The following is a 68,893-nucleotide window of genomic DNA, read 5'->3' as shown; positions in this document are numbered from 1 at the left end:
TTGTTCATTCTTCAGCGCGGACAGAGCAGGAGCGCGCTCCTCCCATAGACTCTCATTATGAGCGGGAGGCTAACGGCATTCCGCTAGTTTTGCTCAGTGGGAACGGGGCCTTACAGAATACGCAGGGATTCCGCTTCTGCTCGGAATTCAGTGTCAGTTGATTTCAGGCGGAAATATTTCCTCGCGTAATCCGCCCCTTTTGCTCTGTGTGAACATAGCCTTTAAGATTAAGAAGCTGTGTTGCCTCTGTACATGGAGCTGTGCCCAGTTCTGCAGTCATCTTCAGCTTAGCCTGATTCACTGTACTGAACCTGATAGGGCTGGCCCTATGGGTGATATTATTATATGGGCACTAGTATGGATGATAGTATTATATGCATACTAGTATGGGTGATATTATTATATGGGCACTAGTATGGATGATAGTATTATATGCATACTAGTATGGGTGATAGTATTATATGGGCACTAGTATGGTTGATAGTATTATATGGGTACTAGTATGGGTGATAGTATTATATGGGCACTAGTATGGTTGATAGTATTATATGGGTACTAGTATGGGTGATAGTATTATATGGGTATTAGTATGGGTGATAGTATTATATGGACACTAGTATGGATGATAGTATTATATGGACACTAGTATGGGTGATAGTATTATATGAACACTAGTATAGGTGATAATATTATATGGGCACTAGTATGGGTGATAGTATTATATGGGCACTAGTATGGGTGATAGTATTATATGGGCACTAGTATGGATGATAGTATGATATGGGTAATAGTATGGGTTAGAGTATTATATGGGTATTAGTATGGGTGATAGTATTATATGGGCACTAGTATGGTTGATAGTATTATATGGGTACTAGTATGGATGATAGTATTATATGGGTATTAGTATGGGTGATAGTATTATATGGGCACTAGTATGGTTGATAGTATTATATGGGTACTAGTATGGGTGATAGTATTATATGGGCACTAGTATGGATGATAGTATGGTATGATTAATAGTATGGATTAGAGTATTATATGGGTATTAGTATGGGTGATAGTATTATATGGGAACTAATATGGTTGATGCTAATATATGGGTACCAGTATGGGTGATAGTATTATGGGTACTAGTATGGGTATAGTATTATATGGGTAGTATTATATAGTAGGCACTGCAGCAGCTATATACTCCTGAGAGGAAGCTGCTCTGCTGTGGAGGTATTACACTCATCTGTCCCTCAAAGACAGAGGGAGAAAGCGTGAACAGGGCCCTGTAGAGGCACTATAACAGCTATGTCACTGACTCCCACCCTCCTGACAATGCTGGGAGTTTCTCCTGTCTCCTCCAGTCGTCACTTATCCAGGGCGAAAGTGTCTGTTATCTCCTTTAATCCCCTCACTCCGGCAGGGGCGCTCCCAGGGGCTGCTCTAATTTGTTAGCATTCCTCTACTGATTGAAAACTACAAGAAGGGATTGCAGTCATTATAGAGGTTGTCCCCACCAAGCCAGAAATCCCATACTGGAAGCAGTTAGATAATACTGAAGGTGGTCATACACCTTCAATACCTGAGAGCTGAACGACCAAACATCAGGTATGTCTCCCACCCACCGCCTGACCTCCCCATAACCAGGAATGTCCAGCACAGCTGAGCGTTCCTGTGTTCTCTATGGGGATGGTTAGGCCTCACTGCGGCGGATCTCTCCCTAAACAAAGGAGTCCCTATAATCCCTCTAACCGGTGGAAGTTGAGTAGTTCTTCCACTTTCGGTGGGGTATTGTCTCCATCCGACCATTCTTCTCCCTCTTCCCTGACATTAAGTCATGTACTTCTCTCACTTTTAATGTGATGTTGTCTCCGGCCCTTCGGCTCCTCCCTCTTCCCTGACAGGAAGTCATATAGTTCTCTTATTGTCAGTGTGATGTTGTCCCCCTTCTCTGACAGAAAGTTATGTACAGTGGTACCTCGGTTCTCGAACTTAATTGGTTCCGGAAGGCAGTTTGAGAACCAAGCAGTTTGAAAACCGAGCAGTGTCTTTCCATAGGAAATAATGTAAATGTGATTAATTGGTTCCAGTAGCCACCAATAATTACCTACAATACTCATTTATTACACTAATAAGTGCTCAGTATAATCATTACAGTACAGTACAGAACAGCACTATACTGTACAGGACATTAAACATAAGAAATGTTCATCAGAACCAGCAATTATAGTACAGTAGTCACTAACTCCTCACCCATCCTTTACTGTATAGCGTCCCCCCCATCCAAGCACTGTAATGTATGGGAGATGGTGGTGCACTGCCTGTACTACTACTGCACTGTATATGCACTACAGCAGTCTTATACAGCACTGTACTGTATGTGAAGCCTCACCACTGCTTAACTCGCCAGGTACAACCCACCATCCACGCTCACAAAAACGTTCGAAAACCGAGCAAAGTTCGAATTCTAAACACTACTTCTGGGTAAATTTTCGTTCGAATACCAAGCAGCTTGAGTTCCAAAGCGTTCGAAAACCGAGGTATTACTGTAGTTCCCGTATTATCAGTTTGCTGTCTCCATATCACTGACTCCTCCCTCTGTCCTGACAGAAAGTTGTGTACTTCTCTCACTTTCAGTGTGATGTTGTCTCCAGCCCTTCGGCTCCTCCCTCTTCCCTGACAGGAAGTCATATAGTTCTCTTATTGTCAGTGTGATGTTGTCTCAATTTCACTGACTAACTTCCCCTTCCTGGCAGGAAGACATGTACTTCACTCATTTCAGTGTAGTGTTGTCTCCAGCTCCTCAGCTCCTCCCTCTGTCCTTACAGGACGTCATGTAGTTCCCTTACTGTCAGTGTGGGGTTGTCTCCAGCTCCTCGGCTCCTTCATCTATCCCAAGAAAACACATAGGGGTACGTGTATAAAAAGGCATAAATGCCTTTTTTAGGCGCAGATGGGGCAGATCAGCGTAAAAATATTTGCAAATGGTATTTTTGCAAATTTTTTTTTTTTCATCTGAGTTACCTTCGCCAGTGGGACAGAGAGGGGGCATTACGGGGGGTTAGGGTTATTTTATCATTTTTCCCGTGGAAGAATGATACTGAAACCTACGCCAGCTCAGAGCAGGTTTCCAAATTTTTGCACGGACAGGTTCTATGCGATCGGGACTTATGTAGAGGCAATGCGCCTCTACATAAATCCCCTGTAAAAAAACGCCAGACTTAAATAAATGTCCCCCATAATCTACACTTTCTGTGTATTGTGTTTCCAGCTCCTCAGCTTTTCCCTCTGCCCTGACAGGAATTGTGCAGTTCCCTTATTGTCAGTATTGTATTGTCTCCATTTCAATGACTCCTGCCCTGCCCTGACAGAAAGTCGTATACTTCTCTCACTTTCGGTGTGATGTTGTCTCCAGCCCTTCGACTCCTCCCTCTTCCCTGATAGGAAGTCGTGTAGTTCTCTTATTGTCAGTGTGAGGTTGTCTCTATTTCACTGACTAACTTTCCCTGCCTGACAGGAAGTCATGTACTTCTCTCATTTCAGTGTAGTGTTGTCTCCTGCTCCTCCCTCTGTCCTGACAGGAAGTCATGTAGTTCCCTTACTGTCAGTGTGTGGTTGTCTCCAGCTCCTCGGCTCCTTCATCTATCACGAGAAGACACATAGGGGAAAATTTATCAAACATGGTGTAAAGTGGAACTGGCTCAGTTGTCCCTAGCAACCAATCAGATTCCACCTTTCATTTTCCAAAGAGTCTGTGAGGAATGAAAAGTGGAATCTGATTGGTTACTAGGGACAACTGAGCCGGTTCACTTTACACCATGTTTGATAAATCTCCCCCCATTATCTTCTAGTATTTCAGGAGGGTGGGCCTTGCCTGAGCCCTACCCCCTGAGTGATGTCACGCCTTTTCCCAGTCCATACAGCCCTGCAATAAACACATCCAGGTGTACTATGTGATCAATGATTGCTGGGCCTTTTACACTTGAATAAATGCTTATAGGAGGCCTATGGTGTAACTATATTGGCTGCTATAGGGTCTGGAATAGGTAATAATTAATAAATAAAACTTCTGCAGAAGCGTATATCATTACTTACCTATCTATCCCAGTTTTGAAACTACCAAAATCTATTTGTTTGGGGGGGGGGGGGTTTGTTCTGTATTGTGTTTCTGTACTTCCTGGTTGAGCAGTTCCCAGAATGCAGTACTGGTTCCAGAATGCAATGCTTTCCCTCAGCTGTTCATCACAGTCCTACACCCTGCCCCTTCCCCGCCCAGATCTGTTGCAGAACATCTAGGCTGTGTTCACACATTGCAGTTTTATTGTGTTACTGAATTGTTTGCAGTACTTTATCGTTTCATTGTGGTCCCACCCACACAGTTACTACCTATAACACCACACAGCACACTGTATTCTCTACCTGTAACACCACACAGCACGCTGTATTCTCTACCTGTAACACCACACAGCACACTGTATTCTCTACCTGTAACACCACACAGCACACTATATTTTCTACCTGTAACACCACACAGCACATTGTATTCTCTACCTGTAACACCACACAGCACACTGTATTCTCTACCTGTAACACCACATAGCACACTGTATTCTCTACCTGTAACACCACACAGCGCGCTGTATTCTCTACCTGTAACACCACACAGCACTGTATTCTCTACCTGTAACACCACACAGCACTGTATTCTCTACCTATAACACCACACAGCACTGTATTCTCTACCTGTAACACCACACAGCATGCTGTATTCTCTACCTGTAACACCACACATCGCTGTATTCTCTACCTGTAACACCACACAGCACTGTATTCTCTACCTGTAACACCACACAGCACACTGTATTCTCTACCTGTAACACCACACAGCACGCTGTATTCTCTACCTGTAACACCACACAACACGCTGTATTCTCTTCCTGTAACACCACACAGCACGCTGTATTCTCTACCTGTAACACCACACAGCACCCTGTATTCTCTACCTGTAACACCACACAGCACACTGTATTCTCTTCCTGTAACACCACACAGCACACTGTATTCTCTTCCTGTAACACCACACAGCACACTGTATTCTCTACCTGTAACACCACACAGCACACTGTATTCTCTACCTGTAACACCACACAGCACGCTGTATTCTCTACCTGTAACACCACAGCACGCTGTATTCTCTAACTGTAACACCACACAGCACGCTGTATTCTCTACCTGTAACACCACACAGCACACTGTATTCTCTACCTGTAACACCACACAACACGCTGTATTCTCTTCCTGTAACACCACACAGCACGCTGTATTCTCTACCTGTAACACCACACAGCACACTGTATTCTCTACCTGTAACACCACACAGCACGCTGTATTCTCTACCTGTAACACCACACAGCACCCTGTATTCTCTACCTGTAACACCACACAACACACTGTATTCTCTACCTGTAACACCACACAGCACTGTATTCTCTACCTGTAACACCACACAGCACGCTGTATTCTCTACCTGTAACACCACACAGCACGCTGTATTCTACCTGTAACACCACACAGCACTGTATTCTCTACCTGTAACACCACACAGCACGCTGTATTCTCTTCCTGTAACACCACACAGCACGCTGTATTCTCTACCTGTAACACCACACAGTGCTGTATTCTCTACCTGTAACACCACACAGCACACTGTATTCTCTACCTGTAACACCACACAGCACGCTGTATTCTCTACCTGTAACACCACACAGCACTCTGTATTCTCTACCTGTAACACCACACAGCACGCTGTATTCTCTACCTGTAACGCTGATATTTTAATAAAGTAAAAAAAACTTTTTGAATTAATTTTTTTTTTCTTTTCAATTCCACGCACATATTATGATCATGCATCTTTTATCTTTGAGGTTGAGTCCCACAATAAGAAGTTTATCCAATACTATTTTACATGGCATAAACAGTTTATGCCTGTTTTTTTGTGCAGGTGGGATTGGCAGTGCCGACTCTGTTCCTCTTCCGTTTAGCATCATTTATTTGTGTTGCTGCATCATTTTTGTGAATACGCTGCAGTACTGCAATAAAACTCCAACATGTGTGAACACAGCCCTAATTTCACTGTTGTACAGCCCTAATTTCACTTTTGTACTGTGAAATCAGTGCAGCAGCTTCTGGCCGATCAGAGATGGTGAATCACTCGGGATTGGGGGATCCAGCCCCGCCCCTTGTCTGCATCATCAGCCTGTGCTCAGCAAACACACACAATGTGAGACAGAGGCATGGAAGATTTGTCTCCTAAGGTGAGAGAGCAGAAGGAGCAGGAGACAATGTTAATTGGCACAGAAGCCATTTTTCTTCATTTCCTGCATTTCAAACAGCTACCAGTGAGGCAGAACCGCACAGATACGGTAATACATTATATAGACACATTTATATAACTTTTAATGTACTTTTAATAGAAAACAAGTTTTCCTTATGTGGAGTTCCCCTTTAATATTGTCCAGTAGCGTGAGCTGAAGAGCACACTCACCAGGCACGCTCACACCAGTCACACCGCTATCACATATAACTTCTATGTAATGGAATTAGACACTGTATGACAATATTCTGCAGTGTTCCCATGCCTAAGGCTGGGGTGTTACCTATGAGTGACAGGATAATAATAACAGGTCCCATGACCTCTGTTCCTCCCGGCACATGTAACCTGGGGACTTTCCTACTAATGTGGGGCGGCTTTCCCTTGGTGACCACCACTACTTGCTGTGCTTTACGCTTCTCTATTAACCCCTTTTCTCTCTGATCCCTCTAATCTTGACCTGGCGTGACACGTGGCTTCTTAGATTCGCTCCAGTTCACACAGAACAGACAGCTGCTTCAGGAAGTTTCATCTTGAATAATCCAGTGGAGTTTGTTATTGTAGCCCAGAGACCCAAAACACCCCAGTGTAATGACAATGAGTGAGTGCGGCTGCAGGGAGCCTGTAATATATGTATATATAACTGCAGTATTCTCTCCCATATTGGTGTAGAATCTCGGCAGATCAGCATTCCTGGAATTGGGAGCACAGGTTTTGTGTGTTTTGCAGCAACATTTTGTCCCACATTTTTTCAGACATTATGGGGCAGATGCATCATCTGTGCAGTTTTTGTTAAGCTGGTGGTACTGTTTATGAGCTGCCCAAAATGTTACAGTTGTGCCAAAATTATCATAAGGTGCAAGTGCCTTGATAAATCTAGCGTAATTATTTGGCTAAAACAGCTAGGCTACAAAAAACTGAAAAATTGCACATGATAAATCTCACTAACAAAGTAATAAGAAACCATACACCCCCTCGCTGTATTTACCAGGAACATAACCACGACATGTAAACTGTCTGCTGCACTGTACTTACCTATCAGCATGCAGATGGCGGGGTCTTCTGTTCCGGGCAGCGTGGCCAGGTACAGCGCCTGTCAGTGTAACACTGACAGGCTGAATATGCTGCAGAAGATGGCCAGTGCAGTGTATTACAGTAGTTATCTGCTGATCACTGTAAAAGTCCCCTTGTGGGACAAGAAAAAAGTAAAAAAATGCAAAATGTAATAGAAAAAAAAGAACATTTCCCCCATAAAATAAACTATAAATTGTCCTCTAACCTTCTACATAAAACATAAAAAATACACATATTAGGTATCACTACATCCATTATGACCTGAACAATAACATTATTTCATTATTTATCCTGCACAGCAAAAGGCGGTAAAAAAAGAAGATAATTAAGCTGCTAGGAGTGCTGTATTTTGTTAATCTTCCTCCCAAAAATGGTAAAAAGGACTTTAAAGGGAACCAATCACGCAGAAAATCCATGTAAAGCTAAGGATACGTGCTGTTAGATCACCCAGCACACTTCCCAAATATCCCCCTGTAACCTCTGAGCCCCCCTCAATTAGACAGTATTCTTACTTTGATCAGGTCACGCGCTGTATGTAAACTTTTGGTAAGTAGTCAAGGTGGGCGTATGTAGTCACGGTCCGGGGGCGTATGTAGTCACGGTCCAGGGCTGTAATCACGCCCATTCGGAGGCTTGCAGTCCAGTGACGTCATCCGGGGGCTTGCGTTCCACGTCGCAGCCGTGCCGACGTCTTCGGAAAGCCGCGCATGCGCAGTACGTCAGCGTCGTCTCCCGCTGTACTGCGCATGACGGACATAGCCTAGAACTCACTTAGCGCAAATAAAATCATTGGCGGCAGGGGGAGTTTGCAAAGTAAATCATTGGTGGCAGTGAAGAAAGAACTGATGAGGAATACCAAATTTCTGCAGAAAGAGGAATTGAGGTGAGCCCAGCAGGTGAAACACAGCCTCCAGCGACGATCTCCGGCGCTAAGTGAGTTCTAGGCTATGTCCGTCATGCGCAGTACGGCGGGAGACGACGCTGACGTACTGCGCATGCGCGGCTTTCCGAAGACGTCGGCGCGGCTGCGACGTGGAACGCAAGCCCCCGGATGACGTCACTGGACCGCAAGCCTCCGAATCATGCCCCTCTGGGCGTGATTACAGCCCTGGACCGTGACTACAAACGCCCCCGGACCGTGACTACATACGCCCACCTTGACTACTTACCAAAAGTTTACATACAGCGCGTGACCTGATCAAAGTAAGAATACTGTCTAATTGAGGGGGGCTCAGAGGTTACAGGGGGATATTTGGGAAGTGTGCTGGATGATCTAACAGCATATATCCTTAGCTTTACATGGATTTTCTGCGTGATTGGTTCCCTTTAAGGCCCAGAATGTGTGACAAGGCAAGGAATAATTATTAGTAGTATTGTTATTATTATGATACTTCATTATTTGTTTTTTTTGTTATATTGTTATTCCTCTTCTTAATGGTGTTGTATTGTTGTTATATTATACTTATTATATCCTCTTAATGGCCTTATCCTCTTAATATGTCTTAGTGACACATCATATTCATTAAATTTGGATTGGTTCAGGACTCACATGCTGACCCACAGCTGTATTCAAAACACAGGAGCCCGGGGCCAGGAGAATGTGAGGGGGTCCGAAGGGTCAGACCCCCCACAATATCTTACGTGTCCCCTATCTTGTGGATAGGAGACAAGTTAGTTTTATGTTGGTAAACCTCTTTAAGGACCAATCCAAATTTAATGAATATGATGTTTGACTTTATTCGTTGTTATTGTGGGGATGCTTTTATCTATCCTAGTGATGCTGAGATTGTTTTCTCGTGATATATTCTACTTTATATTACTGGTAAATTTCAGCTTATATAGAATATCTCTATGGAAAACCTCAAAATTATGTTAAAAATGTGCATTTTTGTAACTGAAATTTTCTGCTTGTATAGGAAAAAAGAAAAGAAAAAGAAAACACAGATGCAAACATTACCAGGAAAATAAGAAGAGAAACACCTAAGAAGGGAGGCGCATGTCACATCGACGGCCCCTGCCCAGACGACAGATGGCGCCATTGTGCAGGAGGTAGGACAACACAGAATATTTATACAAAAGATGGAGGAGGGAGCAGTGGTGAGGAGTGCCAGAGTGCGTCCCTAACGCTACACCACGACTCCTCTTTGACTCATTACTGTTGGAGAATTGATGCAGCATTGCCTCCATGGGCAAAATAGTCAGAGGTAACCTGCTCACTAGAGTACTACCACCTACTGCACATGTCAGCACAGCAGGTCAGGTGCGCATGCTGTCAGATTCCCTTTAACCCTTAGACGACCCTGGACGTAAATGTACGTCCTGGAAGTCTGTCATCAGCTAAGGATGTGCATGTACGTCCTGGGTGTCTTGGGAGCTATTAAGCAGGTGGGGGCCGGCTGCAGCTAGCAGCCGGGCCCTCACCGTTAATGACAGGCTCCAGCGATCGAGCTTTAAGCCCTTTAAGTGTAAAGCCCCTATTACATGGGGCGACATGGAGGATAGAGGAGCACTCGTTTGCTCATCGTTTCCGGCTTGCTGTCGCCGTTATTACACGCAGCAGTAGCGAGCGGGTGAGACCCGGGGGGGGGGGGGGGGGGGGGGGGGGGGGCTTTGCAGGGAGGTGCAGGGGGCTGCCCTTGTGATCGCTAGATGGTCCGGGCAGCCCATAGAGGATAGCAGCGGTCTGCTGTTGCCACTCCTATTCCGCGGAGCAACGGCAGCAGATCGCTGCTATCACAGTCGTTTGTTTTTTAACATGTTGTAAGACAAACAGCAACGATCAGCCGACATCGTTCATGTCGGCTGATCGTTGCTTTCTACTACACAGGACGGTCAACAGCAGTAACGGCTGATGGCCGATAATCATTCTGTGTAGTAGGGCCTTTAGTGTCAGCAGCAGCACCTGTTACTTACCGATCGGGACCCCTGCAGTGTCACACTGCGGGGGTCCCAATCACTTTCACAGCCCGCCAGAGATCTCTTACCTTCCTCCGTGCGGTCTGATCGGCAATCTTCTCATTGAGTCTGCCACAGGCAGGGTCAATGAGCAGAGCGCCTATTACACTGATCAATGCTATGCCTATGGTTTCATTTACACAGAAAGATTATCTGACAGATTATCTGCCAAAGATTTGAAGCCAAAACCAGGAATGGATTTGAAAAGAACAGAAATCTCAGGCTTTCCTTTATGACCTGATTTCTGTTTATAGTTTGTTTCTGGCTTTGGCTTCAAATCTTTGGCAGATAATCTGTCAGATAATCTTTCTGTGTAAATGGACCCTTATGCTGGGTTTACACGGAAAGATTATCGTGCAAATTTTCACGATAACGATCGAATTCGAACGATAATCGTACGTGTAAACGCAGCGAACGATCGAACGACAAGCGAGAAATCGTTCATTTTGATCTTTTATCTTGTTCTTAAATTGTCGTTTGTCGTTCGCCAAAAATTTGCCGATGGTTCCGTGTAAACAGTTGTCGCACGAAAGTCCAGCCGCCCGCAGCCCAGCCCCCCGCTCGCAGCCCGGCCCCCCCGCTCATCCGCAGCCCGGCCCCCCGCTCATCCGCAGCCCCCTGCGCCGGCTCAATCGCCACCCCCGCCGCCCCGATCGCCACCCCCGGCGCCGCTCCGATCACCCCCCGCCGCCGCCCCGGCCACGACCATACGTTACCTGCTCCGCGTAGCAGGTCTTCGAAATCCCCGGCTCCCCTCTTCAGTGCATTGATTGGCTGAAGAGGAGAGTCGGGAATTTCAAACGGCTCCTCTTCAGCCAATCAGTGCACTGAGGGGAGAGGGGAGCCGGGGATTTCGAAGACCTGCTACGCGGAGCAGGTAACGTATGGTAGTGGCCGGGGCGGCGGGGGCGATCGAAGCAGCGGCAGTGGGGGGTTCGCTCGGAGCGGCGGCGGGGGTGGTGATCGGAGCGGCGGGGGTGGCGCAGGGGGCTGCGGTTGACCGTGGGGCCGGGCTGTGGATGAGCAGGGGGCCGGGCTGCGGGCGGTCCGGGCTGCGGTTGCGTGATCGCAAAATGATCGCAGAACGATTTTTTCGTACGATATATCGTACTGTCTAAACGCTGATCGTTATGAAGAAAAAAAATCATTACTCCGACATAGTTAATTGTACGATCGGCCAAATTATCGCTTAGTGTAAACCCAGCATTAGGGTGCTTTTACACAGAAAGATTTATCTGACAGATTTTGGAAGCCAAAGTCAGGAATGGATTAAAAAAGAGGATAGATACCAATCTTTCCTTTATGACCTGATCCCTGTTTACTGTTCCTGGTTTTGGCTTCAAAGATCTGTCAGATAAATCTTTCTGTGTAAACGCACCATTATAAGGTGCGTTTACACAAACAGATTTATCTGACAGATCTTTGAAGTCAAAGCCAGGAACAGACTATAAACAGGGACCAGGTCATAAAGGAAAGACTGAGATTTCTCCTCTTTTCAAATCCATTCCTGGCTTTGGCTTTCAAAATCTGTCAGATAAATCTGCCTGTGTAAACGCAGCCCTAAGCATAGCAATGATCAGTATATGTGTATGTATATATATATTACCTTGATTGCAAGTAATAGTCCCCCAGGGGGACTTAGTCACTGTCGTATTTTTTTTTCTTCCAGAAATCAATAGTCCAGGCGATTTTAAGAAACTTTGTAATTGGGTTTATTAGCCAAATATGCCATTATCTGCATGTAAAAAGCCTTTCCCCAGGTCCCCCCCATCTTAATTTTTCCATCCACTGCAAAAAATCTGAAAATTGTGACTTGTTGCATGAGTCGTACCCTGTCTGCACTAGGGAGAGGGGAGGGGGGAGGAGGAAGGAGGGAGTTAGCCGGCAGCAGAAAGCAGATAACAGAGGATTATGCCCCTATTCCACAGGTCGTTTAGAGGAGCAAACGAGCGCTCTCAGCGCTCGTTTGCTCCTCGTTCCCCGCTCGCTGCCGCCGCTATTCAACCCGGCTGCAGCGAGCGGGTGAGTGCGGGAGGGGCGGCGGGGAGCTGCGGGGGGGCTGCTGATCGTCCGGGCAGCCCATAGGATATAGCAGCGTCTGCTGCCGACGCTCCTATTCAACGGAGCGACGGCAGCAGATCGCTGCTATATCAGTCGCTTGTTTTTCAACATGTTGAAAAACAAGCGACTGCAACGATCAGCCGACATGAACGATGTCGGCTGATCGTTGCACTTTATTCGACCGGACGATTATCGTCCGTAGCTGCCGATATCGGCCGAATACGATCGATAATCGTTCCGTGGAATAGGGCCTTTACAGGCACAGAGCTGGGTGACAGCTGTAATCTGAGCTCAGACAGGTCAGTGGTGACTGTCCCAGGAGATAAGGGTGAGGGATTTGTAGATTAACTCTTTGTTGTCCTGTTTTGGTCTTTTCTTTAGCTCTCTCCATAGGAGAACAATGAAGACAGAGGGGAGAGCTTCAAACTGTTTTTTCATGATAAAAATGCATTTTTTGGCTAATAAACCTAATTACAAAGTTTCTTAAAATCGCCTGGACTATTGATTTCTGCAAAAAAAAAAAAAAACACGACAGTGACACTTTAAAATGTGTAAAAAAAAAAAGTTAAATATTTTTAAAAATACACCAAAGCCCCTGCCTCAATAAAGATTAAAATCATCCATCTTTATATGTTTTTACATTAATAAAACATCTAAAAATAAATAAACCTATTATATACCGTAGCGTGCTTAATTGTCCGATCTATTAAAATATAACAATCATCATCTCATATGATAAACAACGTAAACAAAAAGAGGGAAAAAGAGCCAGGATTGCCGATTTTTTATGTATATATATATATATATATATATATATATACTGTATATATAATAAAAAGTGATCAAAATGCCCGATAGACACAAATATGGTATTAATAAAAACTTGACATAATGTCGCAAAAACTGACAGCCCTGTAAGTGAAAAACTAAAACGGTTATAACAGTCACAATAGGGCCATTTTATTAATAATTATTATAAGTATATATTAATATTTGCAAAAAAAGAATTTCATTAAAAAATAAATAAATATCGTAACATTTGAGAATCTGTGTAAACCTGCATATGGTTGTGTGGGGACTGAGCTATAGAATGATGGTATCATGTCACTTTTAGGCTATGTCCACACACCGTTAGAGACCGGCCGTTCCGTGACCCCGGCCATGTCACGGAACGGCTGGTCTCTGCCCGGATGATCTGTCCGGCCGCGGTACTCTGATGGTGCGTGCGTGCGCCCGCATCAGAGCTTCCCATAGCACACAGTGCGTCCGGAGCTGCTCGCTTCACTGTGTGAACTGACAGGTCTTTCTGCGGCTGAAATTCATTGAATTCCTGCCGCAGAAAACTGACCTGTCAGTTTTTTGCGGCCCCGCATGGGCTTCCGGCCGGAGCGTATACGATGTGTGTACGCTCTGGCTGGGATCCCATTCATCAATAGGCATTGTTCCACCCCGCAAAACTACGGCCGTACTTCTGCGGCGAGAACTACGGCCGTAGTTGTACGTTGTGTGAACATAGCCTTACTGTATATTGCATTGGGTAGACACAGGAACCCCCTAAACGTTACCATATTGCATTCTTTTTCCAATTTCACCCATTTATTTTTTCATAAATAATATTTTGGGGTTCCATCATACACTTTATGGTAGAATGAAAAGCGCCATTACAAAGTACAACTACTCCTGAAAAAAACAGCAAGCCCTAGAGGGGAGGAGAAAACAATGAAAATTGGCGCGATCCACTGGGTCATTTTGGTCTGGGTGCTCAAAGAGTAAGGGGTTGTTATTGTTGTTGTCGTAATTATATTATACTTGTTTATTGTTTTTGTAATTATTATTGTAGCTGTGCAGTTTAGGGGACAGACGTAACCCTGATACATTGTGCACCATTCCTAATCTCTCCAGACTGCTACTTCTTATACGATACGCGGTCTCCCCCATTTAAGAGCAGTTTCTTGACGTCCCCATGTCTTCCAGCACTGTGTGAAGTATGTGAAACATCTTGGCTGGCCTCTTGATCTGGGAGCCTTCGCTTGGGTTTTAGGATTTTTTTTCTTCATTTTTTGACTAATCACCAAAAGATACAATTTTTACAGAGGAAGGCCAAATTCTAAATAAAACCATCTGCCGCGCTCCAAGAGCAATCAGCCGGCGTGATTGCAGGGGAAATATTGTCAGTGCCACTACACATGTTATTAAAATCAAGAAAATTGTACAATCACTAAAGCAAAACACTAATCCTGTGCTTAAAGGAGCCCATGCCAAGCAGGAGGCGCTCAACCCGGCAGGGAGGGCTGGAACCGCGCAGAGACGGACAAAGGTTGTGGAGATTTCTGCACATTGCTGCAACAGCTACAGTTATTCCTGTCACTTTACTGCAACTGCTGCCATTAATACTGTCACTTTACTGCAGCAGCTAATATTAATGCTGTTATTTTACTGCAGCAACTAATATTAAAGGAGACCTGTCACCCCCCGTGCCGGGGTGACAGGCTCCCGACCCCCAGCTAGATGCTCTTATACAGACCTCATCTGTCCGAGTCCCGGAGTCGGTCCTGGGACGGAGATATCATGGTCAGAAGCCGACGCACGCGCTGTGGAGCATCTGCTGCTATTAATACTGTCACTTTACAGCAACTGCTGCTATTCATACTGTTACTTTACTGCAAATATTTAAGGAAATAATAGCAGTTGGGACATTTTATTTTCAAACTTGCTAGGGAGAGAGTGGGTGGAAAAAAAATAGTGGATTTGCCTCCCCGCCTCCAGCGCTGATGCCACCTGTCTGCTGCTCTGGTCCCTAGCCGCTTCCTGTTGTAGAGACAGGGCTTGGGACGTGATGTTCCAGGTCTGCTTAGCCAGTCATTAGCTGTCGCTGACTGGATGAGCGGGCTTGATTCGTCACATCCCAGGCCCCGTCTCTACACCAGGAAGTGGACAGGGACCAAATGCACATTATTTTTTCACCTATCCTGTTCCCAGCAAGTTTGTAAAAAATGTTCCGGCCAGGACTTTTCCTTTAATATTGTCACTTTATTACTACTACTTTATTACTGTTCTCTGTTTATAGTCTGTTCCTGGCTTTGGCTTCAGTGGTCTGTCAGATAAATCTGTGTGTGTAATAGGGCCTTTAAATACACCGCCTGGTAAATATGGTGATGACCAGATTGGGTCCCAGCACATGAAAACCATTTGTTGTCTCCATGAGGAAGTTCTAGAACATGGGTCTCCAAACTGCGGCCCTCCAGCTGTTGCAAAACTACATTTCCCATCATGCCTGGACATCTAAATTCAAAGCTTTAGCTGTCCAGGCATGATGGGAGTTGTGGTTTCTGTCACGGCCGCAGCGGCGTCCCGTGTTCCGGACCCGGCGCTGCTGCTAGTTCAGCCCCTGGGGGCGCCTCACCTCTCCTCCGCTCCTGTCTCCGTCTGTGCCGGCCGGCGCGCGTCCCCGCCTCCTAGGGCGCTCGCGCGCCGGCTGTCTCAGATTTAAAGGGCCAGTCCGCCCTTAATTGGTTAGTTGCACCAATCACTCCCTATAAATCCCAGCATGCCCTGTCCCTTGTGTTGGAGCCTCTACATGCTTCCCATAGCGTTTGGCCCAGCCCCCTGTTGTTCCTGTTTCCTATCCGCTACCTGGTCCCTAGTCCTTGTTCCTGGTTCCTGCTCCTCTGTCACACTATCGCTCCTGTGTTCAGCCTGTCACCTGCAGTTACGCCTACAGACCTCTGCCAGCACCATCTCCTGCCTACTGCTCCTGCCACGCCTCGCCTGCCGTCACTGGCAACCAAGCCAGGGGTAGCGACCTGGGGGTCCATCCCGCCTTGCGGCGGGCTCTGGTGAAAACCAGCGGCCCCTTAGACTCCGCTCCCTGGTGAGGTTAGTGCCATCGCTGGTGACGGTCCAGTGGATCCACTACTCCAGGCGTTACAGTAGGCTCCAACCATGGATCCCGGCGAGGTGCCTGATATCCGTGACATAGCTCGAGTGGTCGCCCAACAGGCGCAACAAATCCAGCAACAGTCGCAGCAGATCCAGCAACTCACTGCCGCCTTACAGCAGCATACTACAGCCCAGCACACACCACCTCCTGCTGCTTTTTCTACACTCCGACTGGCTCTCCCAAGCAAATACTCTGGTGACTCCAAGTTGTGCAGAGGATTCCTGACTCAGTGCACCATGCATATTGAACTTTTAAGTAGTCAGTTTCCCACCGAGCGCTCTAAAGTGGCTTTCATCATCAGCCTATTGGAGGGTAGAGCTCTGGCCTGGGCCACGCCGCTATGGGACCGAGATGATCCTGTTGCTGCCAATCTCTGAACCTTCCTAGTCGAGTTTCGCTCCGTCTTTGAGGAACCTGCCCGTGCCTCTTCAGCTGAAACTGCTCTGCTCAACCTCTCTCAAGGGAGCTCCTCTGTTGGTGACTACGCCATCCAGTTCCGCACCCTGGCGGCAGAATTAGACTGGAATGAGGCCGCTCTAATAGCCACCTTCAAGAGGGGCCTGTCCAGTCGGGTGAGAGACGTGCTTTCCGCCCGAGACCTACCTACCTCCCTGAACGAACTCATCCTACTGGCCACCAGGGTCGATACTCGTTTTTCTGAGAGAGAGGAGGAGGTCTGGCATGAACGGCGACTAGGCCTGTCCCGTCGTTATCACCAGCTGGCGCCGGTCTTCCAGTATCCTGACGTTCCGGAGTCCCAGTCGACTCCTGAGATTCCTATGCAGGTGGAACGGGCTCACCTGACGCCTGATGAAAGACTTCGTCGTCTGGAGCTGAATCTCTGCCTCTACTGCGGTGGTTCGGATCACTTTCGGCTGAGATGTCCACAACGTCCTCAAGCGTCCGGGAAACTCCAGCACCTAGGTCCGGTGGGAGAGGTCTCCCTGAGTGTGAATGCCACCTCTCCAAGTTTGTCTGTGCCAGTTTCCATCCAGACACCCTCAGGACAAACTCACCAGACTACTGCCTTTCTCGATTCTGGGTCAGCAGGCAATTTTATTGCAGCTACATTGGTCCAGAGATGGCGGCTACCCGTGACCCCACTAGCCAGACCCCTGACTATCTCCTCGGTCACGGGCGAGATTCTTACCGACCATGTGCACTACCAGACCGCACCTCTAGTCCTCCAGGTGGGCACTTCACATCTGGAAAAGATCTCCTTCTACGTCCTGCCCCATTCTTCTTCCACCATCCTCCTGGGACTCCCTTGGCTGCAATTACATGCCCCTAAACTGGACTGGAGAACCGGGAAGATTCTCAGTTGGGGTCAGGACTGTTCCAACCAGTGTCTGAGGTCACCTCAGCCCAAGCACTCTATGTTGTCACCCAAGCCCGCCAAGCCTTTGTCCGGCCTACCGGCGGAATACCAAGATTTGCCTGATGCCTCCTTCTGCAGGCAAGAAAGAGGGGGAGGCCAAAGGGGGGGGGGGGGTACTGTCACGGCCGCGGCGGCGTCCCGTGTTCCGGGCCGCCGCCGCGACCTCCTCCTGCCCCATGCAGCCGCCGGGGTCCTTGTGCAGGGACCCGGCGCTGCTGCTAGTTCGGCCCCTGGGGGCGCCTCACCTCTCCTCCGCTCCTGTCTCCGTCTGTGCCGGCCGGCGCGCGCGTCCCTGCCTCCTAGGGCGCTCGCGCGCCGGCTGTCTCAGATTTAAAGGGCCAGTCCGCCCTTAATTGGTTAGTTGCACCAATCACTCCCTATAAATCCCAGCATGCCCTGTCCCTTGTGTTGGAGCCTCTACATGCTTCCCATAGCGTTTGGCCCAGCCCCCTGTTGTTCCTGTTTCCTATCCGCTACCTGGTCCCTAGTCCTTTTTCCTGGTTCCTGCTCCCCTGTCACTTCATTGCGCCTGTGTTCAGCCTGTCACCTGCGGTTACGCCTACAGACCTCTGCCAGCACCATCTCCTGCCTACTGCTCCTGCCACGCCTCGCCTGCCGTCACTGGCAACCAAGCCAGGGGTAGCGACCTGGGGGTCGCCTGCCGCAGCAAGTCCATCCCGCCTTGCGACGGGCTCTGGTGAAAACCAGCGGCCCCTTAGACTCCGCTCCCTGGTGAGGTTAGTGCCATCGCTGGTGACGGTCCAGTGGATCCACTACTCCAGGCGTTACAGTTTCGCAGCAGCTGGAGGGCCGCAGTTTGGAGACCCATGTTCTAGAAGATGACAGCTCATACCTGGCGTAGAACATAGGCTTCGGCTTATGAGGTTCTAAAGCCATTTGCAGTAACCTGAGGCTGTTAGGTGTTGGGGGTGTACTGACTAGGCACATGTCGCAGTGGCCAGGAGTTAAGTAGTTAATAAGGTTGAAAAAAGACAAGTCGTACAAGTTCAGCCTACAGAAACCCTACTGTGTTGATCCAGAATAAGGCAAAAACCCTTACAAGGCAGAGGAGAATTGCCGCACCACAGGGAGAAAATTCCTTCCTGATTCCAATGGCGATCCGAATCAGCCATGACAACATCATGTGGCAGAGAGTTCCATAGTCCATAGAGGGGTATGCCCACCGCCGGGTATACTGACACACAACTCTTTAAAGAAAAGGTGTGAAGTGTGAGTAATCACACAGTCCAATTCTTAAACAAGCTAAACACTTTACTTAAAGGGGTTATCCAGCGCCACAAAAACATGGCCACTTTCCCCCTACTGTTGTCTCCAGTTTGGGTGGAGTTTTGAAACTCAGTTCCATTGAAGTAAATGGAGCTTAATTGCAAACCGCACCTGAACTGGAGACAAGAGTAGGGGGAAAAGTGGCCATGTTTTTGTAGCGCTGGATAACCCCTTCAATGCTTCAATGCAATACAAAAATAGTACTTTGCAATAAGGTGATTGATATCCTCCCGCCCCCCCCCCCCCCAAAACAAAACAAAAAAATAATAATTCTTACTTGTCCCCTATTCTGCGTTGCTTGATCTTGACTTGTAGGACAGACTAGGGGGTTACCAAGGGGCCTTGCCTAATTAAAAGCAGAACTCTGTCGGGGTGGCTTGGCTTTGTAGAAATCTTGATAGAAGAAATCGCATATGGTTTAGGATAAGATACTCCTGCCAGAAAGATCACTGAGTGCCAGTTTTGGTAGCACAAGGCCCGAGCGAAGCTAGCCACTCAAGGTTCCCCAAGATGGCAGAGCGAAGATCAAATGAGTTCTTCGGCTTTATCTGCACTTTGCTCCTCTGCAGAATAACCTCTTTCCTGGAACGTCCTGACTACATAAAGAATAGTCACTCCAGACGTAGACAAGTGTCCCTATAGGGAAATTACCCCACCTTTGGCATTAGCACTGCATAGTACTTGTAATCACACTGTAGGAGCAGACTTTCAGGCCAGGCCCTGGAACGAACTTCTGCAGGAACAGGCTCTTGTACACACCCTCTCTAGACAAACTGACCTAGAGGCCCACCTAAGGACCTTCAGGGAGCTTATATAACAAGGGACAGCACTTGTCTCCCATTGGTTGGAAGCTTTTAGAACAAACTAATGAGGGTGTCATAGGTTGTTGTGTTGTGTGGTACCCAGCTTACGTATTGGTGGAACAGTGAACAGAAAAACACAATATTAACCCCAGTAATACCTTTAGCTGTGCAATATACAAGAAAGTGAGACACCAAGTGGGAAAGGATTAGAAAGCAACCTTCAGGTCAGAGCACAGATACACCTACAAGAATACCCGAGGACAGGAAGTAGTGGCACTCCTGCTGTGGGACACTACACATTGGTATGTCTGACCAGCAGCAGATAGAAGAGCAGCTCCCACTCACCCTCTCCTGCCTTGTCTCCATCACACACTGTCCTTCTGCAAGAACTATAGCACAAGAAACAACTTTATCTCACAGGACACCGCAGAGGTTCATGAGAAGAGAGAAGCAAAGGTTTATAATGGAGCAGATGAGGAGAACCATGAGCAAATATTTCTGCAGGGCACCTGAACGCCAGGCGACATGCCACTTAAGTCATTCGTGATTCTTGGCTTGAAAAAATTCTGCTATTTCCACTGCCATAATTAATAAGATTTTTTCATCATCTATAAATTTTTTGTGGATTTTTCTATAGTGCCAACAACATACAGCTGTTTTTATAACAACTTGGCGTACTGCGGATAGTTGGCTTTTTTCTGTAGCTGAATGTGGTAGATCTAAAACTGGCAAAAAAAAGGCATAGACACCCTTTATGTAATAGATTTCCTACAGATCCCTAAGATCAGATGGTGACACATAAGACATCAAATGGTGCACCTGTTACTGTTGTTAGGCACTGAGGTTTTTACCAAGATTTTCTACCCAGAACCATGTGACTGTCCACTACCACTACCACTATTCTGTTGGTGAGGTCACTGTGTACATACATTACATTACTGATCCTGAGTTACATCTTGTGCTATACTCCAGAGCTGTACTCACTATTCTGCTGGTGGGGTCATTGTATACATTACATTACTGATCCTGAGTTACATCCTGTATTATACCCCAGAGCTGTACTCACTATTCTGCTGGTGGGGTCATTGTATACATTACATTACTGATCCTGAGTTACATCCTGTATTATACTCCAGAGCTGTACTCAGTTTCCTTCAGAAGTCACATGCTTCGTGATATGGAGTCCCCTGTGTGCAGTCTAAGTGTCACATGTTCTGTCAGTATATACTATATACCTTTTCTGAAAAGTCCCAGAGGCTTCAACACCATGAAGCAAGAGGCACCAAACACATGAAGACCAAGGGGAGGGACATTGTTGTTGAGGAGCGCACTTAAGCTTTAGGATATAAAAAAGTATCTAAATCTTGAAAGCCCCATCAAATCCATTATCACCAAAAGGAAAGAACATGGTAACAACCCAACCCTGCCAAGGGGCAAGAAGGGCAGTTATCAGAGATGCAGCACAGAGACCGAAGGTAACCTGGAAGGAGGAGAGACTGAAGGATCTGTATATACCACCACAATAACCTGTATACTCTATAGCTGGGCTTTATGGAAGTAAATAGCTTTTGCCTACAGCCACAGATAGGGCCAAAAGGTATATGGGAGTCACTTCATATGGAGCAAGGAGTTCTTCCAATGGGACAATGACCCAAAGGCAACACTCCAGTGCTTAAAGTGGAAATGTGGAAGGAATGTGTATTGGAATGGTCTACTCAAAGCCCAGACCTTACTTAAATTGAGAATCTTTGGTTGAACAGATTGCTGTTCCCGCGCGGAAACCATGTTACCTGAAGGAGGTTTTGCCTTGAGGAATGGGCAAAAATCCCAGTGGTAAGTTCTGGCAGCTCATAGAGACGTATGTAAAGTGACTGCCTCTGCAATTGATGCAAAAGGTGTCTCCGAAAGTACTGACAGGAGGGGGGTGAATAGTTCTGCACACTGAAAGTTTCTGTGTTTTTGTCCTATTTGTTGTTTACTTCACAACAAAAAGTGTTCCAAGTGGTGTCATGTTCTGTACACAAAGCTATGGAAATCCTCATAAGATTTATTTTACTTCCAGGTTGTGGGGTAAAAAAAAAACAAAAACACACAAATACCAAAGTAGGTGAATGCTTTTGTAAGCCATTATATGTACAGCAGCTGAGTCTGGGGTTAGTGGTGATGATAAAGCAGCATCACATGGTGACCCCATCAGGCAGCATTAATGGTCTGTCCTCTCAGTCCTCTGTATAATGATGACGTTCCACTCCGGCACTCAGAGATATGTCAGGGGGGATCAGACCCCTCCATAATACTTAGTATATTGCATCATCACTGGCTGTTTTAGAGGCTGTGATGTGGAACGTAGTGCTCTCCGGGGCGCAGTGTGACCACATGAGTGTGCACCATTAGCCTTTATTTATATGCTAGGCCAAGCCTTTTGACGTCCATGTGTGCAGGAGATATCTAAACACAACTGGGATTTCCTGCTTAGAGGTGTTGATTCACGAGCAAATAGTGGTGTTGTGTCACCAGAGCGCTCAGCCATGACACAGCCCCCAGCTATGTGCATTCTCTCCTCACTCTACACCTCCATATACTCACTATAGGGAGCACACAGCTGCTACGTGTATCTGCTGCACTTAGCTCCGTAATGAAAAGCCTTCATAGCAGATCATATACAATGTACAGAGGATGAGCAGCACAAATAGCTCCTCATACAAGCCGGAACTCCTCATACAAGCCGGACCTGCACATACAAGCCGGAGCTCCTCATACAAGCCGGACCTGCACATACAAGCCGGAGCTCCACATACAAGTGGACCTCCTCATACAAGCAGGAGCTCCTCATACAAGCCGGAGCTCCTCATACAAGCCGGACCTCCTCATACAAGCCGGACCTCCACACACAAGCCGGACCGTCACATACAAGCCGTACCTCCACATACAAGCCGGAGCTCCACATACAAGCCGGAGCTCCACATACAAGTGGACCTCCTCATACAAGCCGGAGCTCCTCATACAAGCCGGAGCTCCTCATACAAGCTGGAGCTCCTCATACAAGCCGGACCTCCTCATACAAGCCGGACCTCCTCATACAAGCCAGAGCTCCACATACAAGCCGGACCGTCACATACAAGCCGGACCTCCACATACAAGCCGGAGCATCACATACAAGCCGGACCATCACATACAAGCCGGACCTCCACATACAAGCAGACCTCCTCATACAAGCCGGAGCGCCACATACAAGCCGGAGCTCCACATACAAGCCGGACCTCCACATACAAGCCGGAGCTCCTCATACAAGCCGGACCTCCTCATACAAGCCAGAGCTCCACATACAAGCCGGACCTCCACATACAAGCCGGAGCTCCACATACAAGCCGGACCGTCACATACAAGCCGGACCTCCACATACAAGCCAGAGCTCCACATACAAGTGGACCTCCTCATACAAGCCGGACCTCCTCATACAATCCGGAGCTCCACATACAAGCCGGACCTCCTCATACAAGCAGGAGCTCTTAATACAAGCCGAACCTCCACATACAAGCGGAACTCCACATACAAGCCGGAGCTCCTCATACAAGCCGGTACTCCACATACAAGCCGTACCTTCACATACAAGCCGAACCTCCTTATAAAAGCTGGAGCTCCTCATACAAGCCGGAGCTCCACATACAAGCCGTACCTTCACATACAAGCCGAACCTCCACATAAAAGCTGGAACTCCACATACAAGCCGGAGCTCCACATACAAGCGGGACCTCCACATACAAGCCAGAGCTTCTCATTCACGTCACACCTTCACATACAAGCCGAACCTCCACATAAAAGCTGGAGCTCCTCATACAAGCCGGAGCTCCACATACAAGCCGTACCTTCACATACAAGCCGAACCTCCACATAAAAGCTGGAGCTCCCCATACAAGCCGGAGCTCCACATACAAGCCAGAGCTCCTCATACAAGCCGGAACTCCTCATACAAGCGGACCTCCTCATACAAGCCGGAGCTCCTCATACAAGCCGGAACTCCTCATACAAGCGGACCTCCTCATACATGCAGACCTCTTCATGCAAGCCGGAGCTCCTCATACAAGCCGGAGCTCCTCAAACAAGCCGGAGCTCCTCATGCACTCTAGAGACAGCTCCTTAAGCTTCATGGGTCATAAAGCAGAGAAAAGAAACCTAATCTATTAGAAAAACATAGTTGTCCTGCGATCTGTCCTGTATTGTACTCCAGAACTTGATTCACTGTTTGTTCAGTGTCTGGACAGAACCTGCTCTTCTAGGAAATTTTGTCTTTACTTGTGATGCTTACAAACATGCCAATTGTTTCCTATACCAGCAGGACAGTGACTGTAGCTGTTCTATGTCTCTTAACATACCCAAACACCACTGGCATTGTCTTCCTCGCCGGACATCAGTGGTATTTCCCTCTATACTCAGATCTTACTGGCATGGCCTTCCATGCCTGCATTCCACTGGCTTACCCAGATATTATTGACATTGCCTCGGATCATGTTGATACTGTCTTCTTTACCCAGAGCTTTACAGACAAGCCAGAGCTCCTCATACAAGCCGGAGCTCCTCATACAAGCTGGACCTCCACATACAAGCCGGAGCTCCTCATACAAGCCGGAGCTCCTCATACAAGCCGGACCTCCACATACAAGCTGGAGCTCCTCATACAAGCCGGACTTCCACATACAAGCCGGACCTCCACTTACAAGCTATAACTCCTCATACAAGCCGGGGCTCCTCATACAAGCCAGAGCGCCTCATACAAGCCAGACCTCCACATACAAGGTGGACCTCCTCATACAAGCCGGAGCTCCTCATACAAGCTGGACCTCCACATACAAGCCAGAGCTCCTCATACAAGCCGGAGCTCCTCATACAAGCTGGACCTCCACATACAAGCTGGACCTCCTCATATAAGCCGGACCTCCACTTACAAGCTATACCTCCTCATACAAGCCGGAGCTCCTCATACAAGCCAGAGCGCCTCATACAAGCCGGACCTTCACATACAAGCTGGACCTCCTCATACAAGCCAGACCTTCTCATACAAACTGGACCTCCATATACTGTACAAGCTATACATCCTCATACAAGCTGGACCTCCACATACAAGCCAGAGCTCCTCATACAAGCCGGAGCTCCTCATACAAGCCGGACCTTCTCATACAAGCCAGACCTTCTCATACAAACTGGACCTCCATATACAAGCTATACCTCCTCATTCAAGCTGGACCTCCACATACAAGCCAGAGCTCCTCATACAAGCTGGAGCTCCTCATACAAGCTGGAACTTCTCATACAAGCTGGACCTCCTCATACAAGCCGGAGCTCCTCATACAAGCTGGAGCTCCTCATACAAGCTGGACCTTCTCATACAAGCTGGACCTCCTCATACAAGCCGGAGCTCCTCATACAAGCCGGACCTTCTCATACAAGCCAGACCTTCTCATACAAACTGGACCTCCATATACAAGCTATACCTCCTCATTCAAGCTGGACCTCCACATACAAGCCAGAGCTCCTCATACAAGCTGGAGCTCCTCATACAAGCTGGAACTTCTCATACAAGCTGGACCTCCTCATACAAGCCGGAGCTCCTCATACAAGCTGGAGCTCCTCATACAAGCTGGAACTTCTCATACAAGCTGGACCTCCACATACAAGCCAGAGCTCCTCATACAAGCCGGAGCTCCTCATACAAGCTGGACCTTCTCATACAAGCTGGACCTCCTCATACAAGCCGGAGCTCCTCATACAAGCCGGACCTTCTCATACAAGCCAGACCTTCTCATACAAACTGGACCTCCATATACAAGCTATACCTCCTCATTCAAGCTGGACCTCCACATACAAGCCAGAGCTCCTCATACAAGCTGGAGCTCCTCATACAAGCTGGAACTTCTCATACAAGCTGGACCTCCTCATACAAGCCGGAGCTCCTCATACAAGCTGGAGCTCCTCATACAAGCTGGAACTTCTCATACAAGCTGGACCTCCACATACAAGCCAGAGCTCCTCATACAAGCCGGAGCTCCTCATACAAGCTGGACCTTCTCATACAAGCTGGACCTCCTCATACAAGCCGGAGCTCCTCATACAAGCCGGACCTTCTCATACAAGGCAGACCTTCTCATACAAACTGGACCTCCATATACAAGCTATACCTCCTCATACAAGCTGGACCTCCTCATACAAGCCAGAGCTCCTCATACAAGCTGGAGCTCCTCATACAAGCTGGAACTTCTCATACAAGCTGGACCTCCTCATACAAGCCGGAGCTCCTCATACAAGCTGGAGCTCCTCATACAAGCTGGAACTTCTCATACAAGCTGGACCTCCTCATACAAGCCGGAGCTCCTCATACAAGCCGGAGCTCCTCATACAAGCTGGAGCTCCTCATACAAGCTGGAACTTCTCAAACAAGCTGGACCTCCTCATACAAGCCGGAGCTCCTCATACAAGCTGGACCTTCTCATACAAGCTGGACCTCCTCATACAAGCTGGACCTCCTCATACAAGCTGGAGCTCCTCATACAAGCTGGACCTTCTCATACAAGCTGGACCTCCACATACAAGCCGGAGCTCCTCATACAAGCTGGAGCTCCTCATACAAGCTGGACCTCCTCATACAAGCTAGATCTCCACATACAAGCCAGAGCTCCTCATAAAAGCTGGACCTTCACATTATATTTGCCCTGCTATTCCGGAACAGATACTCACAAACATGCCAATTGTTTCCAATACAACCAGCAGGATAGGACTGTAGCTGTCCTATGTCTCCTAACTTACCCAAACACCACTGGCATTGTCTTCCTGCCAGACATCAGTGGTATTTCCCTCTATACTCAAATCTTAGGGCCCTATTCCACAGGAGCGATAATCGGCTCCATTCGGCCTATTTTTGCTCGGTGGAATAGAGAGAACGATCAGCCGATGATCGTGTCATCGGCTGATCGTTCATTTAGGTTCAGACCTAAAATCGTTGTTCGCCACCAGCGCATCGCTACGGATCTAACAGATCGGCGCTCGTTTACGTCGTTGATCGGGCCCCCATCGGCCCGTGCAATAGGACCCTTACTGGCATGGCCTTCCATGCCTGCATTCTACTGGCTTACCCGGATTTTATTGACATTGCATTCCTTAATCGTATCATGTTGATTTTGCCTTCCTTACCTAGATCATTGTGGCATTGCATTCCTTACACAGATCTTGTTGGCATTGCCTTCCTTACCCATATCATGGTTGCATTACCTTCCTTCCCAGACCTTGTTGGCACTGCCCTTCTTACTTAGATCTTGTTGGCATTGCCTTTCTTATCCAGACCTTGTTGGCACTGCCCTTCTTACATAGATCTTGTTGGCATTGCCTTTCTTATCCAGACCTTGTTGGCACTGCCTTTCTTACATAGATCTTGTTGGCACTGCCCTTCTTACATAGATCTTGTTGGCATTGCCTTTCTTATCCAGACCTTGTTGGCACTGCCCTTCTTACATAGATCTTGTTGGCATTGCCTTTCTTATCCAGACCTTGTTGGCACTGCCCTTCTTACATAGATCTTGTTGGCATTGCCTTTCTTATCCAGACCTTGTTGGCACTGCCCTTCTTACATAGATCTTGTTGGCATTGCCTTTCTTATTCAGACCTTGTTGGCACTGCTAATCTTACTTAGATCTTGTTGGCATTGCCTTCCTTATCCAGGTCTTGGTTACATTACCTTTCTTACCCGGATCTTGTTGGCACTGCCTTTCTTACTTTCTTACTTGACATTACCTTCCATACCCAAGTATCGGTGCCATTGCCATCTTTCCTTTAGAGCTTTTTTTTTATTATTATTTTACATTTAATGTCCTTATTATTGGCTACTAAATGTGGTGTAATGACTCCTAACTTCTACAATATCTGCCCTCCTTTACGTGTGGGAAGCTGTTGGGTGGCAATGTGCCGTGTGGCAGGATGGGTGGGACAGTCTGCATCCCAATCCCTTACATCCTAGATGGGCCTGGTGATAGAAGAGATACTCTTCATAGAGTCCCTGTATTCTTTCGTGCAACATCTGCATCCAGTTACCGGGATCTGTGTGGTGGCCAGTCCTGTGCACTGACACACGGCTTCAGAGCACTTTAATCAAAACAATTTGCCAGCTGATTATGGCTGCTACTCCCGGATGATCTCTTCCCTCAGCCAAAGGCCTTACAACATGCCTGGGGCTAATCAGATTGTTTCCTATAAATCGGCGTGACTCTGGATGCACATCATAACCCGCTCAGTGCCAGTAACTCCTTAGGGGGAATAAACATTTGTAAACAATGTCGGGGGAGGAAGGAATCAGCGGACATGTTCCAATTTTGGAGAGGTGCAGGAATGGCAGAGCCATGTGATGTCTGACTGTAATTGGATGCAATGTCACTACATGTAAAGCAAAATGGAACTTAGATCGGGTTAGGCTGGGTACACACCATGTTTCGGCAGTATGTCTCTAGGGTACGTTGTAACACTGTTACACAAGGTAGGCTGACATACACAATGGCGCACCCATTCACTTTAATATACTCATCATAGTTCAGCTGTAACTACATTCAGGACTTTGCTTTTGTGTCACACAATAAAGTATGCGAGAAATGGGCCGAAACAGTCATCTGTGTGACTGCTGCCACCGTACATGGCATAGGTTGGTATAAGCTCTATGCCAGTATTCCTATGTATACCAGCCATGTACTGCCAAAATACAGCATCAACCCAACCTTAATACCTGACCCAAAAGATAATAGACATTTCACTCTCTTTTAGGGATTTTGTGCTCTACCTCACACCTGTCTATTTATGAGATGGCCAGAGGGTGAAATTGGAGCACCGGAGAGGAGAATGAAGATAACCCCTTTAATATTACTGAAGTAACAAACTCGATATTAGGGCCCTGAGCCATTATTGTCCTGGATAAGGCTAGAAGCTTTAATGATGCCAGAACTTGGCTTCACCTATATCAGTCACCTTCGCTGGGCCCTCCCTGTGGCTCCCAGTACTCAGATACTACCAGGACTTACAGAATGTGATGACAAGCAAATTAGTCACAAGGAATGAGCATCCAAAGTACATAACTATATGTGTGTGTGTGTAACAAGAATAAGAATTTCAGCTCCTCTGTCAGGAACTGAAGATGATAAAAGGTTTGAGGACTCTATAACGATCCGAAGATTGCCCTGAACACTAACATAGTACTAGACAAACTAAGCCTCGATGTCCCTGTGGAAAACCTGGAATACTGAGCTTAGTAGAGTTGCTCAATTGGCCATAGGACTCAGAAAGACTGAAATTAGCTATTGACGTCTCCAATCTGAAAGATTCCTAAGGGTCTAGGATCAAAGAGAAGAAGCAAGATTCACAAATTACTGGGTTTATACTAAAAGGCAATATACTTCAATCCGCACAGGACTGCAGAAGCCAAGGATTTCATTTTGCACAGTCCAGGTCTGGCACACAGGATCATATATAGCAAGAAATGACTATTGTGGTGGACCCAAATGATGCAAAAAACGACTTTATTATAGTTATCATAAAGTACAAAGCAATAGTTTAGTTCATCCAAATCTGTACAGTGAGAGTATAAAAGATTAAGGTAGGCTAAGGTACTGTCGGGGAGGTGCCCTACCTAACATATCACGAGGACTGCTGGGTCAGGCGTCCCTTAGCCAGGCGGTGTCTGGCCCTGCACTGGACAGTCACCAAGTCAGGGTACAGACTGTCTAGAGATGTATTGTGTGGTTGTGATCAAAAGATCAAAGATGATTCACTGACGCTGACCACACGCCTCAGGACATGAAATTATTGCAGTACATCTAATTCTGCCGATTTTACCCTCTGCCTGACCAGGAGACATCTCCCCCTGGGCTCTTTGGACTTTTGGACTAATGACATCCACCAGAGACACGTACCTATATAATCTGTGACCCTCTGCATCCAATGCACGCATCATGTGCATTGATAATATGATTTAAACCCGGACCGTGTGTGTTACATCACTTACTGCAGAACCACTAACCTTTAACATAAACTACTAACCAACACATCTGTTGGACTGACTCTGGACCTGACTGACAGGCTTTGTACAACATCATCACTAGCCTATATCAGGACCTGTCTATATCACTACTCTTCTCACAAAAGAACGTGGCATCTATTGTGAGATTTCCTTTTTGATGACAACATAAACAGTATCTCCACATTATTCCCTGATGAACCTACTGTATGCACACCACATAGGGGAAACGCGTTGGAAGCGGAAACCTTTGAAGGATCTTTTGTCATCTCACAATGTGAAGAAAGTGCACACACTTAAAGGGGTACTCCGGCGGGGGGGGGCACTTTTTTTGATGGGACCGGGGAGTGGGTGGCTGAGGAAAAAGACGTCCACTCACCTCCCCGGCATTGCGGCACTCCGGTCCCCGGACGCTTCCTGGTGTCTGACGCCACCCGAGACGCTACGTCTCAGGCCTGCTCAGCCACTCATTGAAGGAGGCGGGATCCGTGTCAAGTCCGCTCAGATCCCGCCTCCTTCACTGAATGGCTGAGCGGAACTGAGATGTAGAGTCTCGGGTGGCGTCAGACACCAGGAAGCGGCCGGGGACCGGAGTGCTGTGATGCGGGACCCGCCGCTGGAACTGGGGAAGTGAGTGGACGTCTTTTTCCTCAGTCACCCCCTCCCCGATCCCATCAAAAAAGTGCTCCTCCACCGGAGTACCCATTTAAGCCATGTCACATTTTAAGTGACTGTTGCCGTATACTTACCAGACGGAATCATCTTTGATATTTTGATCACACCCACAAAATACATCTCTAGACAGTCTGTACCCTGACTTGGTGACTGTCCAGCGCTGGGCCAGACACCGCCTGGCTAAGGGACGCCTGACCCAGCGGTCCTCGTGATATGTTAGGTAGGGCACAATAGGGCTACCTCCCTGACAGTACCTTAGCCTACCTTAATCTTTTATACTCTCACTGTACAGATTTGGATTAACTAAACTACTGCTTTGTACTTTATGATAACTATAATAAAGTCGTTTTTTGCATCATTTGGGTCCACCACAATAGTCATTTCCTCCTTATTCTCCTTGTTTGCACGATAGACTTGTGGGGACCGTATTCATAACCACACAGCCAGGTACTCTTACTTCTTTTATTTACATTGCAGAATAGCAGGATGATCAGTAATGTGACAACCTTACGTTACACAGCTTGTGAAGGAAGATTTATGGTCGTTCATAGTGGATCACCTCAGAATATGTTGCAATTTGTTTCCCGACTAAAATCTTTCCATCTCCATCAGGGACCTAATGAGAAGTTGCTTCAATACAGCCAAATGGTTTCTGAAACAGAATCTAATAGGGACCCTCTAACCTAAAAGGATTTCAAGCCCTATGTGCTTTACCGTTATATTACCATCAGGATCTGTGCATCCCCCCTGCCCCCCATCCCATAAAGGATGGAATCATATGGAGTTTGGTTTATACCTTATACGCTATGACATCTCCAGCTGAGATAATACTAATACTCTTCTTAATGCAAGCTAAGGAGCAAGAAACAATGTGAAGGTGCCGCCACATTAGAGGTGAAAAATCATCCATCTTAACATTTACGGAGTCAACTCCTAAGTGGTATGGGATTATGAGGAATGATGGGCCTGGCTGCAGATCTGAGGTGTAAGTGCAGGCTTGGTGGCCCAGTGCCTTCATTTTGCCTGTAAAGAAGGACCAGGAGATCGGCCATGTGCAGGCCTTACTTTCTGTCCTTTCTTACCTGTCTGTACCTGGAAGGTTTTGGTGATAGATTCAATTCATATGCTGGAGCTGCTGTGTAAGTAAAAACAATCATTTCCTTGCACTTTGCTTTCAGACTGTATATATGCCACACGGGTCCTAATGAGCGGCCAAAACCAACAATCAAGTTGAGTTGAAACCACAAGTTAAACCAATGTTCGACTCTTTTCCTGAGGCCGAACCAAAACCGCAGGTGTTATACATAGTAAAACCTGATGCCTTCATAGCGGGATCTCGTCTATTTAGCATTGTTAAACCAGGCCTGGTACAGTCGGGCCCTGTTTAGGCCTTAGGTGGGTTTTAGAGGAGTTATAAGAACTCAAGTTGTCGGGCTCAGAATAAAATGATACCAGGGTGTAGAGTTGTTGTCACCCTCCCATCCATAACCCAGGATGCCAGACAGCCTGGCCAGGCCCCCACATTGCAGTTTCTAGAATAGTGATCGGCTGGTATGGATCAGCTGTAACCCTAAATAAGCTGACAAATAGTAGACAGTATAGCGGGATAATTCCTTCTATGTGGTTTGGGGTTGGGCACCTATAGTCCGCACCTCAGGTCTGTCATCATGGCCCCTAGTTTCCTGTTTTTTGTGTGATGTCATTTTAGGCTCCACAGCCTTCGGTTCCTTCATCTTATCGCCGTCCTGTGACACAACCGGATCACCTAATACATCCCGGGGCCGGATCATTGTATTGCCTGGATCGTGTTTGTAGATGATTAATTCATGTGTAACACAGCAAATAAGCAAGTTCTGCGTCCAAGACTTAGCCGTGAAGTGATGTCATCCGGCTCTCCCCATGCCAAGCGGTGATCACTGTTCTGGTGTTTAATACAGAGCTGTAAGTCGGTGGGTTTGGACGTCTGTCTGCATTGCTATGAGGTCATATTTGGAGCTGAGCAGTGTATCTTTAGAACAGTATCTTCTTTCTTATGGAGACGGCTCCAGCATCTTGTGCTACAAAGTATTTGCTGTTAAGTTAGAAAGGAGAGTTGTAAACTGTATATATAGTAAAATAAAGCAACACGCGTGTGGATGTCAGCAGGTCAAAGGCTTGTGTGCAGAGTATACGGTATATATCTCAGTGTAACTTGTACAGGAGATATTATCTATAATCTACCTGTATGTGTTAGGTTACAATACTGTATAGATATAAAACCAAAAAATTTATGCAACTCGATTATATTACACCGAACTATGAAGTGTATCTAACTGACATAGTACATTACACCTATTATATATATATATATATATATATATATATATATATATATATATATACAGTGTATCTAATCGACAGGATACATTATACCTATTACATATCTATGCAGTGTATATAACAGGATACATTACACCCATTACATATCTATACAGTGTAAATAAATGGCAGGATACATTACACATATTAAATATATCTATACAGTGTATATAACTGACAGGACACAAAACACCTATTACATATCTATATAGTAATACATTACACCTATTACATATCTATACAGTGTATATCACTTACAGGATACATTATACCTATTACATATCTATACAGTGTATATCACTGACAGTATACATTATACCTATTACATAGCTATACAGTGTATATAACTGACAGGGTACATTACACATAACACAACAATAGTTCTCTCACTCTCCAGCCATCACCATGCTCTACAGATGGGCTGTGCCTTCTTCAGGAGAGCTATCAGCTTATATATCCCCAGTCACGTTCTAACGAAGCGATTTTGTGAACAACCTGAAATCATTCACCATAATACATGGAACGATAGTTGTTACGATCATAATTACAATATACGAACGATTGTAACGGACGATGTGCATAAACTGTGGTAGCCTCGGACAGTAGTGCTAATGTCGTGACGCCAGTGTTTGTCCAGCACACAGGTGTAGTGTTGATACCGGTTTAGTGTATAGCCGGTTTGTGTCCCCAAAATGGTTGGTAACCTGCCAGGTTGTTGCGGGTCCCGTGCGTTAGTATAAAAATAGAACAACTTTACTCGAAGTTTTGAAGTTTCACACTACACGGTTTCACAAGTAGTGAATCTTTACACAGACTTGAATGCTTAACCTTTAGTGCTCGAGGGAGGTGCTTGAGAAGAAGTACAAGAGGTAGTTGCAGATAATGGCGTATATGTATGCTATGGGTCGTTTAGGCACAGACTTCCAGGGCGGACAGACTATGTCTATTGTCGTCTATGTGCATGAGGCTTGCTGTAAAGCATGTCACTAAGTGCTGTTTAAAACAAACCAGACAAGTGGGCAGCCCCCATAACAATGTACAAAAAGTAAAACAAAAAAAGATTAAAACAGAAACAGATTGGAATAAAAGAACATTTTTTTAATATGCTCTATACTCTAATGAGCAAAAGGAAATTTAGGTGACACATAATAATAATAATAATAATAATAATAATAATAATGCTTTTATTTGTATAGAGCACACAGATTCCGCAGCACTTCACATAGTTTTGCCAATTATTGCAATTATTCTTGTCCCCAATAGGGCTCACAATCTAAATCCACCTATCTGTATGTTTTTGGGTGTGAGAGGAAACCGGAGTACCCGGAGGAAACCCACGCAAACATGGAGAGAATATACAAACTCTTTGCACGTATTTGTTGTCATGGCCACAGACTACAAACAAGCACTTTGTAGTCTGGTAGTGGCAGCAGGTAAGGACTACCGTTAAAACAATTCTTACATTTGTATAATATTTAGTTTTTTCTTGGGAATTATGCGGAATTACTCTCCTCTCACCTCAATGCTTGCCTCCTCTTTCCCATGGTTGAGGGCAGTGATGTCCTGGCTGTCCCTGCACTGATGGCTGAGGCCAGCACTGCTCACTGTGCGGACACATAGACTCCTGACCTTAGAGTTTGAGTCACTTGTGGGTAAGATGACTATTATTAGCTCTGGTCAGCCAGTGGAGGAATGCAGCCTGCACAAAGAGACCAGAGAATGGAGGTCAGAGCTATGCGCCTGCGAATACCACAGCTCCTGATGACTAAACCAGAGCAGCAACAAGGACGCTGTCGGGGATAAAAAGGAAAGTCGGGTTATTTCTTAGCCAGGTGCAGGAGAAGGATCAGTGTCATGTGATGACTTCATACAGCCAGGACATATATATATATATATATATATATATATATATATATATATATATATATATATACAGTATATATATATATATATATATATATATATATATATATATATATATATATAATGTTATACTGTCACACCAGCTCCATCCATACACAATAGCCACGTATTGTAGAAAAGAGTAATGGAACCACCCATTTTGAGGTGGCTTTGTGGTTGCGGTGGGGGGGGGGTGTCATTGGTGGGGTCGTGGTGGCTGCTGCTGAGGGGGGGAGGCACATGGGGTTAGTGTTGGGTAGACTCGGGCACATAGGTTTTTGTCAGGGAGACTTCTGCACTTGGGTTTTGTATTGTAGAGTCGGGCACATAGGGTTGGTGTTGGGGAGATTTGTGCACTTGGGTTTATTATTGGGGAGAGTTGGGCAAAGGGGGTTTGTGTCAGGCACATGGGGTTGATGTTGGGGAGACTTCTGCACTTTGATTTTGTATTGGGGAGTCGGGCACATGGGGTTTGTGTCAGGGAGACTTGGGCACTTGGGTTTTGTATTGAGGAGAGTCGGGCACATGTGGTTTGTGTCAGGCACATGAGGTTTGTCTCAGGGAGACTTGGGCACTTGGGTTTTGTATTGGGGAGAGTCGGGCACATGTGGTTTGTGTCAGGCACATGGGGTTGGTGTTGGGAAGACTCGGGCACATGGGTTTTTGTCAGGGAGACTCGGTCACATGGGGTTAGTGTCAGGGAGACTCGGCATATGGTGTTTTTGTCAAGGAGACTCGATCACATGGGGTTGGTGTTGGGGAGACTTGGACACATGTGGTTTGTATTAGGCAGATTGGGCCAGTTGGGATACTGATTGACTTGGCCTCATTTTTTGATCTAGGTGACTGAGGCATTTTATAGTCGCTGACAGACGGAGCAGAACACTGGGACCACAGCTCAGTTTACCCTGGCACAGTCCTGACTTTTACAACTGCTCTTCCTGTTTAGCTTTGCAGAGGTCAATTTCAAGAGCACTGAGGGGGCACTTTAGAGCGGCCACAAGATCCAGGGTGGGCAAAGCTTTCAACTCTGCCATAAACACTTCCAGACTTCCTCTCCATCACAACAGCCTGCTTCTGATCAGAAGGACGTTTTTTGGATGATGCCGAAAAGGCTGTGCGCAGAACATTATCAGTCCCTCTCCTGTCAGCAAGTCCCATCATGTCAAGAGGCACTGTGGTCTGGGCTCTCCATTCTAGTGATTGAATCATTGCTTCACAGACACACCTGTAAATGTGATAAGATATATTTATTGCACATAGTGGGGGTCCTTGGTGACCACTTCTGCAGGATTGCCTATAGAGATTGCTTACACATGTTTTATATGAAATAACATTGGTACCCACAGTTACCCATCATCCTGCAGCACATGGACCTATAGATGAGGGTGTACCCCATTACCTTGTATAGAAGCCAAGAGGACACGGGACAACATTGTGAACATAATCTCTGCTGTACATGTCAGTCCTGTAATAATATAGTCAGTGGGACCCCTTGTGACCGCAGTGTGGTAATCTTGCGTTGTGATGTCCGCTATGGCCTCATTTCTTCTATATCTTCTTATTTATTGCCATGTACTGCTCTTCCCATTGATTTCCCTCAAGTTCACTTCTCAGCGGCTTTTCACATTCTCCATAAATTACCCGAACGCTTCAAATCAAAGCTGAAGAATGGAAATTCATTGAGCATCTGCTCCTCTTCCCAGACAGCGTCCGCCATTCCCTGCCCCGACACAGCCTCATAAAACATATATGAAGTGGATTGAGTTGTCTCTCAGTAGGAAAGGAAATGTTTTCTCTTCCGTTTCAGGAATGTCTAGTGTTTGACATATTTTTCCTCATATTCCATCCTTCAATAGACTCCATGATGGCAAATTTTATTCACGGCCCTCAGTGACTCTTGAAAAATGGCCTCCTTTAATGGAGCCACTCAGGAAAGCCTCCCTAAGAAATAATGGGGGCGTTTGTAAGGTCTGACCATTCCCTGGAAAGGAATCTTGTCTTCATATATTATAAAATTCCAATTATTCCCCGTGCAGTCCAGAGTGAGCCAACCTTCCTGTCTGCGGTATATATGAGGCTCTGGGACCTCCTCGCACCATATGCGCACACATTCGAGCTAAAATTAACAAAATCCAAACACAACCCTTGCGGCAGCAATATCTGAACCTGCAAGTCACATGTTACCAATAAAATGTGTGAAGGCAGCCAATATTCATATCAGTTTTCTGTTTACCATCCCACTGTTATTACATAGAGATAGAAGAGGACTGCCCTGTAGCCTGGATGACGTGTGCTAGAGCCCTGCATGACCATGAAGTCCCATCGGACACAATAGCGGAGCTGACACACTAATCGCCTTTCTGATGGAATAACATGTTGTGACCTGATGCAGCCAAATCAAGCCGTGGATCCAGAAGAAAGGATTGATACATCTCCTGACATTTGTATCAATAGACTTCATGTACAGTGTTAATAATAATTAAAAGTTAAGCAATATTTAACTCCCGATGCCCTGGCACCACTGTCCAGAAACTGATTCACCTCTCGATCCCCCGTTGCCACTGCACAGACAATGACTCACCTCCCCAATCCCCCACCGCCACTTTTCAGATACTGACTTGCCTCCCCGATTCCCTGGCACCACTGTCCGGACACTGATTCACCTTCCCGATCTCACGGTGCCACTGTCCGGATACTGACTCACTTCCACGATCCTTCGGCACCTCTGGACACTGACTCACCTCCCCAATCCCCCACCGCCACTGTCTGGACACTAACTCACCTCCCTGATCCCCCGGCACCACTCTCCGGACACTGATTCACCTCCCCGATCCCCCACCGCCACTTTGCAGGCACTGATTTACCTCCCTGATCCCCCGACACCACTGTCTGGACACTGATTCACCTCCCCAATCCCCCGCTGCCACTGTACAGACACTGACTCACCTCACCCATCCCCCAACACCACTGTCTGGACACTGACTCACCTCCCTAATCCCCGGGGCCACTGTCTGGACACTGACTCACCTCCCGATCCTCCACCACTGTTGTCCAAACACACTGCAACAGTGACACTGATTGTCGCTATTAGGATGTACGGAAAGAAGCTGAAAGGGAATCAGCTGTAATTTACATTCCAAACTTTTAGCACAAGGAGACACATGGTACCTTTCAGGTATCCAGCTGTACTTACAGAATGTATATGCTATGAATACGGGAGACATTTATAAAGTCCGGCATTTTCTGCACCGGACTTAAAAATGTCCCCGCAGCTCCGGCAATACGGATATTTATGTAGAGGCCTCTACATAAATCCTGTGAGCACGGCAGAAAACCTACGCCAGCTGAGACCTGGAGTAGATTTTCTTCGTATCTTTAAGAGAAAACTATAATGAATCGCGCGGACTCTGAGTCCGCGCCCCCCCCCGTTCTGCCCCCTCCCCGCCCTTCCCGCGTACCCAGTGGAAAGTGCCCATTTACAAATATTTTATTCGCAAATCGGCCATTTGCGAATAAAATCATTCGCAATTCGGCACTTCCCGCAGAAAAAAAAAATATTTTGCCACTTGATACATGTCCCCCAAAGAGTTGAAGAGGTTTTTCTTCATTCCTGAATAGCTTCAAATTGAAGTCCCAAGCAGCAATAGGAATGGGAGGGGGAGTAAGGAGGTGTTACAGCTTGCTGTGGTTCATGAGCTCAAAAAAAGCCTGTTCGACTTTCTGGAAGCACAGATGGATATATGAAAAGTACTATGGGCCTCTAACATTATCTAACAGTGTCAGCAGATTGGATCAAGACTTATAGCGGAAAGATTCCCTTTAAGGCATTACTGCAGTTTTAGGTAGCTTTTCAGAATAGGTTTTCATGTGTGTACATGAGGAGTAACATTATATCTGACCATCCTATAGGGAACATTTCTGTGCCACAGGCTAAACCAGCATTTTGCAGTTCTTCCAGAGCTGTCTATGGTGTCTGTACACAGAGAAGAAGATCCTGCATTATCCTTGTGTACAGCCTATAGGGCAGCAGCATGGAGGGCATGAGAAAGTGGTAGTGAGCAGTCTAAGCTGTGTAAAAAGCCTTGGGGGTGAGATCCCCTCCCTACAGAGCTGTCTCTTAGCTGTCTCTCTCTGCCTGTGTACCCAGGCACACCCCCTCCCTTCTCTCTTCCCCCCTCCATAGACTTGCCATTTTGTAGCTCGAACCCTGAAGATAACAGTAGAAGGAAGCATTTTTGCCTGATAAGATATATTATAATTATTTTTTTATATTTGTTTGTATTGTAAAATTTGCATGTTTAATAACTATAGTTGTATATATAAGTAAAGGACATGTAAATATACAATAGAGGGAATCTAAATGGTGGCAGCACAGTAGATGTGTTTGCCGAGTCTCAGCCCCACCCTGGGGGGTTGTTCCGTCGACCTACATGTCAGTTTATGTCTGGGGTTTGTTGTGGATTTTCTTCCATTGAAATCAAGGATGAAGGTAAAACCTGCGTAATTTTCTGCGTCATATTTACAATGGGCCTCAATATCCATCCAATTGATGCAGATATTCTGCAGTAAATGCATCTAGTGTGTGTTTATCATCAGGAATTGCCGACCTCTGGGGGGCGCCGTTCTGTCGATAGTTCCACATTCTCTTGGTGCAGTTCTAGTTCTGCCTCCTGGCCTCCCCTACTCCCATCGCTTCCATTTCCTATGTAACTCGTCCACGTCAGGAGTCAGAAGATGATTAGTTTAGCAGTGATTGCTGAGGACTTGTGGGTAAAGTCACTACAAAGAAGATAAAATGCAGAAAAATATACAAAGCCAAATTCATACATAAAACATCCTCACAAACAAAGCCAAACGCAGCTGGAAAACGACTAAAAAAGCCGACCTCTCTGCGCTTCGATTTCCCGTAGGGGACGGGGGTTTTTTAATTTGTGTTTTTTCTTCAGTTAAGTAAACTCTGCAGGGAAGATTGTGACCGTGATAAGGTTAAATCCCCAACGTGTGAATATTTACCGAGCACAGGAAGAAAATCTCAGCTCAACTCTGTGGTTTTTAAAAGCAGGAACAACGTCTACGAGATCTGTTTCCTCGCCGCGTCCCCTGGATCCGTGCCTGTGACGCACACAGCTTCAATGGCCGCGCAGATTATCTCCTGCATCAGAGAGGCAAGGGGCGTAATAATGGTCAGTAAGGTGGCATGGAGCTGTGTGTGTCACTAGACTGCCATACTACATGATACAGCCTGAAGATGCAGTACATGCAGAGCTGATATTCCAGGGCGCAGTGTTTGTACAGCTGCTAGCTCCGTCCCCACTGACTTCTGCTGCATTTAATCCTTCCTTGGTATTAAGCCGAGTTATAGATTACATATCCTGATATTTCATAGAATGGCTTGTTTCTAGAGGTCTGTGACTGGATCCTGGGCATATTCACACAGCAGCAGTACAAGGCCTCATTCACACCTCAAGATGTTTTTGCGGTCCAAATTTTGTGACAGCTCGGTGTCAATGTTGCTTTCACTGCGGCTTCCCATCCGGACTTGGCCCCAGTTAGGCAACAACTGTTATGGATGCACCCTTTAAGATTGCTGTCATATTGACTGTCTGTTCCAAATTACAAGTTATAAGTTTATAGTGAAATCAAACACCCTAATCAAACACCCTAATACAGTGATGTTGGAAGGTGGATCTCCTTTGTTCAAAGATGGCAGCCAGTTTATATATCCTGGGAGCGGTGTTCTTCTACTAAGGCTTGTGTCAGTACTTCATTGGCTGAGCTTCGAGAACAGTCAACAGAACAGGTGTTCTGCCCCTCTGTGGGGTAGAGGGCGAGTCCTTCCTCCCTGTGTAGTGGAGGGGGATCCTGTCCCCTATATAGTGGAAGGGGTGTCCTGCCCCTCTGTGGAATGGAGTTGGTATCCTGCCCCCTGTGGAATAGAGGAGATGTGCTTCCCCCATTTGCGGTGTGTGTGTGGGGGGTGTCCTGCCCCCCATGGAGTAGAGGGGGTGTCCTGTCCCCCATGTGGGGTAGAAGGGGTGTGCTGTCTCCCTGTGGGGTTGAAGGGCTGTGCTGCCCGCCTGTTGGGTAGAGGGAGTGTGCGTCCTCCCTGTGGGGTAGTGGGGGGTGTGCTGCCTCCCTATGGGTAGAGGGGGTGTGCTGCCCCCTGTTGGGTAGAGGGAATGTGCTGCCCCCCTATGTCTGGACAGGAAGTTTAACGCACATACGTGCTTCTGTCCGTCCTGCCCGGACCAGTCACCTCTTCTCCTCTGACCTCGTGGGTAAAATTCCTTCCAGTATCGTAAAATTTCAGGTTGTAAAATTCATATTGTAGCTTTAACAACCACATCTGTTTTTAACATTTTTTGTTTTAAGAACTCAATGTGAATTTAACGACTCAGTAATAAAAGTGAGAGTTGAAGGAAATTATCACAGATGTGTAAAGCCATAAGATAGGTTCCTGCCCTCCTGCGAGCAGTCGGATTACAAAGACCCCCTCCCCCCGCTGCTTTTATTACCCCAAAATATCCTGCCTAAGCATCACTATGTTTAATCTGCGGCTAAACACATCGGGATTAGTAGGGATCGTCTAGGAGATGCACTTCTCCCAGGTTTCCTGGGGTGTCCGTCCACAGGATATACAGACAGGCCTAATCCTAGTAAGGCAAGGACTACATGGTGGCACAATGTGACCAGAGACCCGTCCAGCAGATCCTCTCTCATTGATGATCACCTGTGTAGTGCTACATTTGTACAAGCCCTCCAGTACATGATGTGGGAGAATCCGATGGATCAGAACAAAGACATGATGGTCGGTGTTTTCCCAAGGATCAGCTGTATATAAATGTAACTAATATATAGACTGTATCTCCTGCCCCGCTGCAGGAGTAGTCATTTCCACAGACCCCAGACCTGCTATCTCCCAGCATCCCCTGCAAGTTCCGTGCTACCTCCAAAACCTGAACACCCTATTCCCTTATATACTTGTGTAGTCTGTTGGAGTCTAATACTAATGATAATAGGCCCCTGCACATCAGGACAATCTATCTAGCTTTCCTGCTTTCCTATGAGGATTCTTCCTCATGGGTGTCCATTCTGGAAAATAGGTGTGGACATTAGAGATCCTGTCTGTCTGGAATTCAGGCCCGGATGCCCTCCTAGAAGTTGCTGGAGCATCCGGAATTACAGATGTTACGTTTTTTTTCCTGATCAGGCAATCCTGCAATCACTCCTAAGGCTTAGGGCCCCCTTCACATCTCTATGGCCCGGGGCCCCCTTCACATCTCTGTAGCCTAGGGCCCCTTTCACATTTCTGTGGCCTAGGGCCCCCTTCATATCTTTGTGGCCTAGGGCACCCTTCATATCTGTGTGGCCTAGGGCACCCTTCATATCTGTGTGGCCTAGGGCCCCCTTCATATCTGTGTGGCCTAGGGCCCCCTTCATATCTGTGTGGCCTAGGGCACCCTTCATATCTCTGTGGCCTAGGGCCCCCTTCATATCTGTGTGGCCTAGGGCACCCTTCATATCTGTGTGGCCTAGGGCACCCTTCATATCTCTGTGGCCTAGGGCCCCCTTCACATCTCTGTAGCCTAGGGCCCCTTTCACATTTCTGTGGCCTAGGGCCCCCTTCATATCTCTTTGGCATAGGGCCCCCTTCATATCTGTGTGGCCTAGGACCCCCTTCATATTTCTGTGGCCTAGGGCCCCCTTCATATCTCTGTGGCCTAGGGCCCCCTTTATATCTCTGTGGCCTAGGGCCCCCTTCATATCTCTGTGGCCTAGGGCCCCCTTCATATCTCTGTGGCCTAGGGCCCCTTTTATATCTCTGTGGCCTAGGGCCCCCTTCATATCTCTGTGGCCTAGGACCCCCTTTATATCTCTATGGCCTAGGGCCCCCTTCATATCTCTGTGGCATAGGACACCCTTTATATCTCTATGGCCTAGGGCCCCCTTCATATCTGTGTGGCATAGGACACCCTTTATATCTCTATGGCCTAGGGCCCCCTTCATATCTGTGTGGCATAGGACCCCCTTCATATCTGTGTGGCCTAGGACCCCCTTCATATTTCTGTGGCCTAGGGCCCCCTTCATATCTCTGTGGCCTAGGGCCCCCTTTATATCTCTGTGGCCTAGGGCCCCCTTCATATCTCTGTGGCCTAGGGCCCCCTTCATATCTCTGTGGCCTAGGGCCCCTTTTATATCTCTGTGGCCTAGGGCCCCCTTCATATCTCTGTGGCCTAGGACCCCCTTTATATCTCTATGGCCTAGGGCCCCCTTCATATCTCTGTGGCATAGGACACCCTTTATATCTCTATGGCCTAGGGCCCCCTTCATATCTGTGTGGCATAGGACACCCTTTATATCTCTATGGCCTAGGGCCCCCTTCATATCTGTGTGGCATAGGACACCCTTTATATCTCTGTAGCCTAGGGCACCCTTCATATCTCTGGGGCCTAGGACACCCTTCATATCTATGTGGCCTAGGGCACCCTTCATATCTCTATGGCTGTTTTTACGGTCAGGAAGCCTTTCAGAAGGCATCAGGAAACCATCAGTCAACGGTCACCAGCACCCAACAGTCACCAGCACAGTGGTCACCAGCACCCGGCAGTCACCAGCACCTAACAGTCACCAGCACAGTGGTCACCAGCACCCGGCGGTCACCAGCACAGTGGTCACCAGCACCCAACAGTCACCAGCACAGTGGTCACCAGCACCCGGCAGTCACCAGCACAGTGGTCACCAGCACCTAACAGTCACCAGCACAGTGGTCACCAGCACCCGACAGTCACCAGCACCAACGGTCACCAGCACAGTGGTCACCAGTCACCAGCACAGTGGTCACCAGCACCTAACAGTCACCAGCACAGTGGTCACCAGCACCTAACAGTCACCAGCACAGTGGTCACCAGCACCCAACAGTCACCAGCACCAACGGTCACCAGCACAGTGGTCACCAGTCACCAGCACAGTGGTCACCAGTCACCAGCACAGTGGTCACCAGCACCCGGCGGTCACCAGCACAGTGTTCACCAGTTGCCGGTGGTCACCAGTCACCAGCACAGTGGTCATGAACACCCAGCAGTCAGACTATGGTCTTACCGTATTTTACAGGCGTCTTTAGGTGCTTTGCTGTGAGAACATTAAGAGGTGGAATTATTTGCAGTTGATCAGTGATTCTGTGGTCATGACCCCAAAGTTTGGAGCCGAGGTGAAGAAATTATACAAGAAACTCTACTGAAAACTCCATTGTGAATCAGTGATGATAACGATAGTGACACTATGGATAGAGATTGGATGTATACTCATATAGTAAATGATCCAGCTGTGAGGACTGAAGGAGCCATATTTACAGAGGATGATGTCTGAGGATTGATCTCTGCTTGCTGTCGTTCCCATGGTGGTGGCCATATAATGAGAGAACAGCTGCACAGTGTACTGTATGGTTCACAAGTACCCGGAGTAGTGCACACGGCTTATAGCAGATTGCTGTCTTTTTGTGATATGGTTTATGGCTGCTCTCCACAATTCTGCAGCAGCCGCCATAGTGATCCTGAGCTGTTGTTACACCTGTAAATGCGGCCACATTATCCCATAGCTATCACTCCTGCCTGCGTGCTGCATGCCACCACCATGGGCACAGCTGCAGATGGCATCATCACCAGGACCAATCATTATGACCTGGAGGCTCCTATAGACAGACAGCAAGCAGAGATCCTGAGACCACTATATTGTCCTACATACGTCCAGTCAGTGATGGGAATGGTATGGAGGATGTTGCTGACACCGGCCCAGTAACCACAGCTGGTCCGTTCTTGGCACCATGTATATAGCTGACACCTCACTGATATTGCTGAGACATCACTTACAAGTAGCCATATAGAGACATAAACAGCTGTGCCCGGGAAAACAAAGCGGCGTAGGCCTTGACGTGGCTGATCCCAGCTAAGCCTCAGCGTCTCGTATCCCTCAGAGCCCAGCCGCCTTTATACAGTCACTACTCATTATAAAGGCATCAGGCAAACTAATAAAACACCTCGTGCTGATACCTGCGAACACAGACCCCTAAACCTCTGCCGCTCCATTCTCTCCTCTCCATCCACCTGGACAATCCTCCGGGGTAACGTCTTACAGCTGCCGACTCAGTGATCGCTGGGAAAAACCATTCCTTGTCTACCGCCCCTGCTTATAGTCAACTATTGTGAGGCCTCAGCGCTGTGTATTGTCTGTACTAGTAACAGATAACTATCCTGGTCTACCGTTAGTCCATAATATTATGTATAGTATAATGTACAGTCAATAATATCATGTATGGTAGAATGTACAATCCATAATATCATGTATAGTATAATGTACAGTCTATAATCGTTTAGTATAATGTACAGGCTATAATATCATGTATAGTATAATGTACAGTCTATATCACGTATATTATAATATACAGTCTATAATCGTGTAGTATAATGTACAGTCCATAATATCATGTATAGTATAATGTACAGTCTATAATCATGTAGTATAATGTACAGTCTATAATATCATGTATAGTATAATGTACAGTCCATAATATCATGTATAGTATAATGTACAGGCTATAATCATGTAGTATAATGTACAGTCTATAATATCATGTATAGTATAATGCACAGTCCATAATATCATGTATAGTATAATGTACAGGCTATAATATCATGTATAGTATAATGCACAGTCCATAATATCATGTATAGTATAATGTACAGGCTATAATATCATGTATAGTATAATGTACAGTCCATAATATCATGTATAGTATAATGGACAGGCTATAATCATGTAGTATAATGTACAGTCTATAATATCGTGTATAGTATAATGTACAGTCCATAATATCATGTATAGTATAATGTACAGTCTATAATCATCTATAATCATGTAGTATAATGTACAGTCTATAATCATCTATATCATAAAAAAGAAAGTCTGTCTGTCCCAAATAGACTTCCAAACACTTGAACCGTTTGACCCCAAATTTGGCACATAGATACATTGGGTGCCCGGGAAGGTAATTGCGAAGGTTCCGTCCCCGCCAGATGTACAGGAGGGGAGGGGGAGGGGGAAGAGCGGCGCCCCATAGAGATGAATGGGAAAATCTTTACACTGCAAACACAGGTAATATATACTGTCTCCAGCAGTAAACGGCAGTTGGGAGCCTTAGCAACCAATAGGATTACTGCTTTAATTTTCACAGGGAGCTGGAATCTGAATGGTTGCTAGGGCAGCTGCCTCACAAAATCCACAGTAGTAACTGGTAGACCCCCTACTCCATCTATACAGTACATGTATACAGGAGCCCCTACTTCATCTATACAGTACATGTATTCAGGGCCCCCTACTTCATCTATACAGTACATGTATACAGGAGCCCCTACTCCATCTATACAGTACATGTATACAGGAACCCCTACTCCATCTATACAGTACATGTATACAGGGCCCCCTACTCCATCTATACAGTACATGTATACAGGACCCCCTACTCCATCTATACAGTATATGTATACAGGACCCCCTACTCCATCTATACAGTACATGTATACTTGGCCCCCTACTCCATTTATACAGTACATGTATACAGGACCCACTACTCCATCTATACAGTACATGTATACAGGACCCCCTACTCCATCTATACAGTACATGTATATACAGGGCACTACAGGTATACAGGACCCCCTACTCCATCTATACAGTACATGTATACAGGGCCCCCTACTCCATCTATACAGTACATGTATACAGGACCCCTACTCCATCTATACAGTACATGTATACAGGACCCCCTACTCCATCTATACAGCACATGTATACAGGACCCCCTACTCCATCTATACATTACATGTATACAGAACCCCCTACTCCATCTATACAGCACATGTATACAGGACAGTATTACCAGCTCCTGCTGCCCTAAGCACTAAACCTGAAGACGCCCCATCCTCACTCACCAATTAGCATCAGGATAGGTAGGGAATAGCTCCACACGTCACATTTAACACTGCCACACCAAGCCTGACCAATACCGCCATACTGTCACTGGATAACACTGTCATACCACACCTGACCAATACCGCCATACTGTGACTGGATAACACTGTCATACCAGACCTGACCAATACTGCCATACTGTAACTGGATAACACTGTCATACCAGACCTGTCCAATACCACCATACTATGACTGGATAACACTGCCATACCAGACCTGACCAATACCGCCATACTGTGACTGGATAACACTGCCATACCATACCTGTTCAATACTTCCATACTGTGACTGGGTAACACTGTCATAACACACCTGACCAATACCACCATACTATGACTGGAAAAAACTGCTATAACAGACCTGACCAATACCGCCATACTGTAACTGAATAACACTGCCATACCAGACCTGACCTATACCGCCATACTGTGACTGGATAACACTGCCATACCAGACCTGACCAATACCGCCATACTGTGGCTGGATAACACCACTATACCAGACCTGACCAATACCGCCACACTGTGACTGAATAACACTGCCATACCAGAGCTGAACAATACCGCCATACTGTGACTGGATAACACCACTATACCAGAACTGACCAATACCGCCATACCCCCCCTCGAAAAGACACCAGATTTTCTGGCAAGTCTGAACGGGAGGGTACTGACCCTCTGCAAGGTGCTACCCTACGCACCAGACCATGGGTGCCTAATGGTAAATACGACCCTGCAGGTATACAGGACACTATAGGTATACAGGACCCCAAAACTGTACACTACAGGTGCACGGGACCTCCACCAACTATATACTACAGGTATACAGGACCCCAAACTTTACACTACAGGTATACAGGACCCCAAAACTATACACTACAGGTATATAGGAACTCCACCAACTATATACTACAGGTGTATAGGACCCCAAACTATACACTACAGGTATACAGGACCTCAAGACTATACACTACAGGTATACAGGACCTCCACCAACTCTATTCTACAGGTATACAGCACCTTCACCAACTCTATACTACAGGTATACAGGACCCCCAACTATACACTACAGGTTTACAGGAACCCAAAACTATACACTACAGGTATACAGGACCTCCACCAACTATATAATACAGGTATACAGCACCCCCACCAACTCTATACTACAGGTATACAGGACCCCAAAGCTATACACTACAGGTATACAGGAACTCCACCAACTATATACTACAGGTATATAGGACCCCAAACTATACACTACAGGTATACAGAACCCCAAAACTATACACTACAGGTATACAGGACCTCCACCAACTCTATACTACAGTTATACAGGACCCTCAAACTATGCACTACAGGTATACAGGACCCCCAAACTATATACTATAGGTATACAAGACCTCCACCAATTATAGACTACAGGTATCCAGGACCCTCAAACTATAAACTACAGGTATACAAGACCTGCACCAACTATACATTACAGGTATACAGCGCCAACTATATACTACAGGTATACAGGGCCCCCGAACTATACAGTACAGGTATACAGGACTTTCACCAACTGTACACTGCAGGTATACAGGACCTCCCTTAACTATACACTATAGGTATACAGCCCCCCCCCCCCACTATGCACTACAGATATGCGAGACCCCTAAAAACTATACATTGTGGGTATACAGAACCCCTCCAACTATGCACTACAGGTATACACTAATTCCACTGATTAACTCAGATGAAACAATACCTTTAGCTTAGCCTCCTGGGCACCTTACAACAAATCTAATTAACACACTGACACTTTATACCCAGGCAGCGCCGGGTACATTTTCTAGTATAGTATAATGTACAGTCTATAATATCATGTATACTATAATGTACAGTCTATAATTTTGTATAGTATAATGTACAGGCTATAACATCATGTGTAGTATAATGCACAGGCTATAATATCATGTATAATCGTATAATGTACAGTCTATATCACGTATAGTATAATGTACAGGCTATAATATCATGTATACTACAATGTACAGTCTATAATATCATGTATAGTATAATGTACAGTCTATAACACCATGTTGGCTTATTGCGGCAGGACGGGTCACCGTGAAGCTTAAGTTCAGGATTAGGAGGTGTGAAGAAAGGTCCATTATTTGGTTTGGGGGGAAGGGGCTGATGTGTCTTGTGTCCGTCATAGATCCAGCATCAGTTTACATTCCCCGGGGTCCACGGGGAGAGGTCAGCGGCAGCGCTCACTAACATTTAATTAAAGATGGAGGCTCAGCGGCCGAGCGGTACAGATGACTCTGCAATGACTGACAGCCACCACACACCCAGAACCTCTTGCCCCAAAATTCCTGTCTCAGTGCATCATGGGAGCAGCAGAGACAGAACTAATAAACCCTTCTTCCTGCAGATCCATGGGGGCCCCTTTAAGGTCAAGGGCCCCTGGTGCTTCCAATGCTGCGCATAGAAGTGAGAGGAGAACAAGGGGGAACATGGAGCCCGATGGAGAAATGTATTCTGGAATGTTCTGTCATCTTTACTTTAGCAAAGCATCAGAGGTGATTGTAATCCATCGTCCTCCATTACTAGCACCATCTCAGCCAAAGCCTGATATTGTCATACAGGATCCATCGTCCTCTGTTACTAGCACCATCTCAGCACAAACCTCATATAGTCATACAAGATCCATCACCCTCCATTACTAGCACCACCTCAGCACAAACCTCATATAGTCATACAAGATCCATCGCCCTCCATTACTAGCACCACCTCAGCACAAACCTCATATAGCCATACAAGATCCATCGCCCTCCATTACTAGCACCACCTCAGCACAAACCTCATATAGTCATACAAGATCCATCACCCTCCATTACTAGCACCACCTCAGCACAAACCTCATATAGTCATACAAGATCCATCGCCCTCCATTACTAGCACCATCTCAGCACAAACCTCATATAGCCATACAAGATCCATCGCCCTCCATTACTAGCACCACCTCAGCACAAACCTCATATAGTCATACAAGATCCATCGCCCTCCATTACTAGCACCACCTCAGCACAAACCTCATATAGTCATACAAGATCCATCGCCCTCCATTACTAGCACCACCTCAGCACAAGCCTCATATAGTCATACAAGATCCATCATCCTCCGTTACTAGCACCTTCTCAGCACAAACCTGATATTGTCATAGAGGATCCATTGTCCTCCATTACTAGCACCATCTCAGCACAAGCCTCATATTGTCAGAGAGGATCTTCCTCTTTTACTAGCACCATCTCAGCTAAAGCCTCATATTGTCATAGAACAGGGGTCCTCAACTGGCGGACCGCGGTCCGAACTCGGACCGCGGAGGCCAGCTGTCTGGAACCCTGCTGCAGCTGCGCTCTGCACAGTAATTATGAGCGCTCGTAACGATCGCTCATAGATACCGTGCAGCAGCACTGACAGTCACCCCTCACTGGCTGCAGCGGTCACAAGAGGCCGATCTCTTGCTCTGGTGTCGGCGCCAGGGCATGGGGAGAGCGGCCTCTTGTGACCACTGCACTGCGGCCACAAGAGGGAAGAGGAGAGGAGACGCCGGACCCAGGTGAGTATGTGTTTTTTTAATGCTATATGGGAGGGGGAATACGCACAGGGGAGCTATATGGGAGGGGGAGAGCGCACGGGGGGCTATATGGGAGGGGGAGAGCATGCAGGGGGGCTGTATGGGAGGGGAAGAGCGCACAGGGGGGCTATATAAGAAGAGGAGAGCGCACAGGGTGGCCATATGGGAGGGAGAGAGCGCACAGGGGGCTATATTGAAGGGGGAGAGCACACAGGGGGGCTATATGGGTCGGGGAGAGCACACGGGGGGCTATAAACTACAGGGAGAGAGCCCACAGGGGGGCTATATGCTACTGGGGAGAGCGCACAGGGGAGCTATATGGGAGGGGGAGAGCACACACGGGGCTATATGGGAGGGGGAGAGCGCACAGGGGGGCTATATGGGTGGAAGAGAGCACACAGGGGGGCTATATACTACAGGGGGAGAGCGCACAGGGGGGCTATATACTACTGAGGGAGAGCGCACAGGGGGGCTATATACTACAGGGGGAGAGTGCACAGGGGGGGCTATATACTACTGGGGGAGAGTGCACAGTGGGGGCTATTTACTACTGAGGGATGTACTGTATGTAAATGGTTCATCAACGTTTGTGAAAAGTTGACAGAACACGTTTACTACTGATGTTCAGCTCGGACCTTCACCTGACAATAGACCCCGATAAGTGGACCTTCACTAAAAGTTGTTGAGCACCCCTGTCATAGAGGATCCATCGTCCTCCATTACTAGCATCATCTCAGCACAAACCTCATATAGTCATAGGAGATCCATCATCCTCCATTACTAGCACCATCTCAGCACAAACCTCCTATAGTCCAATGTCCAGCGACCTCTGGAGCCAGTCTTAGAGAGGTATCACTGCTATAGGCCTTAGGCCCCGTTCCCACTGAGCAAAGCTAGCGCTGCTGCTCTGTACGCGCTTCTTCAGCGCAGACAGGGCAGGAGCGCGCGCCTCCCATAGACTCCCATTATGAGCGGGAGGCTAAACGGCATTCCGAAGCGGACAATTCAGCCGCGGAATTCCGCTAGCTTTGCTCAGTGGGAACGGGGCCTAAAGGTGGATATAGACACACATTTCTTTTATTTGTTTTTTTCTTTTTTTTTTTTCGTTTTTACTCCGTTCGCCCTGGGGTAAAACTGACTTGTTATATATTTTTCTCAAGTCGTTACGATTACAACGATATATAACATGTATAACTTTCATTGCATCTGATGGCCTGTAAAAAATTCAAACCATTGTTAACAAATATACTGCACGTTACCACTTAATTTCTAATTAGCCAATCACATGGCGGCAACTCAGTGCATTTAGGCATGTAGACATGGTCAAGACAATCTCCTGCAGTTCAAACCGAGCATCAGTATGGGGAAGAAAGGTGATTTGAGGGCCTTTGAACGTGGCATGGTTGTTGGTGTGCCAGAAGGGCTGGTCTGAGTATTTCAGAAACTGCTGATCTACTGGGATTTTCACGCACAACCATCTCTAGGGTTTACAGAGAATGGTCCGAAAAAGAAAAAACATCCAGTGAGCGGCAGTTCTGTGGGCGGAAATGCCTTGTTGATGCCAGAGGTCAGAGGAGAATGGGCAGACTGGTTCCAGCTGATAGAAAGGCAACAGTGACTCAAATAGCCAACCGTTACAACCAAGGTAGGCAGAAGAGCATCTCTGAACGCAAAGTACGTCCAACTTTGAGGCAAATGGGCTACAGCAGCAGAAGACCACCCGTTACTAGCATGGTGTACCTAATAAAGTGGCCGGTGAGTGTATGTTCCTAAAAATCGCTCCATTCCCAGGCTTATAGCGCTTTTATCCTTTGGTCTATGGGGCTGTGTCAGGAGTAATTTTTTGCGCCATGATGTGATCTTTCTATCGGTACCTTGATTGCGCATATGCGACTTTTTGATCGCTTTTTATTACAATTTTTCTGGATTTGATGCGACCAAAAATGTGCAATTTTGCACTTTGGGATTGTCTTGCGCTTACGCCATTTACCGTGCGAGATCAGGAATGTGATTAATTAATAGTTTGGGCGATTACGCACGTGGCAATAACAAACATGTTTATTTATTTATTTATTTTTATTTATAACATGGGAAAAGAGGGGTGATTCAAACTTTTATTAGGGGAGGGGGCTTTTTATTAATAACAACACTTTTATTTGTACTTTTACACATATACTAGAAGCCCCCCTGGGGACTTCTAGTATAAGTGCACTGATCTCATACAGATCTATGCTGCAGCCGGAAGCAATCGAGTGCCGAGCAGGGATTACGGAGGAGCGATCCTCCCCACTAGACACCAGGGAACGGGCTGCATCAAGTAATCGGATGCAGCTGTCAACTTTGACAGCTGCATCCGATTACTGTATTAGCGGGCACGGCGATCAGACCATGAACGCTAATAGCTGCGGTCCTGGGCTACGAGCAGCACCCGGGACCGCGGCGGTTCAGAGTGCGGCCACCGTGCTGCCCCGCTCTGAACACATGGAGGCGGCCCTATACGTACGGGTACGTCCAGGGTCGCCTAGGGGTTAACATAAATAATCTGTTGTTTACTTGAAAAGGTACTTGGTGCAGCAAGTTATACAGCTTTGCTTTGACAAGTTATATTACACTTGATTGTTCCCTTGATAAAGCACTTGATAAGACACTTGATAATACTTGTAGACGAATACTTGACCATACGGCAACCAGATCTGTGACAGGAATGTAGTAGAGAGTACAGTCGTGCTTACTGAGTAACGTGTTGAAGGATACAAAGAAGCAAAGTAGCAGAGAGGAGGATGTCGCGAGAGTCTCAACCCAAGTAGTACTGTGCTCTGCGGGGATGTTGGAGGATGAGGTAGAAGAATACTTGTGCCTGTGTATTGACCTTTTTAGTCTTCATACCACCTAAGGCCCACTAGATTCGGGGGACCCGCCATAGAGGGTAACACAAGGCCCAGACCTGGTTACCTGGGATGAGCAGAATGCTGAGGGTTCCCTGCTGACAACTGCACTGCGAGATAGAGTTCCTAGGCCTTAGCAACTTTGCTCTATCCAGATCAGTTCCTAGCTTTTCTTGCTATTTGTGGATACTGCAAAACAGAAGTCCGTGGAGCCTCGGTTGCGAGTCTCAAAACACGGGATAGCCAGATATCTCTAGCCTGTTGCCACGGGGTGCCTCTATGATGGGGAGAGCACCACACCACCCTGATAGGTAACCCCTTAAGTCCCACTCGGTTGCGAGTATTGGAACATAAATAGGGAAACACCAGGGTGGCCCCTTATTGTCAATGTCTAACTCAAGGTGCGAGTATTGCGATCATGACAAGGGCTTGCCAAGGCAGGCACTGCTATTTGTGGATACTGTCCTGCTCTGTGACTCTCCTAGTCCACAGCGTGGGTTGAGGTTGTCTCTGACTTGTCCTCTCTTGTGAAGGGTTTAACACTGCATAGTGTCAGGTAGCGTGACTGAGAAGAAAGCTGTAGCTGTGTCTTATCTTGCTCCCTACCCATATGGGGTTCTGAATAAGACTGACCTAAGAAGGGGACCTGGCAGATGGCCAGGGCCCAGAGAGGACCACTGTAGAGAGCTGTCTAGCTTGCGATCTTCCTCTACAAAGTCCAGCTCCAAAGACCTACACACTTAGAGTACTATTACACGGAACGATAATCGGCCGAATTGGCCCGATTCGGCCGATTATCGCTCCATGTAATAAATGCAACGATCAGCCGATGACAACGATCATCGGCTGATCGTTGATATAGGTTAGACCCTATTTTTGTCCGGCGCCAACCGCGCACCGCTACGTGTAATAGCGGTGCGTGGCCGGCGACTAACGATATACATTACCCATCCACGTTCCAGGGCTTCTCCTGCCGTCCGCTTCTCCCGGGGTCCCGCGCGCGCTCTAGCTTCACAGCGGCCTGTCAGCTGATAGGCCGCTCAGCCAATCACAGACCGCAGCGGTCCCGGCCTGTGATTGGCTGAGCGGCCTACCAGGTGACAGGCCGCTGTGAAGCTAGAGCGTGCACGGGACCCTGGGAGAAGCGGACGGCAGGAGCAGCCCTGGAACGTGGATGGGTAATGTATGCCAATTTAGCAAGGGCTGCAAGGATATCGGTAGCGATGTCCTTGCAGCTCTTGTCAAACGATTATCGGACCGTGTAATAAAGCCAGTAAACGAGCAACGATCTAGCAGATCGGCGCTCGTTTACAGGTATTATCGGGCCCTGCTCGGCCCGTGTAATACCACCCTTACTCTACCCACGTGACTTCCTTCCTCAGCGTATCTAAAGTGTGCTGTGAGTGGGTGAAGAGTGCAAATAAAAGAAGTAGAGAGGTGATAGGAGAAGAGAAGAACAGATTCCCAAAGGGTCGCAGATCCATGTGACATACAAACAAACTATAACCCTTTACAAACTTCAGCTGTGCGGAATCTGGATACATACGTCTAAAACAGCGACATTTAGTGGCGAAACTACTTAATACCACTTGTGTACAATAAGTACAGGCTTTTACGAAGGGTGTAACTAATAGTAACACTCGTGGTAGGATACCACAGAGAGAACATAACAAACAGCCTATTCTTACCACTCCATGCTCCCACCATTGTCCTCATACTTCATCTTCACTGCTGTCCCGTCAGTGATTGGCTGAGCAGGCTGTCACTGTCAGAAGTGGGATCGAGGGGGGGGGGGGAGGGTGTGAACATGACGTATGAGGACACCAGGAGGTGCGTGGAGAGGTAATTGGCTGTTTGTTTTGCTCTCTCAATGACAGCAACTTATGAAATGTTTTGTTTGAGCGGAATACCACCTAAGATTACGATATGTTGTTATTTTAGGTTTTGATTGTGAAGGGTCCCTGCCCCCCCCCCCACCTTGTATGATCTGTTTAAAAGCCTATTATTTGTTTCTGCAAGCTATGGGTTCAATGGTTTATGTGAGTAGCAGGATTTCCCCCCCCTACAATGGATGGCCATTCTGTTCACTATTAGCCTGTAGTGCATCTCTGCATCATAGTTGTTATTAAACCACAGTTTGGCAGTTTTTTTTTAATGTGCTGATTGATGCCGGATTCACACATCACACTGTCCATACCCCCAGACCTGCAACTATGATAGGGCTACGGGCTAGAGCTGTGTCTCAGGGGTTTCATGTTTTGTTTTGTTTTTTACATCACCAATCAGGGCCCCAGCACAGATCCGTAACGCCTACAGATGTGTCTGTGGGGTCTTAGAAATAAATGGATCCACAGAATAAACAGATATGTAGAAAGGCTTTAGGGTATGTGCACACTACGGAATCCTGGCAGATCACCGGCGGCCAGCTGTCCGGACCCCGGCTGCGGCGCTGCTCCCTTCACAGTAAGTATCTATGAGCGCTCGTAACGAGCCGAGCGGCACTGACAGAGAGGAAGCCATTGGCTCCCTCCATGTCAGTCACCTCTCACTGGCCGCAGCGGTCACAAGAGGCCGCGCTCCCCCTCTGGTGTCGGCGCCGAGTGACGTTTCTGCGCCGGTGGGGAGAGCGGCCTCTAGTGACCGCTACAGTGCGGCCACAGGAGGAATAGAAGAGGACGCACAGGACTCAGGTGAGTATAAGTGGTTTTGTTTTTTTAATGTTATATGGGAGGGGGGGAGCGCACAGGGGGACTATATACTGGGGCAGAGCACAGGGGGGCTATATACTGGGGGAGAGAGCACAGGGGCCTGTATACTGGCGGAGACCACAGGGGGGTTATATACAGGGGGAGAGAGCAGAGGGGGGCTATATACAGAGGAGGGAGCACAGGGGGGCTATATACAGGGGGAGAGAGCACAGGGGTCCTGTATACTGGCGGAGAGCACAGGGGTCTATATACAGGGGGAGAGAGCACAGGGGGGCTATATACTGGGAGAGAGAGCACAGGGGGGCTATATACTGGGAGAGAGCACAGGGGGGCTATATACTGGGAGAGAGCACAGGGGGGCTATATACAGGGGGAGAGAGCACAGGGGGCTATATACAGGGGCAGAGAGCAAAGGGGGCTACATACAGGGGAGAGAGCACAGGGGAGCTATATACTACAGGGGGAGAGAGCACAGGGGAAAAAGCACAGGTGGGGCTATATACAGGGGGAGAAAGCACAGGGGGGCTATATACAGGGGCAGAGAGCACAGGGGGGCTATATACAGGGGGAGAGAGCACAGGGGAGCTATATACTACAGGGGGAGAGAGCACGGGGAGAAAGCACAGGTGGGGCTATATAAAGGGGGAGAGAGCAAAGGGGGGGCTATATACAGGGGGAGAGAGCATAGGGGGGTTATATAAAGGGGGAGAAAGTACAGGGGGAGAAAGCACAGGTGGGGCTATATACAGGCGGAGAGAGCACAGGGGGGCTATATACACGGGGAGAGCACAGGGGGGGCTATATACACGGGGAGAGAGAACAGGGGGGGCTATATACAGGGGCAGAGAGCACAGAGGGGCTATACACTAGGAGAGAGAACAGGGGTATATACTGGGAGAGAGCACAGGGTGGGCTATATACAGGAGGAGAGAGCACAGAGGGGCTATATACTGGGAGAGAGCACAGGGGGGGCTATATACAGGAGGAGAGAGCACAGAGGGGCTATATACTAGGAGAGAGCACAGGGGGCTATATACTGGGAGAGAGCACAGGGGGGGCTATATACAGGGGGAGAGAGCACAGGGGGGCTATATACTGGGAGAGAGTACAGGGGGCTATATACTGGGAGAGAGCAGAAGGGGGCTATATACTGGGAGAGAGCACAGAGGGGCTATATACTGGGAGAGAGCACAAGGGAGCTATATACAGGGGGGCTATATACTGGGAGAGAGCACAGGGGAGCTATATACTACTGGGGGAGAGTCACAGGGGGGCTATATACTACTGGGGGAACTATATACTACTAAGGCAGTCACCCCCTGTGTACCTAATTTTAAAGGGCTGGTGAGAGAGAGAAAATGCCAGTTTTCCCACTAATAAGCAGCAATTCTGTATGTAAATAGTTTATCAACGCTTGTGAAAAGTAACAAAACCCGTTTCCTACTGATGTTCAGCTCGGACCTTCACCTGACAAAAGACCCCGGTAAGTGGACCTTCACTAAAAGTTGTTGAGTACCCCTGCACTATAGGTCTCCTCTGTTCATTTATTACCTGGCTTTCTGCAGACCACCATCTTCTGGTCTTTAGGCTCCTCTAGCCAGAAGCAGAAGTGATAGCTGTAGGGGAGAGAGCAGCCTAGTGGCTGAAGGAGCAAAGCAGAGCAGTTTGCTTTTAACTCTAAGGGTACAAACCCGCACACCGTATACGCAGCAGATACGCAACAAATACGCAGCAGATTTGATGGTTTAGATTTGATGCTGTGTTCAGTTATTTAGATCTAATCTGCTGCGTATTTGTTGCGTATTTGCTGCATATTTGCTGCATATCGCAGCAGTAAATACGCTGCATATACGGTGTGTGGGTTTATACCCTAATCCTCATAGGCTTAGAGTTAAAGGAGAAGTCCGGCAAAATTTTTTATTAAAGTATTGTATTGAATCCCAAATGTTATACAAATCACCAATATACACTTATTACGGGAAATGCTTATAAAGTGCTTTTTTCCCTGCACTTACTACTGCATCAAGGCTTCACTTCCTGAATAACATGGTGATGTCACTTTCTGGATAACATGGTGATGTCACTTCCTGGATAACATGGTGATCTCACGACCCGACTCCCAGAGCTGTGCGGGCTGTGGCTGCTGGAGAGGATGATCGCAGGGGGACACTGAGGGACACAGGGCACTGAGCATCCCTCTGCCATCATCCTCTCCAGCAGCCACAGCCCGCACAGCTCTGGAAGTCGGGTCTTTACATCACCCTGTTACCCAGGAAGTGACATCACCATGTTATCCAGGAAGTGACATCACCATGTTATCCAGGAAGTGACATCACCCTGTTACCCAGGAAGTGACATCGCCATGTTATCCAGGAAGTGACATCGCCATGTTATCCAGGAAATGACATCGCCATGTTATCCAGGAAGTGACATCGCCATGTTATCCAGGAAGTGACATCACCATGTTTATCCAGGAAGTGACATCACCATGTTATCCAGGAAGTGAAGCCTTGATGCAGTAGTAAGTGCATGGAAAAAAACACTTTATAAGCATTCTCTGTAATAAGTGTATATTGGGGATTTATATAACATTTGGCAGGCAATACAATACTTAAATAAAAAATTTCACCGGACTTCTTTAAAAGCATAGAGGGCGGGGCTTCAGCGCAGCGCACAGACCGGCCCCTCATCAATCTATAGGTGGCAGAGACAACAGGCTCCGTAGTGCAGCCCTTAGACTTGCAACCAGCTGTCAGTGGCAGCTGCGCGGCCCTATGTACTGTAAGAAGACCAGCCCGGGGGGGCAGATGCCCCTGCTCTCCGGCCCAGCCGACCGGTGACGTGAGGCTTTTTTCATGGCCAGGAAAGCAATTCCTATGTGACGGCTGGATAGTAGACCACCATCTTTGGGTAGCTGGAGGAAATTGATAAATTCCATTTTGCCATATGAATACATAGTATATAAACATAGGGGTTGTGCTAAGATAATTTACAACGTGCAGATTTGGTGGTGTAACTCTCTCCAGCCCCGTAGATGTATACACTAGATGGTTGATTGGTACTCGCTCCTAGAGGAGCATATAGGAGACCTATACTATTACCTGTGCAGCGCTAACCCTCTGGGGTGGGGTAGCATGATAGTATCGGTTACCGTATATATAATGTCCATACGTGTGTGTACAGAGCTCACTGCGCAGACGTTACTGCACTCTCATAATATAGGAATTACTGGAAGGAAACAATTACCTAGAAAATGTAACCTGATCGCATGAAGTCGTATGTAAGGCTGCAGGAAGGTGCCAGAAGGTGTATGCTGGAGGCGCAGGACGATGACATCTGGACTCCTGTAGCTGTGGATCTCTATATCACTGCACCACAATACACCAGGATTATCACCCGCCGGACGCTCCGCTTTTCTTGGGGTTTTCTCATATTTTTTGTGCTTCTCTTATTGTTACTTTGTGTTTTCTTCCAGACAGACCATATTAAGAGCGGTTGAGGATTTCTTTCCTTTTTTTTATTATTATCTTTTGAACATTTTATTCAATGTTTTAAGTTTTTTTTTTTTCCCTTCCACTAAGTAAATCTCATTTCTGGCCAAAATAATTGAGACTAAAGGGAGATTGACTGCAGCATCTAAGAGGTTAAATTGCCAATAGCAGCTGTAACTGCTAGCAGACATATATAAATAAGGGGAAGCTTAGGGCAACTTCAAAACCTTAACTGTAACAAATGGAACATTGTCTGCTGAGTGGTCCAGCCACGGGTGAGGTTGAACCATCTAAGAATAATGTGCCATAGTGAGCTGTCCTTATACAGAGGGAGTGCAGTTCATTGTGAAGCTTGTGACCCAGAAGATTTGAGTATTTGGGAGACATTCTAGCTATGGATATAGGGTCCCAGTACAGGTGTGCCCCTAAGTCTTTATTTTACCTGTAAAAAAGGTAACTCAGGTGTCACATTCTGGGATGATGAGTGCCTTTCCACACTGTCACCACTTGGTGTCTCAATTTCCCCCTAGTCTCAAGCTGTCAATGTTCTGTCCAGTCAATGGTTCAGGTGCCTCACACACGTCTACCCGTATCACACTCATACACTTCACTGCTTCTAGAATGTTTCCCACCAATAGGAGGTTAGTGCCGGTCACCCCTATAAAGGTTGCTTAGTTCCTGGTGGGAGGGTCTTCTTTTAGTTGGAGACAGAAGATATTTTTTGAGGGCCCAGAGGTGGGGTAACTGACACCTGCTTACACCTTGCCTACACCTGAGATATTCTACTTTCAGGACAATCCATTTGTCTAGGATTGATCCGCAGTGGAGCAAATAGCATAAGCAGAAGTATTCCATTGTAACCTGCTCGACCTCGAGGAGTTAGCCTTGCCCAGTTATTCAAGCCTGGGCCTCGTGCTACCAAACCTGACACTTGCTGAGACTGTGCCACTGCCCTGAGGTAGGGGGGTTCATGGAGACTGTGCCGTTGTCCAGAGTAAGGGAGGTTCATAGAGACTGTGCCGCTGCCCTTGGGTAGGGGGGGGTCATAGAGGCTGTGTTGTTCATAGATAGTGTGCCATATACAGGGACCCGGCGCTGCTGTTGCTTCGGCCCCGGGGGGGGCGCCTCACCTCACCGCGCTCCTGCCTGTCGCTGTGCGGGACGGATGTCTCAGATTTGAAGGGGCAGTGCGCTCCTAATTGGCTTGTATGTCAATCACTCCCCTATAAGTTCCAGCCCTGCCCCCTTCCAGGTGTTGGAGCCTCTACATGCTTTCCATAGCGTTTGGCCCAGCTCCCTGTTGTTCCTGATTCCTGTCCGCTTCCTGGTCCCTAGTCCTTGTTCCTGATTCCTGTCCGCTACCTGGTCCCTAGTCCTTGTTCCTGATTCCTGTCCGCTACCTGGTCCCTAGTCCTTGTTCCTGATTCCTGTCCGCTACCTGGTCCTTAGTCCTTGTTCCTGGTTCCTGGTCCTCTGTTACACTATTGCTCCTGTGTTCAGCCTGTCACCTACGGTTACGCCTACAGACCTCTGCCAGAACCATCTCCTGCCTACTGCTCCTGCCACGCCTCGCCTGCCGTCACTAGCAACCAAGCCAGGGGTAGCGACCTGGGGGTCGCCTGCCGCAGCAAGTCCATCCCGCCTTGCGGCGGGCTCTGGTGAAAACCAGCGGCCCCTTAGACTCTGCTCCCTGGTGAGGCTAGTGACGGTCCAGTGGATCCACTACTCCAGGCGTTACAGCAAGTGCTGGGGCTGCACCCTTTAACTTTAGGAATGTCTAACATCATGATTATAGTTAGGATCAAAGAAAAAGAAAAAGAAGGAGGTCTGCTACACCTGTTCCATAGAAATGGAAACCACCCTTATCGAGTGCACTACTGTCCCGGCGCTAACGGGATAAAAATAGAAATCAAATATGTAACAGTGTAGTAGGCTCTCAAGAAATGGGTGAAATAATATTATAAATGTAGCTGTAATGATTTCAACAAATATTTAATACTGCAATTCATAAACGGCAATAATCTAGAAGCATAGAAAAATAAAAATACAATGAAATAAAGATACACGTATATATCTGATAAAACGTCCACATGGACAATAAAAATATCCAATAAATGGTGGAAATGTATATATATAAATATACTAAAAAGAGAGCCAAGTGGTGAGCACCGCGCCGGGCCCAGCGCGGTCACCCCACTTTAATAATGGCAGTCCCGAGTCACGGTTTTTAACCTAGGCTCGTATTGTTGTTGAGCCGGTGTACTTGTACTTTAGATAAATAATACTCCTTTTAGAATGAGATCATGCAAGGGAGAATTAAAAGACAAGTAAATGGTGGTGGGATATCCACCTCTCACCCTGCTGGTGATATCATCTGCAGTCAAATGCGGTATTGTGATGGTAATCCGGTAATTACAGCTACATTTATAATATTATTTCACCCATTTCTTGAGAGCCTACTACACTGTTACATATATGATTATAGTTAGGATGCCCTTAGCTGTCCACATGTATTTAAGGTGCATGCACAGTTAGAGGGGGCCTATACTACATTGGATCAGCACAGAGGGGCCTATACTACATAGGGGCTGCACAAAGAGTCCTATACTGCACAGGGGCTTCATGGATAGGCCTATACCACATAGAGGCTGCACAGAGGAGGCTTAAATACTTTGTTCACGCTGTGAAGAGGGGCCTAAACTATACGGGGACCACACAGAGGGTTCTATACTATTTGGGAGGTGCAAAGAGGGATCTTAAATAATAATAAATTGCAGTGCACAGAGAGGCCTGATACTATATAGGGACTGCTATGAGGGGCCTGATACTATATGGGGACAGCACAGATGGTCCTGATACTATATGGGGACTGCATAGAGGAGCCTTTACTATATGGGGACTGCACAGAGGGGCCTTTACTATATGGGGACTGCTCAGAGGAGCATATACTATATGGGGACTGCACAAAGGAGCCTGATACTATACAGGGACTTTACAGAGGGGTCTGAGTATGTAGGATTGCACAGAGGGGTCTATATTATATGGGGACTGCACATCGGGGCCTTATACTATACGGAGACTGCACAGAGGGGCCTTATACTATATGGGGGCCGCACATCGGGGCCTATATTAAATGAGGACTGTACAGAGGGGCCTAAACTATATGGGGACTACAAAGAGGGACCTGATAGTATATGGTGTCTGCTCAGGGGCATATACTATATGGGGGCTGCATACCTAACCAGAGTGCATACCTAACTATTATGTGGGGGCACATGTGGGAAAAGTGAAAAATTCTGATCAGAAATAGACCTCTGTGAGTCACTGAATGTAACGTCTCTCAAAGGGAACTACAGCAAAAATCCTTATAGTTCAAATCAACTGGTGTCAGAAAGTTATAGATTTGTAATTTACTTCTATTAAAAAAATGTTCCTTTACTTTTCAGCTGCTATATGTCCTACAGGAAATGTTTTATTTTCAGTCTGACACACTGCTCTCTGCTGACATCCCTGGCCGAGACAGGAACTTTGTCTCGCTCTTCTATAAATCCCCATAGAAAACATCTCCTGCTCTGGACAGTTCCTGTTTTTGACAGAGCACTATGTCAGACTGAAAATAAAACATGTTCTGCAGGACATAGAGCCGCTAATAGGTATGGGAAGACTGGACAACCCCTTTAAGGTCTCTAGTGGTACAGATAGTGGTCATGGTGTAACTGTATTATTTAAGTAGGGGTATCTTTGGTAATATCTTTATTTTTTGTTCAGTAGCAGTATGGAGGTAATATGTAATCACTATATGGGGGTAATATTTATTGGCAACAATGTTATAAGCTAACTAAGTATTGGGGCACTTGATACTGTGTAGGGGCAATTTGAAGTCATTATACTGTGTGGTGAGCACTGCAGGAGGCGTTATACTCTGTGGACAATAAAATGGTTAGCGGTGTACTCCCTATACAGTACAGTACATGGACACACTCCCTCTACAGCAAATTCCACAAGCAGGTTTTATAGAGACTGTGCCGCAACCAGGGTTCATAGAGACTGTGCCGCAACCAGGGTTCATAGAGACTGTGCTGCAGCCAGGGTTCATAGGCAGTGTGCCGCAACCAGGGTTCATAGAGACTGTGCTGCAGCCAGGGTTCATAGGCAGTGTGCCGCAACCAGGGTTCATAGAGACTGTGCTGCAGTCATGCTTCATAGAGACTGTGCCGCAGCCGGGGTTATAGAGACTGTGCTGCAGTCATGCTTCAAAAGACTGTGACGCAGCTGAGGTTGATATGTCTCCCACATTCTCACAGAGCATCACATCTTTCACTGAGATTCGACACTGGCGATGATGATGAAGTAAAGGAAGCGATGCTCACCTGCCTCAAGAGCAGCCAAGTGCAGAAATGACTCGACCGATACAAGAAATGTGTCACTCTTCATAGGGATTATATGGAAATTGGTATGTTCCATTACTTAGATACTTCTTTTAAAGATGTTGCATGTATTTTGTCTGCACCCCTTTAGGTGTGTGTATATGCAATATGTTATTGTGCTGGGTGGTGGGGGGGTCTGATGAACATGAAATCAGTCCTGACTGTATAGCGCCACCATCAGGTCAGGTGAGGAGTGACTATGATTGAATGAGTAATGGGTGTGCAGGACAGAACAGAGGGGGCGCTCTGGAGAACCCGGCCCCACACAATGGATCAATAGCAGCCAGGTGCTGTTCTCCCCCCTGTCATCCTGTTCGCCATCTCCCAATCTGAACACTGGCTCTATTGTTCTGCAGCGCTCCACCACTGCAGGCGACAGCTGCTCACAATTCGGCCATCTGTATACTCCCAGCAGAGCGGTGGGGGAGGGTGGCATCGGGCACCGTACACTTAGGACCTGACTTAATGATACGGGACAGGTTCCAGCAGGTGCGGCCTCATGAGGACCCAGGTAATAGAATCTCTTCTCATTCAGATTCCATCAGTGATGTCACCAAGCGGGGGTCACATGACTACTAATGCAATCAGCGGATTAATCACCTGAATTACTGATGAAGCAGCTGGCGCATTACAGAGCGCCAATCCATCATCTTACTAGTGACAAGACCTGCAAAGGAAGGCACAGTATTACTTCTATCATTCTGTATAGATGGACCCTAAAAAATACCACTTCTATCATTCTGTATAGATGGACCCTCCACAGTACCACTTCTATAGTTCTATATAGATGGACCCTCCACAGTACCACTTCTATCATTCTGTATAGATGGACTCTGCACAGTACCACTTCTATAGTTCTATATAGATGGACCCTCCACAGTACCACTTCTATCATTCATTCTGTATAGATGGACTCTGCACAGTACCACTTCTATAGTTCTATATAGATTGACCCTCCACAGTACCACTTCTATCATTCATTCTGTATAGATGGACTCTGCACAGTACCACTTCTATAGTTCTATATAGATTGACCCTCCACAGTACCACTTCTATCATTCATTCTGTATAGATGGACTCTGCACAGTACCACTTCTATAGTTCTATATAGATGGACCCTTCACAGTATTCCTTCTGTTCTGTATAGATGGACCCTGCACAGTATTACTTCTATTGCTTTGTATTGATATACCCTGCACAGTATTACTTCTGTTCTGTATAAATGGACCCTGCACAGTATTACTTCTGTTCTATATAAATGGACCCTGCACAGTATTACTTCTGTTCTGTATAAATGGACCCTGCACAGTATTCCTTCTATCACTTTGTATTGATATATCCTGCACAGTATTTCGTCTATCGATCTGTATAGATGGACCCTTCACAGTATAACTTCTATTGTTCTGTATAGATGGATCCTGCCCAGTATTCCTTCTATCGTTCTATATAGATGGACCCTGTACAGTACCACTTCTGTCGCTCCGTATAGATCAGGGGTCTCAAACTCGCGGCCCGCGGGCCAACTGTGGCCCTCGGGACACTAGTTTGCGGCCCCCACCTCAATGGTAACTTTACTGTAAGTGCGGCCCTGTGTCACTGACAGTGGCGGATTATAATGTGGGCGTTTTGGGGGGCCGCCCGAGGCTCCGTAGGGCCCATGCTGCCGCCCACATTATTCGTTTGCAGCACACGGCCGCACGTCACTTTCGGGCCCAGCAGGCCCCTGAGTGGTGTGCTGTGTTGGTGTGCGCTATCCCTGGAGTCCGGATGTCGTCTGCCCCGCTCTTGCGAGCCAGATGCGGCTTTTTTGATGACCGCATCTGGCTCGCAGATCGCCCCGCTGCTGCCCGCAGCTGCTGTCCGCCTCACCTACTGGCCGCCTGTAGCGCCCGGACGTGCTCCTCCTATCCAATCAGCGGAGACCGGGTGCGTGAGGCACTGCGGCGGGCCGTGATGCACACATCCAATCAACGCGTGCGCTACGGCCCGCCGCAGCGCAGCACGCTCCCGATCTTCGCTGATTGGAGGAGCATGTCCGGGCCCTACGGGCGGCCAGTAGGTGAGGCCGACAGCATAAGCGACTATCTCGGAGGAGGAAGGGGGGAGAGAAACATGGGGATGGGGGAGAGAAGCATGGGGATGGGGGGGAGAGAAGCATGGGGATGGGGGAGAATCAGGGGGGAGAGAAACATGGGGATGGGGGAGAGAAGCATGTGGATGGGAGAGAAACGTGGGGATGGGGGAGAAGCAGGGGGGAGAGAAACATGGGGATGGGGGAGAGAAACCTGGGGATGGGAGAGAAGCAGGGGGGAGAGAAACATGGGGATGGGCGGGAGAAACCTGGGGATGGGGAAAAGAAACCTGGGGATGGGGGAGAAACAGGGGAGAGAATCAGGTGGGGGGGGGAACATGGGGATGGGAAAAGAAACAGCGGAGAAAAGCAGGGGGGAGAGAAACCATTTGATGACATTAGAATGTTTTTGTAAGAGCTTTTCTTGTGGAAACCCTGATGCGGCCCCCGGATAAATTGAGTTTGAGACCCCTGGTATAGATGAACCCTGCACAGTGCCACTTCTATCATTCTGTATAGCTGGACTATGCTCAGTACCACTTCTCGTCTTTGGGGCAGGCCCCAAGCTCTGCTCTGATCGCACAGTTATTGGTGCTGGACAGCTCATATCATTGCCCGGCTGGGGGGGGGGGGGGGGGCTCCTCTCCACCATCGATCAGATGTCAGTGTCAGAGCTCCTGTCATGTCCATATGTGCCGGCCACTTAATACAGTCAGGAGAAATGTGTAAAATAACAAGGCGGCTCATGTCAGGGCTCATATGGCCGCACTGGGATGAATATTTCATGACTTATCGACACATGTGACATATTGATGGGCGACATACGTTTCCAGTATCACCAGTATGGCTGCAGATCGGGCCGGCCGTCCTTCCAGGGGAGAGAGATTGATTAGAGAGCAGCTAAAAAGCAAGATGTTAGGTAAAAACAGGGTCTGCCGGGCTCCCCGAGGAGCCTCACATGTTAGTGGTGATGGTGGAGGAGGCCAAGCCCATGAATATTTGATGAGTTAAGTAAAGAAAATACAGAAATATGGAACTCATTTCTTAGGCTACATTACGGCTTTAGCAGTAGGGTCCATGATATCGGGAGACGCAGAGGGGATATCCCTGGGTGGGAGCTTGGAGGAGGATATACCAATACATGTGAACAAACAACAACCTCTATGTCCAACAACTGACTAATCATCAAGAGAGCCCAGTCACCCCCAGAATATCCAGACCTCTCCCATCTGTAGGGGGTCAGCCTGATGTACAAACAATAGAGAAGAAAACCCCTGGGGGGGGGATTTATTAAGGGCAGATTCGCCACTTTTCCATGGCAGACACCAGCAGGAGCCTGGGAGTGCTAGGCTCCTGCTTCTGATATATCATCATTTACGCCTGCTCCCGAGTAGGTGTAGACTTGTTGCGGAATGTCTGCATCGGGCGCAAAGCTGGATGGATATACTACGAAGCTTGTACATCAGTCCTAATAAATGCCCCCCCCCCCCCCCAATGTTGTAAACAGAGACACGCTGACACTTAGGGAACAGGATAGTGACACGCTGACACTTGGGATACGGGATAATGACACTCTAACACTTGGGGTACAGGATGAGGACACGCTGACACTTGGGGTATAGGATAGTGATATGTTGACACTTGGGGTACAGGATAGTGACCCGCTGACCCATGGGGTACAGGATAGGGACACACTGACACTTGGGGTACAGGATAGGGACACGCTGACCCATGGGGTACAGGATAGGGACATGCTGACACTTGAGGTACAGGATAAGGACACAGTGACACTTGGGGTACAGGATAATGACACACTGAAACTGGGGGTACAGGATAAGGACACAGTGATACTTAGGGTACAGGATAATGACACGCTGACACGGGGTACAGGATAGTGACACACTGACACTTGGGGTACACATGGATATATGTCAAAGATCCTACTTGTAAATGACATGGTGTAATGAGTGGGTGCTGTATTGTCATAGGGGGACGTTTTCTAGACGAGTCTTGTACCCTGTATGAAGCTTGTAGGAATGTACAGTATCAGTAGTCCTCCTCAAGGTGCTCTTTCTATTCAGCCCCCACACTCCTCGGTTTGTAAGAAGCTTATTGAGCTCTTGTTTATTTTGATAGAAGTTTCTGCTCCATAGGGTGCAAAGTGCATGGAGGAAGCTCGCCCGGGCCTTTGTACAGGGGCCAAGGGTGTAAAGGCAAACAAATCCTTATATTAGGAGACGCTTTATTTTGTTCATGAGGAATAACAAATCTGTTTGTTTATAAGTGCTGAAAAGTAGAAAAAGCTAGAAAAACCTTTGCAGATCTGTGCAGATAGAAACCTCCCTGTAGATGTGTATTTATTAGCATAGACCCAGGGGTCTGCCGCCACGTGATCATTAGTCTGAGCGTGCCCCATAATCATCCAGAAAGCTACGGCTCATACAGTTCAGTATTCAGTGATCAAGAGAATGAGTAAGAATGTAAAGCTCCAGACCCCAAAACACACATCATGTACAGAATAATCCACAATGTAAAGCTCCAGCCCCCTCCGAACTCCATAATTCACATCATATACAGAATAATCCACAATGTAAAGCTCCAGTCTCTTCCGAACCCCATAACACACGTCAAGTACAGAATAATCAACAATGTAAAGCTCCAGTCTCTTCCGAACCCCATAACACACGTCAAGTACAGAATAATCAACAATGTAAAGCTCCAGTCTCCTCCGAAATCCATAATTCACATCATATACAGAATAATCCACAATGTAAAGCTCCGGCCCCCTCCGAACCCCAAAACACACATCAAGTACAGAATA

General features: G+C 47.2%; 1 long non-coding RNA gene across 1 annotated transcript; it reads left to right on the top strand.

Annotated features, from left to right (window-relative positions):
- Positions 1–9,361: 9,361 nt before the first annotated feature.
- On the top strand, positions 9,362–37,930 carry LOC138772552 (uncharacterized). Its single transcript, XR_011359777.1, has 3 exons — positions 9,362–9,484; positions 34,198–34,367; positions 37,094–37,930. It is a non-coding gene; the product is annotated as an uncharacterized lncRNA (long non-coding RNA).
- The last annotated feature ends 30,963 nt before the right edge of the window (positions 37,931–68,893 follow it).

Source organism: Dendropsophus ebraccatus, chromosome 14 (genome assembly GCF_027789765.1).
Source record: "Dendropsophus ebraccatus isolate aDenEbr1 chromosome 14, aDenEbr1.pat, whole genome shotgun sequence".
NCBI lineage: Eukaryota > Metazoa > Chordata > Amphibia > Anura > Hylidae > Dendropsophus > Dendropsophus ebraccatus.
This window is presented reverse-complemented; position numbering and strand designations above follow the sequence as displayed.